The 60,948-nt window shown below is 40.4% G+C and overlaps 2 pseudogenes across 2 annotated transcripts; both read left to right on the forward strand.

The window, feature by feature from the left end:
* Window positions 1-13,132: 13,132 nt before the first annotated feature.
* Window positions 13,133-17,678, forward strand: LOC145429402 (E3 SUMO-protein ligase ZBED1-like; annotated as a pseudogene). The gene has a single exon (XR_013909635.1). The product of XR_013909635.1 is annotated as an E3 SUMO-protein ligase ZBED1-like (transcript).
* A 969-nt stretch (window positions 17,679-18,647) lies between these two features.
* Window positions 18,648-58,847, forward strand: LOC113024940 (uncharacterized; annotated as a pseudogene). The gene is made up of 17 exons (XR_013909371.1): window positions 18,648-19,588; window positions 20,030-20,274; window positions 43,563-43,648; window positions 43,764-43,857; window positions 44,006-44,134; window positions 44,862-45,048; window positions 50,592-50,811; window positions 50,962-51,024; window positions 51,274-51,390; window positions 51,753-51,956; window positions 52,041-53,459; window positions 54,229-54,370; window positions 54,503-54,595; window positions 55,205-55,314; window positions 55,736-55,900; window positions 57,006-57,329; window positions 57,949-58,847. The product of XR_013909371.1 is annotated as an uncharacterized LOC113024940 (transcript).
* Window positions 58,848-60,948: the final 2,101 nt, after the last annotated feature.

Here is a 60,948-nt window from a genome sequence, read left to right on the forward strand (position 1 = left end):
CTCGCTACAATCCTTTTAGACAGGGACTTACGACCTCATCAGGTCCCCACAGGTAGCTTTCTCCTCAGCCAGTCGTAATCTGGAAAGCCCACTTTATATTTGCTCTCCCGAGAATTTGTCAGCGCTGTTATTCACTGTTGCAGGCCTGCTTAGAACAAAAATGAGGAAAAAATAGAGCTGATTATTAGCTCATGAAAACACAAAACAAAATCACCTGACAGGTTTTCTCTAAGTGCACTGTTACAAAAATAATGGGCCCCCTCTTAGACATGTCCATGTTTCCTAAAACTCCCTCTATTAAAAACAAAAACAACCCGAACCTAACTGACAGAATCAACCCATCACCACAACCTCAAAAACCTTAAACACACAAATATTGCCACCACATAATTTCACCTCCTCAATACACCGAAAGTCTTGTTAAAACCACACAATTTGCACACAACAATCACCCCCTTTATGCACTTTAGCATACTTAGATTCAACATAAGACATAACCCCCTTACGACAACATATCATCACTAAACTATAAATTTCCTATCCAAATCTGCACTCCTCTTCTCTGCTATGCTTCCTCCCCTGAAAGCCTCAGTCACACACACAGGAAGCTCCTTCGTCACCACTCACTCCAGCTAATTTGCATACCGAGTCATATCTCAATGAGTTGCCGTAACAAGAGAAACATATGTTTAAACATTACCAACTTATTAAATTATTTTATTTCTTTCTACAGTGATCACTGGTTTTGCTCACTCAGTACCAGGGCACTCCTAAGTAACTTTTTAAAACTACTTTAATCACTTTTTCTTTGTTCATAACTCGCTCCCTTGTCATATAGCTTCTTTGAGTTATTCCTCAACTTCAAACTCAAATGTATTTTATTAAACATTCACACCATTCTATCATTCATACAAATAGCAAGCTGTTCTTCATTGCGTATGTTTGTGTTCTTAGCCAGGTTTAATCAATGTCTATGCATTAATCTCCACGAGCTTGTCCTTGTAAGGTTAATTGATTTTCTGCTTGTGTATGTGAATTTGCATATGTTGCTTTTGCAGTGTTTCAGACTCCTGTACAATTCTCCGCTTAAGCAGTCAGTTTACTTTCCCAAATTTGCTAACCCAAATTTTAAGTTCCCACCTTATTAACAGCATTCCTGGTCCTCAGCCAGAAGTTAGGGCCCACTTGTCAGGTTTATGGAGACATGGCGCTGTGAACAATTCAACCAGAAACTTGCCTTGACATATCCAGTCATGTTGACCTATAACTTTCTTCCGACCGCTGCATGTGGAGAACTGGTCCAGGTCTGTTTCGCCCCTGAAGAAACACAACTAAGACATTTTCATTATTATCATAAGTACTTAAACTACCCGTTTCCCTCTCTCTGGTCAGAAATCCCAACTTATGTTATATGTATAAGTTTAAGCAGGTCTTCATTGCTTTTCCTATGTATGTTAATGTTCAGTGAGTGTAAGCTGCTTTCTTCATTGCCTCTGTATGTTATAATCAGGTTTAATTCATGCATCTTTTCACTGATTTCTTAATTCAAAACTATCTCACTTCTGATTCTTTCCAAAAATAATTTCACATGTAACACTTTGTGTATGTGTGTTTTCTATTCATTGATGTAATTGTCAGTTATTTTCTCTCTTCATTTTACCTTCTTTTTGTTTACCTCTTTAGTTTTCTGGTGGACATCTCTAAACACCATCATGAGTTCAGGCTTCAATTTCAGTCCAATTATACCCTGTATTCTCACAGTCGAACTCGTCCGGCTTCACCTCTCACTGGTCCCCGTCCTCTTCTCTCAGTGTCCTTTTGTTGTCTTGAATTCTCCAGCAAACACAGTCCGTTTCCTTTCTGGTTCTCTTCAGTATTTTCCTTCTGGATAAAGTCCCAGCCTGTCACGGTCGCTGGGTCTCCTGACCCAGCGTTTTTAGTTCTTTGTGGTTTTTGTATTATTGTACTTATGTGTGTGATTTATTCTATGGTTTCTAGTTTCGATCCCTTGCCCTTCATGTTTCTCTGTGTCCACTCTGTTCTGTGTAAGTCTGTGTCTGCATGTTTGAGTTCCCCTCTGTGTCCCCTCTGTTCTTAGAGTCCTCTGCCTTATGGTTTATGTCTCTGTTTCTTAGTTGCTGTCTCCACTGTGTCAAGTTCGCGTCTCTGTGTGATCCTTCCTGTTTTACTTTGTAGGTCCGTGTCTTATGTAAATGTGTCCTGCTTTGCTTGTCTCGTCAGTCCTGATTTCTCCCAGCTGTGCCCTCCTTCTGTGTCTCATTCCCCTCGTTACTTCCCAGTGTATTTAAACCCTGTGTTTCTCTGAGTCAGTGTTGCGTCGTCCCTCATGCTGTGTGTGATTCTCCCCGTGTCTTCTGGTATGTGTTACAATTAGCTCTTCCCAGTTTAGTTTTGCACTGCTTTGGTATCACTGTTATCGTTTGCCACCTGTCAGCAATAAAGCTGCATTTTGAGTTCAGTCCTGTTTTCCCGTGAGTTTGCGTTTGGGTCCTATTTTCCTGCCTGCCACACACCGTTACATGACAGAACGACGTGACCAACGACATGGACCCAGCAGCTCACAACCCCTCCACCGAGCTCCGTGAGGACCTGATTTACACAGTGGAATACCACTGTCAGGAGTGGGTAGCGCTGCCAAGGGGAGAATACCGGGAGACCGTAGCCATCCGCCTACAGAGGACTCCCCTGGTTATTCGGCGCGCTACACCCCCACATCGCTCCAGTACAGCTGAGCAGACTGCACCCGTTGGTGAGAGTGACTGTCTTTTTCTCGTTCCGCTCGAGCATTCAGATCCCAGACATCATGATAGCATACCCACCGAGAGTAAAGCAGTGTTTTCCTCTGTGGATTACAATCTACCCTCAGCTCAGCCATTAGCCTCACCAACCCCTGCTCAGCCATTAGCTTCGCCAGCCCAGTCAGTTAACTCTCCTACTGTTCAGTTTGCAGTCCAGTCTCCAGTCCTCCAGTCCCCTGTAGCTCCGTCGCCCTCAGTTCAGTGTGCCACTCTGTCGCCCATATCCCACTCTCCTCCCGTCCGGTCAGCCCAGTCTCCTCTTTCACCACCACCACCACTAGCTCAGTTTCCTGTGTCTCAGCTCCCTGTAGCACAGCCGTTTGCTCATCATCAGCAGCTACGTTTGCAACAGAACCATTAGCTCGGTGTTCTGTGCAGTCACCTCTAGTTCATTCTCCTGTGCAGTCACCTACTCCACTCTCACCACAACCATTGCTACAGCCATCAGTGCAGCCCCCTGTGCAGACTTCAGTGCAGCCCCCTGTGCAGACTTCAGTGCAGTCCCCTGTAGTAGTTCAGCACCGCAGTACAGCTGAGCTGGCTGCACCCGTAGGAGAGAGTGACTGTGAGTCACACACTCAGCCCAAGTTGTCTGGTCCCGGACCCCATGACTATTCCACCACTGTGAGTAACTCTGTTTTGCCTGCCATTGTGTTGCCTGACTTGGATAACTCCACCACTGTGTGTTTGGACTCTAAAGACGTTATTCCGAGTGACACCTTGGTGCCAAATTATTCACCGACCGCCCTACCTAGCGATCTTTGTGTTCCAGAGCAATCAGGTTCTTGTAACGCTCGCAGCATTTCCTCTGAGTTAGCCAGTATGAACGTTTCACCCGTAGAGTTAGCGGAACCAAAGACTGTTATTCTACACCAGACTCACCGACATACTGCTACTAGCATTGCAGCACCGCAGAACCATTTTACTCAGCCTGTACGTTCTGAGGTTTCTCAGTCTGAGCTCAGCCACACACCCCCATCATCAGCTCAGGATGTAACAGTGCATGCTGAGGAGTTTTTAGTTTGTTTTTAGTTTTAGCTGTTTTAGGGGGATATCTGTGTGTGCAGGTGACTATTACTGTGCATAATTATTAGGCAACTTAACAAAAAACAAATATATACCCATTTCAATTATTTATTTTTACCAGTGAAACCAATATAACATTTCCACATTCACAAATATACATTTCTGACATTCAAAAACAAAACGAAAACAAATCAGCGACCAATATAGCCACCTTTCTTTGCAAGGACACTCAAAAGCCTGCCATGCATGGATTCTGTCAGTGTTTTGATCTGTTCACCATCAACATTGCGTGCAGCAGCAACCACAGCCTCCCAGACACTGTTCAGAGAGGTGCACTGTTTTCCCTCCTTGTAAATCTCACATTTGATGATGGACCACAGGTTCTCAATGGGGTTCAGATCAGGTGAACAAGGTGGCCATGTCATTAGTTTTTCTTCTTTTATACCCTTTCTTGCCAGCCACGCTGTGGAGTACTTGGACGCGTGTGATGGAGCATTGTCCTGCATGTAAATCATGTTTTTCTTGAAGGATGCAGACTTCTTCCTGTACCACTGCTTGAAGAAGGTGTCTTCTAGAAACTGGCAGTAGGACTGGGAGTTGCGCTTGACTCCATCCTCAACCCAAAAAGGCCCCACAAGCTCATCTTTGATGATACCAGCCCAAACCAGTACCCCACCTCCACCTTGCTGGCGTCTGAGTCGGACTGGAGCTCTCTGCCCTTTACCAATCCAGCCACGGGCCCATCCATCTGGCCCATCAAGACTCACTCTCATTTCATCAGCCCATAAAACCTTAGAAAAATCAGTCTTGAGATAGTTCTTGGCCCAATCTTGACGTTTCAGCTTGTGTGTCTTGTTCAGTGGTGGTCGTCTTTCAGCCTTTCTTAGCTTGGCCATGTCTCTGAGTATTGCACACCTTGTGCTTTTGGGCACTCCAGTGATGTTGCAGCTCTGAAATATGGCCAAACTGGTGGCAAGTGGCATCTTGGCAGCTGCACGCTTGACTTTTCTCAGTTCATGGGCAGTTATTTTGCGCCTTGGTTTTTCCACACGCTTCTTGCGACCCTGTTGACTATTTTGAATGAAACACTTGATTGTTCGATGATCACGCTTCAGAAGCTTTGCAATTTTGAGACTGCTGCATCCCTCTGCAAGATATCTCACTATTTTTGACTTTTCTGAGCCCGTCAAGTCCTTCTTTTGACCCATTTTGCCAAAGGAAAGGACGTTGCCTAATAATTATGCACACCTGATATAGGGTGTTGATGTCATTAGACCACACCCCTTCTCATTACAGAGATGCACATCACCTAATATGCTTAATTGGTAGTAGGCTTTCGAGCCTATACAGCTTGGACTAAGACAGCATGCATGAAGAGGATGATGTGGGCAAAATACTCATTTTCCTAATAATTCTGCACTCCCTGTAAGCTTGTTGGACCTAATCAATGGCAGTGTAAGGTTCAGAGGGGCTGGTTTAGTCATACGAAAAACAAGAATTACCACCTGACCCACAAAAACAAGACTTAGACCATCAGGGTGAGGCTCCTGGACAAACATTAAATACTCAGGTATGAATCTAACTAATGGCATGTTAGTTGCATGACTGTGATATGTTGGCCAGAGAAAATGGTGTCACATTAACCCTGATCTCAGCCTCCATCTCCTGATTGGAGGTAATGGTGCTGGAGCAAAACAGTTCAAAATCACCCTGTTTATTACTTTCAGGAAGACAGAATTCATGTTGTGACATTACACAGTCCAGTTCACCATGATCTGCAGTTATGTTTGCATCTTGACGACTTAACATGAGTTCATGATCAGCGTTCAGTTTTCAGTTCATTAAACACAAGTGTGGCTGGGAAAACAGGATCACTAGTCATGTCACCCTTTAATTCATGGTTCGCCACCTCGGCATTATCCTTGCTCACTGTGGCTTCAGAGGGCCCCAGAGGTGGGAAAACACATTTCTTGAGGTCCGGCTCTGGTACAGCTGAACCTTTATTTAGAACATGGTTTCCAGACATGACCTTCACCAGTGACTGAGTTCTGCTTTCATTACCTTCATTAAGTGACTGGTGGAGGGGCAGAGCCGACTCAGGAAGGAAGACATTCGCCATAGGCAGCTCAGACTTGGTCGGAACTGCAGACATGGTAAGAGACACAAAAGGAAACACCTTCCTCCCACTAGAGCCGGTCGGAGCGGGCACGCTCTGTTTTACGTAACTATTTTAAAATCCCGGTAGCTCTGCAACCACGTAAGCTAGCGCAATAATTTTTTTTGCATATGAAACCGGAGGAGTTGTACTTACATCTTATGCCATCAGCTTGTCCTAGGTCACGGTTTCCTTCCACATAAAGCTTTGCAAAAACTGCATAAAAACCGCTTGCAGGAACAAAAACATAATATTCCAGAAACACGTTTTGCTGATCCGATCAGCTGTTCATAACACTTCCTACGTTGGAATAGACGTCAGCGCGAACTTTTGCATGTCCGCCATTACCTGCCCGAAACCGGAAATGATGTCATTTTCGCGGAAATGTAGTCTTTTTTACCATCAGGGCCTCAGGGCCTATACTGTTCTTTTTAAAAGTTATGTTTGACTTTATGACTTTCTGTGTCGTTTCTGGGATGCTTAGGACTCATATTGCACTGCTGGAAATAGTTTATTTTGATGCAGATGCTGCTTTTTTGCAAATTTGCAGTATAATATTTATTTTCGTTTTTCCTGCAGTGTATAAAAATTGGTGTATTTCAAAAATAAAACTATGAAGACACTCAAAATAAATTTCCTGTGGTAGGAAACTATTTTGTGCAACTTTTTTGTATTTACAGTTTTGAGGGATAAGCCTCTTAAATTTCTCTAACTAGAAATATATGTTAAAAAAGCAAAAACGATTTTCAATTTTTTTGTAGTTTATTGCACTTTTTTGCAATTTATGTAATTACTATGCACTTAATGAATACATATTATTAAAATCTGGGCTATAATTGTTGTATTGATGTATAGCAACTTGAAATGCTCCCAAAAATGGCACCACACCATGTAAAAATATAATATAAGCTCTGGTGGACTTGGTTCTATGGTAGGTCTTAAAGGGTTAACATGAGAAGCAGTGGAAGTCTTTTTCAGTCTATGTGTAGATTCTGAGATCCCTGCATGGTTGAGTGAATTATTCGTGATTGACTGAGAAGAACTATCTCTAGACTGTGGCTTGGTTAATAGTTCATTACTAGCCAGAGATATGGCTAGTAATGAACTAAGTCTGTATTTACTTCACACGCCTTCCACTCAGAGGTAACTTGGGATGACAGAACGGTTTCACTCACCTCCGAGTGTTGGGCGGTGTGACGGCGACGCGAACGCCGCTTTTTCTTGACTGTGGACCCCATTGAAGTAGTAGAATATATACCAAAGTGTGTATATATAAGAACTCAAACACTGGGTCACAGACCCAGCCCATGACACTGGGTTTTTTTATTTTCTGGTGCAAGTCCCGAGGTGTTAATCACCCCTGCTGAGATTTTCACAGGTCGTCAGCTCGTTTCTCCTTCAGCTTTTGTTGTGCAAACCACCCATTATCCTTGAGGCCTGGCACATTTGCATTTGCTCACTCAGAGTTGCTCAGATCCAAGTCAGGCCAAACCTCTGTGTTACAACTTTTTTGGCCTGCCGTATCTATACAAAATATCCCACACATTGACTGATCTGCAAATATAAAAGACACACATTCACACCTTCCTTGACTCTCAGCACAGATCTTCCATTGTTCCATTGTCACTGTGTATGTGAGGAAGTGGCATTGCTTGACTACAGCACAGTGCTGTGCATAAAAGCAGACCGACGAAGCAGATTCTGATGGAGGAGAGGTTTCATTTGTCCAGCAGGCCACTGGGTTGAGGAGGACATTGGAATGCCCAATGCAGTAGCAAATCATTCGTGCTTCACTGAGCAAGCTGGACCCAAAGAGTCTGCTAAAGTTTGTCAATGCCACAGTAGATATGATATTTATATAAACCCATTTAGAGTGAGGTTCATGTAAATTTACCATTCTCTATTTGTTTATCTTCAAACAGCGTAAGATTACAAGTGTGTTCCAAAGCTTCCTTTGCCTGTTAGACGTGGGAATGCTGCAGACCATCAGAGAGTGCAAGGTAAATCAAGCCCAACATAATATGGTTGATTATAACATGGTTATAACATGGTTGATTATAACATGGACTGTTATAACATGGTTGGTAATAACATGGTTATAACATGGTTATAACATGGTTATAACATGGTTATAACATGGATGGTTATAACATGGATGGTTATAACATGGATGGTTATAACATGGTTGGTTATAACATGGTTGGTTATAACATGGTTGGTTATAACATGGTTGGTTATAACATGGTTGGTTATAACATGGTTGGTTATAACATGGTTGGTTATAACATGGTTGGTTATAACATGGTTTGGTTATAACACGGTTGGGTTATAACACGGTTGGGTTGTAACATGGTTATAACACGGATGATTATAACATGGTTGGTTGTAACATGGTTATAACACGGATGATTATAACATGGTTGGTTATAGCATGGTATAGCATGGTTGGTTGTAAAATGGTTGGTAATAACATGGTTATAACATGGTTATAACACGGTTGGTTATAAAATGGTTGGTTATAGCATGGTTGTAACATGGTTGGTTGTAACATGGTTATAACACGGTTGCTTATAACATGGTTGGTTATAACATGGTTATAAAATGGGTGGTTATAACATGGTTATAACACGGTTGGTTATAACACGGTTGGTTATAACACGGTTGGTTATAACACGGTTGGTTATAACACGGTTGGTTATAACACGGTTGGTTATAACACGGTTGGTTATAACACGGTTGGTTATAACACGGTTGGTTATAACACGGTTGGTTATAACACGGTTGGTTATAACACGGTTGGTTATAACACGGTTGGTTATAACACGGTTGGTTATAACACGGTTGGTTATAACACGGTTGGTTATAACACGGTTGGTTATAACACGGATGGTTATAACACGGATGGTTATAACATGGTTATAACACGGTTGATTATAACATGGTTATAACACGGTTGATTATAACATGGTTGGTTATAACATGGTTATAAAATGGCTGGTTATAACATGGTTATAACATGGTTGGTTATAACACGGTTGGTTATAACATGGTTATACCATGGTTATGACACGGTTGGTTATAACGTGGTTATACCATGGATGGTTATGACATGATTATAACACGGTGTGATATAACATGGTTGGTTATAACATGGTTAGTTATAACATGGTTATAACACGGTTGGTTATAACATGGTTAGTTATAACATGGTTATGATATGGTTATAACACGGTTGGTTATAACATGGTTAGTTATAACATGGTTATGATATGGTTATAACACGGTTGGTTATAACATGGTTTGTTATAACAAGGTTGATTATAACATGGTTGGTTATATAATGGTTGGTTGTAACATGGTTGGTTATAGCATGGTTGGTTGTAACATGGTTGGTTATAGCACTTGGTTGTAACATGGTTGGTTATAACACTTGGTTGTAACACGGTTGGTTGTAACATGGTTGGTTGTAACACGGTTGGTCAACACGGTTGGTCAACACGGTTGGTTATAACATGGTTATGACATGGTTATGACATGGTTGGTTATAACACTTGGTTGTAACACGGTTGGTTGTAACATGGTTGGTTGTAACACGGTTGGTCAACACGGTTGGTCAACACGGTTGGTTATAACATGGTTATGACATGGTTATGACATGGTTGGTTATAACACGGTTATAACACGGTTGGTTATAACACGGTTATAACACGGTTGGTTATAACACGGTTGGTTATAACACGGTTATAACACGGTTGGTTATAACACGGTTGGTTATAACACGGTTGGTTATAACACGGTTGGTTATAACACGGTTGGTTATAACACGGTTGGTTATAACACGGTTGGTTATAACACGGTTGGTTATAACACGGTTGGTTATAACACGGTTGGTTATAACACGGTCGGTTATAACACGTTCGGTTATGACACGGTTGGTTATAATATGGTTGGTTATAATACGGTTGGTTATAACATGGTTATAACACGGCTGGTTGTAACATGGTTGGTTGTAACATGGTTATAACACGGTTGGTTATAACATGGTTGGTTATAACATGGTTATAACACGGCTGGTTGTAACACGGCTGGTTGTAACATGGTTATAACACGGTTATAACACGGTTATAACACGGTTATAACACGGTTGGTTATAACACGGTTGGTTATAACACGGTTGGTTATAACACGGTTGGTTATAACACGGTTGGTTATAACACGGTTGGTTATAACATGGTTGGTTATAACACGGTTGGTTATAACATGCTTGGTTATAAAAAGGCTGGTTATTGCATGGTTATAACATATTTGGTTATAACATCGTTGGTTATAACATGGTTATAAGATGGTTGGTTATAACAAGGTTGGTTATAACATAGTTGTTATAGCATGGTTATAACACGGTTGGTTATAATATCGTTGGTTATAACATGTTCCTAACATGGTTGGTTATAGCATGGTTATAACATGGTGGGTTGTAACATGGTTGGTTATAAAATGGTTTGTTATAGCATGGTTATAACACGGTTGGTTATAACATGGTTGGTTATAACATGGTTATAAGATGGTTGGTTATAACAAGGTTGCTTATAACATAGTTGTTCCAACATGGTTATAACACGGTTGATTATAATATGGTTGGTTATAACATGGTTATAACATGGTTGGTTATAACATGGTTGGTTATAATATGGTTGGTTATAACATGGTTGGTTAAAACACGGTTGGTTATAACAAGGTTGGTTTTAAAATGGTTGGTTATAACATGGTTATAACATGGTTATAACGTGGTTGGTTATAACATGGTTGGTTATAACATGGTTGGTTATAACATGGTTGTTTAAAACATGGTTGGTTATAACAAGGTTGGTTTTAAAATGGTTGGTTATAACATGGTTATAACGTGGTTGGTTATAACATGGTTGGTTATAACATGGTTGGTTATAACATGGTTGGTTATAACATGGTTGGTTATAACATGGTTGGTTATAACATGGTTGGTTATAACATGGTTGGTTATAACATGGTTGGTTATAACATGGTTGGTTATAACATGGTTGGTTATAACATGGTTATAACATGGTTATAACATGGTTGTTTAAAACATGGTTGGTTATAACATGGTTGGTTATAACATGGTTGGTTATAACACGGTTCGTTATAACACAGTTGGTTATAACATGGTTATAACACGGTTGTTATAACATGCTTATGACACGGTTGGTTATAACATGGTTGGTTATAACACGGTTAATTATAATATAGTTATGACACGTTTGGTTATAACAAGGTTGGTTATAACATGGCTATAACATGGTTGGATGTAACATGGTTTTATCATGGTGGTTATAACATGGTTATAACACGGTTGATTATAACACGGTTGGTTTTAACATGGTTATAACATGGTTGGTTTTAACACGGTTGGTTATAACATGGTTATAACACGGTTGGTTATAACATGGTTGGTTATAACACGGTTGGTTATAACATGTTTATAACACGGTTGGTTATAACAATTGGTTGTAACATGGTTGGTTATAACATGGTTATAACACGGTTCGTTATAACATGGTTATAACACGGTTCGTTATAACACTATTGGTTATAACACGGTTCGTTATAACACTATTGGTTGTAACACGGTTGGTTATAACATAGTTAGTCATAACATGGTTATAACATGGTTGGCTATAACATGGTTTATATAACATGGTTATGACATGGTTGGTTATGACATGGTTATGACATGGTTATAACATGGTTGGTTATAACATGGTTGTTATAACATGTTCCTAACATGGTTGGTTATAACATGGTTGGTTATAACATGGTTGGTTATAACACGGTTTGTTATAACATGTTTGGTCAACACGGTTGGTTATAACATGGTTATGACATGGTTGGTTATAACAGGGTTATGACATGGTTGGTTATAACATGGTTATAACACGGTTGGTTATAACATGGTTATAACACAGTTGGTTATAACATGGTTGGTTAAAACACGGTTGGTTATAACATGGTTGGTTATAACACGGTTGATTATAACATGGTTATAAAATGGTTGGTTATTACATGGTTGGTTTTAAAATGCTTATAACATGGTTATAACACGGTTGGTTAAAACATGGTTGTTATAACATGGTTATGACATGGTTGGTTATGACATGGTTGGTTGTAACATGGTTGGTGAAAACATGGTTATAACATGGCTGGTTATAACATGGTTATAACATGGCTGGTTATAACATGGTTATAACACGGTTGGTTATAACACGGTTGGTTATAACACGGTTGGTTATAACACGGTTGGTTATAACACGGTTGGTTATAACACGGTTGGTTATAGCATGTTTATAACAGCATGTTTATAACATGTTTGGTCAACACGGTTGGTTATAACATGGTTATAACATGGTTGGTTATAACATGGTTATAACATGGTTGGTTATAACATGGTTATAACATGGTTGGTTATAACATGGTTATAACATGGTTGGTTATAACATGGTTATAACATGGTTGGTTATAACATGGTTATAACATGGTTGGTTATAACATGGTTATAACATGGTTGGTTATAACATGGTTATAACATGGTTGGTCAACACGGTTGGTTATAACATGGTTGGTCAACACGGTTGGTTATAACATGGTTATAACACGGTTGGTTATAACATGGTTGGTTATAACATGGTTATAACATGTTTGGTCAACACGGTTGGTTATAACATGGTTATAACACGGTTGGTTATAAAATGGTTATAACACGGTTGGTTATAACATGGTTATAACACGGTTGGTTATAACATGGTTATAACACGGTTGGTTATAACACGGTTGGTTATAACACGGTTGGTTATAACACGGTTGGTTATAACACGGTTGGTTATAACACGGTTGGTTATAACACGGTTGGTTATAGCATGGTTATAACATGTTTGGTCAACACGGTTGGTTATAACATGGTTATGACATGGTTGGTTATAACATGGTTATAACACGGTTGGTTATAACACGGTTGGTTATAACACGGTTGGTTATAACATGGTTGGTTATAACACGGTTGGTTTTAAAATTCTTATAACATGGTTATAACTAGGGGTGTCAAATTATCGCATTATATGCGATTAATTAATTACAATGCTATTTAGCGCGTTATGTTTTTTAATCTCGTTAATCTAATTTTTAATCTCTTGACGTCATTGATTTTGTATGAGAGTTGCTATGTTATAAAATCCGTTTTTATGTGCTGGGCTCCTTGTGCTTGACTTGTTGGGGGTGGAGTCACGTCGTGAGGTCAAGGTGAGAAGTGGTGATTAGCTTACAGTGTGGATATGGAGGCGCATCTGAGAGTTGTTGGCCCAATGAACGGGAAATTTGTATTTCATAAACGCCCCGACGGCACCATTGACAAAGGTAAAGTGGTCTGCCTAGAGTGTAAGAAGGAGTTTGCTTACCACCGAAGCAGCTCAAGTTTGGCCTATCACCTCAACGCAAAGCACCCAGCCGCGAGTGCAGCAACAGCTAGCAGTGAAGACGTTAGCAATATAGCAAGCCAGAGCAAAGCTTTTCGCCAAACAAAACTAGAGAATACCCCTCGTATGAGCAAGTCTGCGACCGACAGGCTGACTAATGTTATTGCCAAGTGGATAGCGATGAACTGTAGGCCGATAAATATAGTAGAGGACGAAGGATTGACAGAGGTGTTGCAAATTGCGTCCAATGACCCGTCATACAAGCCGCCGTGCAGGACTACAGTAACGACCAAAATCAGCAAAATGTACGACGGCGAAAAGAAAAACAAACTTGAGATTTTGGCGGAGGATTCTCCCAACTGTGTTGCTATAACCGGAGATCACTGGACCTCAGCTGGCAACCACAGCTATTTTGGGGTGACTGGACACTTTATTGATAGTGAGTGGAACCTCAACTCATTTGCACTGACCGTCATGAGAACAGAAACCAGGCACTTTGCTGATAAATGCGCCGAACAGTTCCTCAAGGTAGCAAATGACTGGGGTATTGAAAACAAGATATCCACCATTGGCACAGACAGCGCAGCAAACATGCTGGCTGCTATGAGAGCACTTCCATATGAGCACATCGCCTGCAATGCTCACATTCTCCAGAGGACCATCACGGTATGTCTCGATAGCAGTGGTTTTGTCGGTGTACTGGCAAAGTGCGCAAGATTGTTGGTCATTTTAAACAAAGCCCTGCGAGTACCACAGAACTTAACCAACAACAAGTAGCACTCGGAAAGAAGAGCGATCAACTTATACAGGATGTACCCACCAGGTGGAACTCGACTCTCGCAATGGTCTCACGCCTCCTATGTAACCGAGAGGCTGTCCAGGCTACGTTGGACCAACAGAACCACAGGTTGGTCTTGCCAACCAAAGCTGAGTGGGCGAAACTGCAGAGGCTGGAGCTCCTGCTTGAACCATGCAAGTAAGTTCAAATAAACACCTTCCCATTTTAATTATATAAACTACTGTTACATGTGTAAAATCAAAATTAATGAACATAACAAGGAACATTTAAGGACAATTAAATTGGAAATCAGTTACACTTTGATTTAAATGAATCCAGCTAGGTTTATTTAGCAAACCTCTCCACCTCTGCAGGTATGTGACAGAGCTGCTGTGTGGTGAGGCCTACGTCTCTTGCTCTGTAGTGCTGCCTGCTTTTCGCCATCTGTACCGTGTCATGGACATTACTGATGATGATCCTGCCTACGTGGTGAAGTTCAAGAATGCCTTCCAGAAAGATCTGGCAGCACGACGAGCTAATGGCAACGAGATATGGTTCGAGGTGGCCACAGCATTGGATCCACGGTTTAAGGATTTGAAATGTCTTCCAAGAGAAAAGAGGGAACATTAATTAATTCTTCGATCTTAAATATGATCAACCTATCTCTAATAATCGGCTATGTACCACAGGCCTTCAAGCTGGCTGTAGTTAAACCTTTACTCAAAAAGCCATCTCTAGACCCAGCAGTCTTAGCTAATTATAGGCCAATCTCCAACCTTCCTTTCATATCAAAAATCCTTGAAAGAGTAGTTGTCAAACAGCTAACAGATCATCTGCAGAGGAATGGTTTATTTGAAGAGTTTCAGTCAGGTTTCAGAGCTCAGCACAGCACAGAAACAGCTTTAGTGAAGGTTACAAATGATCTTCTTATGGCCTCTGACAGTGGACTCATCTCTGTGCTTGTCCTGCTAGACCTCAGTGCAGCGTTCGATACTGTTGATCATAATATCCTATTAGAGCGATTAGAACATGCTGTAGGTATTACAAGTACTGCGCTGCAGTGGTTTGTATCATATCTATCTAATAGACTCCAGTTTGTGCATGTAAATGGAGAGTCCTCTTCACACACTGAGGTTAATTATGGAGTTCCACAGGGTTCAGTGCTAGGACCAATTCTGTTTACATTATACATGCTTCCCTTAGGCAGTATCATTAGAAGACATAGCATACATTTTCACTGCTATGCAGATGACACCCAGCTCTATCTGTCCATGAAGCCAGATAACACACACCAATTAGTTAAACTGCAGGAATGTCTTAAAGACATAAAGACCTGGATGGCCGCTAACTTTCTGCTTCTTAATTCAGATAAAACTGAGGTTATTGTACTCGGCCCTGAAAATCTTAGAAATATGGTATCTAATCAGATTCTTACTCTGGATGGCATTACCTTGGCCTCCAGTAATGCGGTGAGGAACCTTGGAGTCATTTTTGACCAGGACATGTCCTTCAACGCACATATTAAACAAATATGTAAGACTGCTTTCTTCCATTTGCGCAACATCTCTAAAATTAGAAATATCCTGTCTCAGAGTGACGCTGAAAAACTAGTTCATGCATTTATTACTTCCAGGCTGGACTACTGTAATTCATTATTATCAGGATGTCCAAAAAACTCACTGAAAAGCCTTCAGCTAATCCAAAATGCTGCAGCAAGAGTCCTGACAGGGACTAGAAAGAGAGAGCATATTTCTCCTGTTTTGGCTTCCCTTCATTGGCTTCCTGTTAAATCCAGAATTGAATTCAAAATCCTGCTCCTCACATACAAGGTCTTAAATAATCAGGCCCCATCTTATCTTAATGACCTTGTAGTACCATATCACCCTATTAGAGCGCTCCGCTCTCGCTCTGCAGGCCTACTTGTTGTTCCTAGAGTATTTAAAAGTAGAATGGGAGGGAGAGCCTTCAGTTTTCAGGCCCCTCTTCTGTGGAACCAGCTTCCAGTTTGGATTCGGGAGACAGACACTATCTCTACTTTCAAGATTAGGCTTAAAACTTTCCTTTTTTCTAAAGCATATAGTTAGGGCTGGACCAGGTGACCCTGAATCCTCCCTTAGTTATGCTGCAATAGATGTAGGCTGCCGGGGGATTCCCATGATGCATTGAGTTTTTCCTTTCCAGTCACCTTTCTCACTCACTATGTATTAATAGACCTCTCTGCATTGAATCATATCTGTTATTAACCTCTGTCTCTCTTCCACAGCATGTCTTTATCCTGTCTTCCTTCTCTCACCCCAACCGGTCGCAGCAGATGGCCGCCCCTCCCTGAGCCTGGTTCTGCCGGAGGTTTCTTCCTGTTAAAAGGGAGTTTTTCCTTCCCACTGTCGCCAAAGTGCTTGCTCATAGGGGGTCATATGATTGTTGGGTTTTTCTCTGTATCTATGAAGCGCCTTGAGGCGACTTTTGTTGTGATTTGGCGCTATATAAATAAAATTGAATTGAATTGAATTGAACAATAAGGTTAAGCTGGACTAATGAGTCCAATTCATTATCAAATCAAACTTTTATTTATTATATGGAACACAAAGTTCTTTACAAGATTAAATAAAATAAAATAAAAAGCACTTAGTTTTAATCACAATCATTCATTCATTCATTCATTCATTCATTCAGGTGTGGACCATTCTGGAGAATATGCTCCAGGCAGCAGAGCCCAGAAGAGCAGATAGTCTCCAGCCCTCCACAGAGGATGATGGACCAGCTCAGAAGAAGAGGAGGAGCGAACTCCTTCTGGGGTCTGACTCTGACTCAGAAGATGGAATTGAGTCTGGAGAGCTGCAGCGCTACAGAGCAGAACCCAGCATCAGTATTGATGACTGTCCCCTGCAGTGGTGGTATGCTCACTCAGGAGTCTATGAAAAGCTGTCAGTCCTAGCACAAAAGTACCTGGCCTCCCCAGCTACCTCTGTACCCTGTGAGAGACTCTTTAGCCTTGCAGGCCACATAGTGCAAAAGAAAAGGGCAGCCTTGCTTCCAGAAAATGTTACCAGGCTGGTGTGTCTTAGCGACTGGCTGAGGAAGAAGAAATGAGACACATGTGGTCAGCATAGCTGCTGTGTCATTTGTAGCCTACTAGAATAGATTGCTTGATGTTCAGCACTTTTTTTTGTGATGGAAGAATACTTTGATGTGCTAACTTGCAGCACTGCAATGTCAGTTTTATTTTTCATTATCTGAAGCAGAGGAATTTCAGTGCTGTATTGCTCAGAAAAGAGCAACTCTGATGTGCTAACTTGCAGCACTTAATTTATTTGATTTTATTTGTATTTATTTTTCCACTTATTTTACAAAAGAATACAACAGTATGTAAATGGTTGCATCTGTTTAACGTTTGTTAAACAATAAATGACTTTATAAAGTCACTTTCTTTGTTATATCAGTCTTTTGGTCTGCCACAATAAGTTGAGGGCTTTCATCAGCTATTTTTAGGTGAGATTAAAAAAGAGATTAATTAGATCAATTAATTAAAAATCATAATTAATTAATCTCTATTTTTTTTAATCTCTTGACAGCACTAGTTATAACACGGTTGGTTAAAACATGGTTGTTATAACATGGTTATGACATGGTTGGTTATGACATGGTTGGTTATGACATGGTTGGTTATGACATGGTTGGTTGTAACATGTTTGTTAAAAACATGGTTGTAACATGGCTGGTTATAACATGGTTATAACACGGTTGGTTATAACACGGTTGGTTATAACATGGTTATAACTAGGGATGGACCGATCCGATATTCAGTATCGGTATCGGTCCGATATTGACGTAAATTACTGGATCGGATATCGGAGAGAAATTTAAAATTTTTATCCGATCCAGTGAATATCACAAAAGCACCTCAAAAACTCGCTAACATGGTATAACCCAGGTCATGACCTTAGCACGTCAGAGCAGTATGCGTCACGTGATCGAGCGGTTATCGTGTGGGAGAGCTCAGAGCCATCATGTCAGCAGTGTGGACTTATTTCAAACTAAAAGACGAAAAAAGCAAGACTGCCGAATGCAACTTATGCGATGCAAGTGTTTCGCGAGGTGGTAGCAGTGTGGGGAATTTTAACACCACAAACATGATTAAACACTTACAGAAACACCACGCAAAGGAGTACGCGGAATTTAGCCTGGCCTCCAAAGCTAAGCAGAAAAGTGTACCATATCAACAAACGCTTTTGGAAAATATTCAGAGACGTGAGAAATTCCCTCCGGAAAGCAATAGAGCGAAGCTGATAACGGAGAAAATAGTTGAATTTGTTGTGCTTGATGACCAGCCCCTTTCCGTTGTGGAAAATGATGGTTTTCGACGCTTAATTGAGCATTTAGAGCCTCGCTACATGCCGCCAAACCGGCATTTCATCTCGGAGGAAGCTATCCCAGGCAAGTACAAACAGGTGCGCAAGTTCATCTCCGAAAGTTTGGAAATAATTCCCACGTTAAGCATGACGACTGATATCTGGAGCTCGGACGTTTGTCCGTTGTCCCTGCTAAGCCTGACTGTACACTGGATAGACTCGAGTTTTACAATGCAAAAAGCAGTGTTGCAGGCCAAAGAGTTTCGTGGTTCACACACAGGAGAGTCCATCGCTGCAGCTATGGAGGAAATGTTAAATGCGTGGAAAATTCCGAAGAATAAAGTCCACGTTGTTTTGCGAGACAATGCCAGCAATATAAAAAAGGCAATGAGCCGGCTAGGTGTTGCAAGTTTGGGATGCTTCGCGCACACTTTGCAACTTGTGGTGAATGAGGGACTGCTTGCACAACGTGGTGTATGTGATGCTGTGACAGTGGGCAGAAAAATAGTGGGTCACTTCAAACACTCACCACAGGCATATTCGCGTTTGGAGGACATTCAAATGGAGCTGAACATGTCACCCAAACGTCTGATACAAGATGTGCGAACAAGATGGAATAGCACATATTATATGATCAAGACCCTCACAGAACAGAAGCGAGCCTTGTGTGCATATTCTGCAGAGTATGATCTGCCTGCCACACTTAGTGCACATCAGTGGGGGTTACTGGAAAAGGTCCTGACAGCTCTAGCTCCCTTTGAGGAGTTAACAAAGGAGGTAAGCGCATCATCCTCATCTGCATCTGATGTCATCCCTATTGTCTGCGTCCTTAAGCGCGTGCTCTCCCGAGAAAATGAGGCCGACGATGGAATAAAGAAAATGAAAGGCACTCTTCTCGAAGCAGTTAACAGACGCTTCAGAGACGTGGAATCCGAGCCACTATACACAGTTGCAACACTGCTGGATCCAAGATATAAAGACAGGTATGTAAGGCTTCACTCATGTTATTTTAACAGATCAACTTGTTTTGTGTGTGTGTGTGTGTGTGTGTGTGTGTGTGTGTGTGTGTGTGTGTGTGTGTGTGTGTGTGTGTGTGTGTGTGTGTGTGTGTGTGTGTGTGTGTGTGTGTGTGTGTGTGTGTGTGTGTGTAAGTGATAGTGCATTAGAGAGAGTGTGTCAGAAAATGGTGAGGACATTCTAGATTAGTTGTGATAGACTTGTCATTCAGTCAGGACACCACCATTGCGCATTATAACATGTATTGTCTGATTCAGAGTAGTACAGCAAAGTATGTTGAGGTCTTTATAATGGGCATGGAATAAATAGCAAGAATGAAGAATGATAGTTTAATCACACTGCTGAATGATACTAATGATAAATTTAATGATTGTTTAATATTCAAGTTTGGACTTTTTTCATTTCAGGTACTTCACGAGTGTAGAAACCTCAAAACAAGCTAAAGATGCTTTGATGGCAGAGGTGAGGAAGATGGAGTTTTTGAGAACTACATTAAACTCCTCAGAGCCAGCAGAGGGGACATCAGCAGTCTTGGAGCCAGCAAAGAAGACTCCACGGGTGGAATCTTCCAGCCAAAGCAGACTTGAAAGTGTTTTTGATGAAATCCTGAAGGAAAACGCTCAAGATCCTGTTCCTCAGTTAGCCACGACAAGTGCACGCGTTGAAGTGCAAACTTACCTTAGTGAGCCAACCATTCAACGCTCAGATAATCCACTGCTGTACTGGCAAGTCAACAAACTTAGATTTCCCACTCTGGTTTCTACAGCAGCTAAATTTCTCTGTGCACCTACCACAAGTATTGAGAGTGAGAGACTCTTCAGTACAGCCTCTATTATCATTGATGAAAGGAGAAGCAGGCTGACAGCTGAGAAGGTTGAAATGTTGATCTTTCTGAAGAAGAACCTACCTCTCATGTTAAAGTGAAAAAAAAAGTTACAACTGCATTATTACAAGAATGTTGTTTGCTCTGCTAAAATTGCACCTTTTTTCAGTACCAAAGGGGTTTTGAAATTTGCATAAAGTTGCACTTTTATTTACTTGAATTTTACTTTAAATACTTCAAGATTTAAAATTCTGCATAATGTTGCACTTTTATTTTGATGAATGTTACTTTAAATACTTTGAGATTTAAAGTTCTGCATAATGTTGCACTTTTATTTTGATGAATGTTACTTTAAATACTTCAAGATTTAAAATTCTGCATAATGTTGCACTTTTATTTTGATGAATGTTACTTTAAATACTTTGAGATTTAAAGTTCTGCATAATGTTGCACTTTTATTTTGATGAATGTTACTTTAAATACTTCAAGATTTAAAATTCTGCATAATGTTGCACTTTTATTTTGATGAATGTTACTTTAAATACTTTGAGATTTAAAGTTCTGCATTATGTTGCGCACTTTCAGGATGGATATTTTGATAGTGGTGACAGCTAAACAGTGCTAAAGTTTAAATAAAGAGATATGCATTGTTGAACTGAGCAATATTTTGGGTGCAGTCTTTTTCTTGCATGCAAGTATAAGAGAATAGTTTTAGTGTTCTGTCTTTTTAAATTTGACTTTGAACTTATACAAAAACAGTTTAAAAAATAGATATATCGGATTTATATCGGTATCGGCAGATATCCAAATTTCTGATATCGGTATCGGTATCGGACATAAAAAAGTGGTATCGTGCCATCTCTAGTTATAACACGGTTGGTTATAACATGGTTATAACACGGTTGGTTATAACATGGTTATAACATGGTTGGTTATAACATGGTTATAACATGGTTGGTCAACACGGTTGGTTATAACATGGTTATGACATGGTTGGTTATAACATGGTTATAACATGGTTGGTTATAACATGGTTATAACACGGTTGGTTATAACATGGTTGGTTAAAACACGGTTGGTTATAACATGGTTGGTTAAAACACGGTTGGTTATAACATGGTTGGTTTTAAAATGCTTATAACATGGTTATAACACGGTTGGATAAAACATGGTTGTTATAACATGGTTATGACATCGTTGGTTATGACATGGTTGGTTGTAACATGGTTGGTAAAAACATGGTTATAACATGGCTGGTTATAACATGGTTATAACACGGTTGGTTATAACACGGTTGGTTATAACACGGTTGGTTATAACATGGTTGGTTATAACATGGTTGGTTATAAAACGGTTGGTTATAGCATGTTTATAACATGTTTGGTCAACACGGTTGGTTATAGCATGGTTATAACATGGTTGGTTATATCATGGTTATAACACGGTTGGTTATAACATGGTTATAACACGGTTGGTTATAACATGGTTATAACACGGTTGGTTATAACATGGTTGGTTATAACACGGTTGGTTATAGCATGGTTATAACATGTTTGGTCAACACGGTTGGTTATAACATGGTTATGACATGGTTGGTTATAACATGGTTATGACATGGTTGGTTATAACATGGTTATAACACGGTTGGTTATAACATGGTTATAACACGGTTGGTTATAACACGGTTGGTTATAACACGGTTGGTTATAACACGGTTGGTTATAACATGGTTGGTTATAACACGGTTGGTTATAACATGGTTGGTTATAACACGGTTGGTTATAACATGGTTGTAACATGGTTGGTTATAACATGGTTGGTTATAAAACGGTTGGTTATAGCATGGTTATAACATGTTTGGTCAACACGGTTGGTTATAACATGGTTATGACATGGTTGGTTATAACATGGTTATGACATGGTTGGTTATAACATGGTTATAACACGGTTGGTTATAACATGGTTATAACACGGTTGGTTATAACATGGTTGGTTATAACATGGTTGGTTATAACATGGTTGGTTATAACACGGTTGGTTATAACACGGTTGGTTATAACATGGTTGGTTATAAAACAGTTGGTTTTAAAATGCTTATAACATGGTTATAACACGGTTGGTTAAAACATGGTTGTTATAACATGGTTATGACATGGTTGGTTATTACATGGTTGGGTATAACATTGTTGGGTATAACATGGTTATAACATGGTTGGTTATAACATGGTTATATCATTGTTGGTTATAACATGGTTATCAGAATCAGAATCAGAATCAGAATACTTTATTGATCCCTGGGGGAAATTATTTTTTGTTACAGTGCTCCATTTTAAACCAACATTAAGACAAGACAGACAATACGCTAACTAAGAATAGTACAAGATATACATATATATACATACATACATACATAAGTCACTTATAAATAAATATTTGGAAAAGAAACATGTGTAGCTGTAGCAGCAAACAGTGTGTTAAGTGGATGCGTTGTACAGGGAGATGGCCACAGGCAGGAATGATTTCCTGTGTCGTTCAGTGGTGCTTTTCGGTAATCTCAGTCTCTCACTGAACGAGCTCCTGTGACTGACCAACATGTCATGGAGTGGGTGGGAGGTGTTATCCAACATTAACTTTATCTTGGACAGCATCCGCCTCTCCGACACCACCTTGAGGGAGTCCAGCTCCATCCCCACAACATTGCTGGCCTTACGGATCAGTTTATTAAGTCTGTTGGCATCTGCGACCCTCAGCCTGCTCCCCCAGCATGCAACAGCATAGAGGATCGCACTGGCCACAACAGACTCATAGAAAATCCTCAGCATTTTCTGGCAGATGTTGAAGGACCTCAGTCGCCTCAAAAAATAGAGACGACTCTGGCCCTTCCTGTAAAGTGCTGTGGTGTTTTTAGCCCAGTCCAGTTTATTGTCAATGTGTACTCCAAGGTATTTATAGTCCTCCACAATGTCAACACTGACCCCCTGGATTGAAACAGGGGTCAAGTGTTTCCTGGTCTTCCTGAAGTCCACGATCAGTTCCTTGGTCTTTGCCACGTTGAGCTGCAGATGATTCTGCTCACACCACGTGACAAAGGAGTCGACCACAGCCCGGTACTCTGTCTCATCATCCCTGCTGATGCATCCAACCACCGCAGAGTCATCAGAAGACTTCTGAAGATGGCAGGTCTCTGTGCAGTGGCTGAAGTCTGTGGTGTAGAGGGTGAAGAGGAAGGGGGAGAGGACAGTCCCCTGTGGTGCCCCTGTGTTGCTAATCACCTTGTCAGACACACACTGTGGGAGACGTACATATTGTGGTCTTCCTGTCAGGTAATCAACAATCCAGGACACCAGAGAAGCATCCACCTGCATCGCTGCTAACTTATCACCCAGGAGGGTCGGCCTGATGGTGTTGAAATCACTGGAAAAGTCAAAAAACATGACCCTCACAGTGCTCGCCGGCTGGTCCAGATGGGTGTAGACACGATTGAGCAGGTAGATGATGGCGTCCTCTGTTCCTCTGTTATGACATGGTTGGTTATGACATGGTTGGTTATAACATTGTTGGGTATAACATAGTTATAACACGGTTGGTTATAACATGGTTATAACACGGTTGGTTATGGTATAACATAGTCAGTGCGCCCCAGGGTGGCTGTGGTTACAATGTAGCTTGCCATCACCAGTGTGCGAATGTGTGTGTGAATGGGTGGGTGACTGAATATGTAAAGCGCTTTGGGGTCCTTAGGGACTAGTAAAGCGCTATATAAATACAGGCCATTTACCATTTACCATTTATTACATGGTTGGTTATAAAACGGTTGGTTTTAACAAGGTTGGTTATAACATGTTTGGTTATAACATGGTTATACCATGGTTGGTTTTAACATGGTTGGTTATAGCATGGTTATAACAGTAGTTTGTAACATGGTTGGTTATAGCATGGTTGGTTATAACATTGTTATAAAACAGTTGGTTATAAAATGGTTATAACACAGTTGGTTATAACATTGTTATAACACGGTTGGTTATAACATGGTTATAACACGGTTGGTTATAACACTATTGGTTGTAACATGGTTGGTTATACCACGGTTGGTTATAACACGGTTGGTTTTAACATGGTTATAACATGGTTGGTTATAACACGGTTGGTTATAACATGGTTATAATACAGTTGGTTATAACATGGTTTGTTATAATATGGTTATGACATGGTTGGTTATTACATGGTTGGTTATAACATGGTTGGTTATAACATGGTTATAGCATGGTTGGTTATAATATGGTTGGTTATAACATGTTCCTAACATGGTTGGTTATAATATGGTTGGTTGCAACATGGTTGGCAATAACATGGTTATAACATGGCTGGTTATAACATGGTTATAACACAGTTGGTTGTAACATGGTTAGTTATAACATGGTTATAACACGGTTGGTTATAACATGGTTGGTTATAACATGGTTGGTTATAACATGGTTGGTTATAACATGGTTATAACATGTTTGGTTATAACATGGTTGGTTATAACATGGTTGGTTATAACATGTTCCTAACATGGTTGGTTATAATATGGTTGGTTATAATACGGTTGGTTATAACATGGTTATAACATGGTTGGTTATAAAATCCTCATAACACGGTTGGTTATAACATGGTTATAATACGGTTGGTTATAACATGGTAGAATATGGTTGGTTGTAACACGGTAGAATATGGTTGGTTGCAACATGGTTGGCAATAACATGGTTATAACATGGCTGGTTATAATAAGGTTTGTTATAACATGGTTGGTTATAACATGGTTGGTAATAACACGGTTGGTTATAGCATGGTTATGACATTGTTGGTTGTAACATGGTTGGTTGTAACATGGTGGGTTATAACATGGTTGGTTATAACATGGTTATAACACGGTCGGTTATAAAATGGTTATAACATGGTTGGTTATAACATGGTTGGTCATAACACGGTTGATTATAACATGGTTGGTTATAACATGGTAGTTTATAACATGGTTGGTTATAACATGTTTGGTTATAACATGGTTATAACATGGTTGGTTATAACATGGTTGGTTGTAACATGGTAGGTTATAACATGGTTGGTTATAATATGGTTGGTAATAACATGGTTATAACACGGTTTGTTATAACATGATTGGTTATAACATGGTTATAACACGGTTGGTTATAACATGGTTGGTTATAACACGGTTGGTTATAACATGGTTGGTTATAACATGGTTGGTTATAACATGGTTATAACATGGTTGTTTAAAACATGGTTGGTTATAAAATGGTTGGTTATTGAATGGTTATAACATGGTTGGTTATAACATGGTTGGTTATAACACGGTTCGTTATAACACAGTTGGTTATAACATGGTTATAACACGGTTGTTATAACATGGTTGGTTATAAAAAGATTGGTTATTGCATGGTTATAACATATTTGGTTATAACATGGTTGGTTATAACATGGTTATAAGATAGTTGGTTATAACACGGTTGGTTATAACATAGTTGTTATAGCATGGTTATAACACAGTTGGTTATAACATGGTTATAATATGGTTGGTTATAACATGATTGGTTATAACATAGTTGGTTATAACATGGTTATAACATGGTTGGTTATAATATCGTTGGTTATAACATGTTCCTAACATGGTTGGTTATAACATGGTTATAACATGGTTGGTTATAACATGATTGGTTATAACATGGTTGGTTATAAAATGGTTGGTTATAGCATGGTTATAAAATGGTTGGTTGTAACACGGTTATAACATGGTTGCTTATAACATAGTTGGTTATAAAATGGTGGGTTATAGCATGGTAGAATATGGTTGGTTGTAACATGGTTGGTAATAACATGGTTAAAACATGGTTGGTGTTAACATGGTTGGTTATAGCATGGTTATAACATGGTGGGTTGTAACACGGTTGGTTATAACATGGTTATAACACGGTTGGTTATAACATTGTTGGTTATAACACGGTTGGTTATAACACGGTTGGTTATAACATTGTTATAACACGGTTGGTTATAACAATTGGTTGTAACATGGTTGGTTATAACATGGTTATAACACGGTTCGTTATAACATGGTTATAACACGGTTGGTTATAACACAATTGGTTGTAACATGGTTGGTTATAACATAGTTAGTTATAACATGGTTATATCATGGTTGGTTATAACACGGTTCGTTATAATATGGTTATAACACGGTTGGTTATAACACGGTTGATTATAACATGGTTATAACATGGTTGGCTATAACATGGTTTATATAACATGGTTATGACATGGTTGGTTATGACATGGTTGGTCATAACACGGTTGGTTATAACATGGTTATAACACAGTTGGTTATAACATGGTTATAACACGTTTGGTTATAACACGGTTGGTTATAATACGGTTAATTATAACATGGTTATGACACGTTTGGTTATAACAAGGTTGGTTATAACATGGTTATAACATGGTTGGATGTAACATGGTTTTATCATGGTGGTTATAACATGGTTAACACGGTTGGTTATAACATGGTTGGTTATAACGTGGTTAGTTATAACACGGTTGGTTAAAACATGTTATAACATAGTTGGTTATAACACGGTTGGTTATAACATGGTTGTTAAAACATGGTTATGACATGGTTGGTTATGACATGGTTGGTTATAACATGGTTGGTTATAACACGGTTGGTTATAACATGGTTGTTATAACATCGTTGGGTATAACTTGGTTATAACATGGTTGGTTATAACATGGTTGTTATAACATGTTCCTAACATGGTTGGTTATAACATGGTTGGTTATAACATGGTTGGTTATAACATGGTTGGTTATAACAAGGTTGATTATAACATGGTTATAAAATGGTTGGTTATAAAACGGTTGGTTTTAAAATTCTTATAACATAGTTATAACACGGTTGGTTAAAACATGGTTGGTTAAAACACGGTTGGTTATAACATGGTTATGACATGGTTGGTTATGACATGGTTGGTTATGACATTGTTGATTGTAACATGGTTGGTAAAAACATGGTTATAACATGGCTGGTTATAACATGGTTATAACACGGTTGGTTATAAAACGATTGGTTATAGCATGGTTATAACATGTTTGGTCAACACGGTTGGTTATAACATGGTTATAACATGGTTGGTCAACACGGTTGGTTATAACATGGTTATGACATGGTTGGTTATAACATGGTTATAACATGGTTGGTTATAACATGGTTATAACACGGTTGGTTATAACATGGTTGGTTAAAACACGGTTGGTTATAACATGGTTGGTTAAAACACGGTTGGTTATAACATGGTTGGTTTTAAAATGCTTATAACATGGTTATAACACGGTTGGATAAAACATGGTTGTTATAACATGGTTATGACATCGTTGGTTATGACATGGTTGGTTGTAACATGGTTGGTAAAAACATGGTTATAACATCGCTGGTTATAACATGGTTATAACACGGTTGGTTATAACACGGTTGGTTATAACACGGTTGGTTATAACATGGTTGGTTATAACATGGTTGGTTATAAAACGGTTGGTTATAGCATGTTTATAACATGTTTGGTCAACACGGTTGGTTATAGCATGGTTATAACATGGTTGGTTATATCATGGTTATAACACGGTTGGTTATAACATGGTTATAACACGGTTGGTTATAACATGGTTATAACACGGTTGGTTATAACATGGTTGGTTATAAAACGGTTGGTTATAACATGGTTATGACATGGTTGGTTATAACATGGTTATGACATGGTTGGTTATAACATGGTTATAACACGGTTGGTTATAACATGGTTATAACACGGTTGGTTATAACACGGTTGGTTATAACACGGTTGGTTATAACACGGTTGGTTATAACATGGTTGGTTATAACACGGTTGGTTATAACATGGTTGGTTATAACACGGTTGGTTATAACATGGTTATAACATGGTTGGTTATAACATGGTTGGTTATAAAACGGTTGGTTATAGCATGGTTATAACATGTTTGGTCAACACGGTTGGTTATAACATGGTTATGACATGGTTGGTTATAACATGGTTATGACATGGTTGGTTATAACATGGTTATAACACGGTTGGTTATAACATGGTTGGTTATAACATGGTTGGTTATAACATGGTTGGTTATAACATGGTTGGTTATAACACGGTTGGTTATAACACGGTTGGTTATAACATGGTTGGTTATAAAACAGTTGGTTTTAAAATGCTTATAACATGGTTATAACACGGTTGGTTAAAACATGGTTGTTATAACATGGTTATGACATGGTTGGTTATTACATGGTTGGGTATAACATTGTTGGGTATAACATGGTTATAACATGGTTGGTTATAACATGGTTATATCATTGTTGGTTATAACATGGTTATCAGAATCAGAATCAGAATCAGAATACTTTATTGATCCCTGGGGGAAATTATTTTTTGTTACAGTGCTCCATTTTAAACCAACATTAAGACAAGACAGACAATACGCTAACTAAGAATAGTACAAGATATACATATATATACATACATACATACATAAGTCACTTATAAATAAATATTTGGAAAAGAAACATGTGTAGCTGTAGCAGCAAACAGTGTGTTAAGTGGATGCGTTGTACAGGGAGATGGCCACAGGCAGGAATGATTTCCTGTGTCGTTCAGTGGTGCTTTTCGGTAATCTCAGTCTCTCACTGAACGAGCTCCTGTGACTGACCAACATGTCATGGAGTGGGTGGGAGGTGTTATCCAACATTAACTTTATCTTGGACAGCATCCGCCTCTCCGACACCACCTTGAGGGAGTCCAGCTCCATCCCCACAACATTGCTGGCCTTACGGATCAGTTTATTAAGTCTGTTGGCATCTGCGACCCTCAGCCTGCTCCCCCAGCATGCAACAGCATAGAGGATCGCACTGGCCACAACAGACTCATAGAAAATCCTCAGCATTTTCTGGCAGATGTTGAAGGACCTCAGTCGCCTCAAAAAATAGAGACGACTCTGGCCCTTCCTGTAAAGTGCTGTGGTGTTTTTAGCCCAGTCCAGTTTATTGTCAATGTGTACTCCAAGGTATTTATAGTCCTCCACAATGTCAACACTGACCCCCTGGATTGAAACAGGGGTCAAGTGTTTCCTGGTCTTCCTGAAGTCCACGATCAGTTCCTTGGTCTTTGCCACGTTGAGCTGCAGATGATTCTGCTCACACCACGTGACAAAGGAGTCGACCACAGCCCGGTACTCTGTCTCATCATCCCTGCTGATGCATCCAACCACCGCAGAGTCATCAGAAGACTTCTGAAGATGGCAGGTCTCTGTGCAGTGGCTGAAGTCTGTGGTGTAGAGGGTGAAGAGGAAGGGGGAGAGGACAGTCCCCTGTGGTGCCCCTGTGTTGCTAATCACCTTGTCAGACACACACTGTGGGAGACGTACATATTGTGGTCTTCCTGTCAGGTAATCAACAATCCAGGACACCAGAGAAGCATCCACCTGCATCGCTGCTAACTTATCACCCAGGAGGGTCGGCCTGATGGTGTTGAAATCACTGGAAAAGTCAAAAAACATGACCCTCACAGTGCTCGCCGGCTGGTCCAGATGGGTGTAGACACGATTGAGCAGGTAGATGATGGCGTCCTCTGTTCCTCTGTTATGACATGGTTGGTTATGACATGGTTGGTTATAACATTGTTGGGTATAACATAGTTATAACACGGTTGGTTATAACATGGTTATAACACGGTTGGTTATGGTATAACATAGTCAGTGCGCCCCAGGGTGGCTGTGGTTACAATGTAGCTTGCCATCACCAGTGTGCGAATGTGTGTGTGAATGGGTGGGTGACTGAATATGTAAAGCGCTTTGGGGTCCTTAGGGACTAGTAAAGCGCTATATAAATACAGGCCATTTACCATTTACCATTTATTACATGGTTGGTTATAAAACGGTTGGTTTTAACAAGGTTGGTTATAACATGTTTGGTTATAACATGGTTATACCATGGTTGGTTTTAACATGGTTGGTTATAGCATGGTTATAACAGTAGTTTGTAACATGGTTGGTTATAGCATGGTTGGTTATAACATTGTTATAAAACAGTTGGTTATAAAATGGTTATAACACAGTTGGTTATAACATTGTTATAACACGGTTGGTTATAACATGGTTATAACACGGTTGGTTATAACACTATTGGTTGTAACATGGTTGGTTATACCACGGTTGGTTATAACACGGTTGGTTTTAACATGGTTATAACATGGTTGTTTATAACACGGTTGGTTATAACATGGTTATAATACAGTTGGTTATAACATGGTTTGTTATAATATGGTTATGACATGGTTGGTTATTACATGGTTGGTTATAACATGGTTGGTTATAACATGGTTATAGCATGGTTGGTTATAATATGGTTGGTTATAACATGTTCCTAACATGGTTGGTTATAATATGGTTGGTTGCAACATGGTTGGCAATAACATGGTTATAACATGGCTGGTTATAACATGGTTATAACACAGTTGGTTGTAACATGGTTAGTTATAACATGGTTATAACACGGTTGGTTATAACATGGTTGGTTATAACATGGTTGGTTATAACATGGTTGGTTATAACATGGTTATAACATGTTTGGTTATAACATGGTTGGTTATAACATGGTTGGTTATAACATGTTCCTAACATGGTTGGTTATAATATGGTTGGTTATAATACGGTTGGTTATAACATGGTTATAACATGGTTGGTTATAAAATCCTCATAACACGGTTGGTTATAACATGGTTATAATACGGTTGGTTATAACATGGTAGAATATGGTTGGTTGTAACACGGTAGAATATGGTTGGTTGCAACATGGTTGGCAATAACATGGTTATAACATGGCTGGTTATAATAAGGTTTGTTATAACATGGTTGGTTATAACATGGTTGGTTATAACACAGTTGGTTATAACATGGTTATAACACGGTTGTTATAACATGGTTGGTTATAAAAAGATTGGTTATTGCATGGTTATAACATATTTGGTTATAACATGGTTGGTTATAACATGGTTATAAGATAGTTGGTTATAACACGGTTGGTTATAACATAGTTGTTATAGCATGGTTATAACACAGTTGGTTATAACATGGTTATAATATGGTTGGTTATAACATGATTGGTTATAACATAGTTGGTTATAACATGGTTATAACATGGTTGGTTATAATATCGTTGGTTATAACATGTTCCTAACATGGTTGGTTATAACATGGTTATAACATGGTTGGTTATAACATGATTGGTTATAACATGGTTGGTTATAAAATGGTTGGTTATAGCATGGTTATAAAATGGTTGGTTGTAACACGGTTATAACATGGTTGCTTATAACATAGTTGGTTATAAAATGGTGGGTTATAGCATGGTAGAATATGGTTGGTTGTAACATGGTTGGTAATAACATGGTTAAAACATGGTTGGTGTTAACATGGTTGGTTATAGCATGGTTATAACATGGTGGGTTGTAACACGGTTGGTTATAACATGGTTATAACACGGTTGGTTATAACATGGTTGGTTATAACACGGTTGGTTATAACACGGTTGGTTATAACATTGTTATAACACGGTTGGTTATAACAATTGGTTGTAACATGGTTGGTTATAACATGGTTATAACACGGTTCGTTATAACATGGTTATAACACGGTTGGTTATAACACAATTGGTTGTAACATGGTTGGTTATAACATAGTTAGTTATAACATGGTTATATCATGGTTGGTTATAACACGGTTCGTTATAATATGGTTATAACACGGTTGGTTATAACACGGTTGATTATAACATGGTTATAACATGGTTGGCTATAACATGGTTTATATAACATGGTTATGACATGGTTGGTTATGACATGGTTGGTCATAACACGGTTGGTTATAACATGGTTATAACACAGTTGGTTATAACATGGTTATAACACGTTTGGTTATAACACGGTTGGTTATAATACGGTTAATTATAACATGGTTATGACACGTTTGGTTATAACAAGGTTGGTTATAACATGGTTATAACATGGTTGGATGTAACATGGTTTTATCATGGTGGTTATAACATGGTTAACACGGTTGGTTATAACATGGTTGGTTATAACGTGGTTGGTTATAACACGGTTGGTTAAAACATGTTATAACATAGTTGGTTATAACACGGTTGGTTATAACATGGTTGTTAAAACATGGTTATGACATGGTTGGTTATGACATGGTTGGTTATAACATGGTTGGTTATAACACGGTTGGTTATAACATGGTTGTTATAACATCGTTGGGTATAACTTGGTTATAACATGGTTGGTTATAACATGGTTGTTATAACATGTTCCTAACATGGTTGGTTATAACATGGTTGGTTATAACATGGTTGGTTATAACATGGTTGGTTATAACAAGGTTGATTATAACATGGTTATAAAATGGTTGGTTATAAAACGGTTGGTTTTAAAATTCTTATAACATAGTTATAACACGGTTGGTTAAAACATGGTTGGTTAAAACACGGTTGGTTATAACATGGTTATGACATGGTTGGTTATGACATGGTTGTTTATGACATTGTTGATTGTAACATGGTTGGTAAAAACATGGTTATAACATGGCTGGTTATAACATGGTTATAACACGGTTGGTTATAAAACGATTGGTTATAGCATGGTTATAACATGTTTGGTCAACACGGTTGGTTATAACATGGTTGGTTATAACATGGTTATAACATGGTTGGTCAACACGGTTGGTTATAACATGGTTATGACATGGTTGGTTATAACATGGTTATAACATGGTTGGTTATAACATGGTTATAACACGGTTGGTTATAACATGGTTGGTTAAAACACGGTTGGTTATAACATGGTTATGACATGGTTGGTTATAACATGGTTATAACATGGTTGGTTATAACATGGTTATAACACGGTTGGTTATAACATGGTTGGTTAAAACACGGTTGGTTATAACATGGTTATGACATGGTTGGTTATAACAATTGGTTGTAACATGGTTGGTTATAACATGGTTATAACACGGTTCGTTATAACATGGTTATAACACGGTTGGTTATAACACAATTGGTTGTAACATGGTTGGTTATAACATAGTTAGTAATAACATGGTTATATCATGGTTGGTTATAACACGGTTCGTTATAATATGGTTATAACACGGTTGGTTATAACACGGTTGATTATAACATGGTTATAACATGGTTGGCTATAACATGGTTTATATAACATGGTTATGACATGGTTGGTTATGACATGGTTGGTCATAACACGGTTGGTTATAACATGGTTATAACACAGTTGGTTATAACATGGTTATAACACGTTTGGTTATAACACGGTTGGTTATAATACGGTTAATTATAACATGGTTATGACACGTTTGGTTATAACAAGGTTGGTTATAACATGGTTATAACATGGTTGGATGTAACATGGTTTTATCATGGTGGTTATAACATGGTTAACACGGTTGGTTATAACATGGTTGGTTATAACGTGGTTGGTTATAACACGGTTGGTTAAAACATGTTATAACATAGTTGGTTATAACACGGTTGGTTATAACATGGTTGTTAAAACATGGTTATGACATGGTTGGTTATGACATGGTTGGTTATAACATGGTTGGTTATAACACGGTTGGTTATAACATGGTTGTTATAACATCGTTGGGTATAACTTGGTTATAACATGGTTGGTTATAACATGGTTGTTATAACATGTTCCTAACATGGTTGGTTATAACATGGTTGGTTATAACATGGTTGGTTATAACATGGTTGGTTATAACAAGGTTGATTATAACATGGTTATAAAATGGTTGGTTATAAAACGGTTGGTTTTAAAATTCTTATAACATAGTTATAACACGGTTGGTTAAAACATGGTTGGTTAAAACACGGTTGGTTATAACATGGTTATGACATGGTTGGTTATGACATGGTTGGTTATGACATTGTTGGTTGTAACATGGTTGGTAAAAACATGGTTATAACATGGCTGGTTATAACATGGTTATAACACGGTTGGTTATAAAACGATTGGTTATAGCATGGTTATAACATGTTTGGTCAACACGGTTGGTTATAACATGGTTGGTTATAACATGGTTATAACATGGTTGGTTATAACATGGTTATAACATGGTTGGTTATAACATGGTTATGACATGGTTGGTTATAACATGGTTATAACATGGTTGGTTATAACATGGTTATAACACGGTTGGTTATAACATGGTTGGTTAAAACACGGTTGGTTATAACATGGTTATGACATGGTTGGTTATAACATGGTTATAACATGGTTGGTTATAACATGGTTATAACACGGTTGGTTATAACATGGTTGGTTAAAACACGGTTGGTTATAACATGGTTGGTTATAACTCGGTTGATTATAACATGGTTGGTTTTAAAATGCTTATAACATGGTTATAACACGGTTGGTTATAACATGGTTGGTTATAACACGGTTGGTTATAACATGTTCCTAACATGGTTGGTTATAACATGGTTGGTTATAACATGGTTGGTTATAACATGGTTATAAAATGGTTGGTTATAAAACGGTTGGTTTTAAAATTCTTATAACATAGTTATAACACGGTTGGTTATAACATGGTTGTTATAACATGGTTATGACATGGTTGGTTATGACATGGTTGGTTATGACATTGTTGGTTGTAACATGGTTGGTAAAAACATGGTTATAACATGGCTGGTTATAACATGGTTATAACACGGTTGGTTATAAAACGATTGGTTATAGCATGGTTATAACATGTTTGGTCAACACGATTGGTTATAACATGGTTGGTTATAACATGGTTATAACATGGTTGGTTATAACATGGTTATAACACGGTTGGTTATAACATGGTTGGTTAAAACACGGTTGGTTATAACATGGTTGGTTATAACACGGTTGATTATAACATGGTTATAAAATGGTTGGTTATAATACGGTTGGTTTTAAAATGCTTATAACATGGTTATAACACGGTTGGTTAAAACATAGTTGTTATAACATGGTTATGACATGGTTGGTTGTAACATGGTTGGTTGTAACATGGTTGGTAAAAACATGGTTATAACATGGCTGGTTATAACATGGTTATAACACGGTTGGTTATAACACGGTTGGTTATAACATGGTTGGTTATAAAACGGTTGGTTATAGCATGTTTATAACATGTTTGGTCAACACGGTTGGTTATAACATGGTTATAACACGGTTGGTTATAACATGGCTATAACACGGTGGGTTATAACATGGTTATAACACGGTTGGTTATAACATGGTTGGTTATAACACGGTTGGTTATAACACGGTTGGTTATAGCATGTTTATAACATGTTTGGTCAACACGGTTGGTTATAACATGGTTATAACACGGTTGGTTATAACATGGTTATAACACGGTTGGTTATAACATGGTTATAACACGGTTGGTTATAACATGGTTATAACACGGTTGATTATAACATGGTTATAAAATGGTTGGTTATAAAACGGTTGGTTTTAAAATGCTTATAACATGGTTATAACAGGGTTGGTTAAAACATGGTTGTTATAACATGGTTATGACATGGTTGGTTATGACATGGTTGGTTATGACATGGTTGGTTGTAACATGGTTGGTAAAAACATGGTTATAACATGGCTGGTTATAACATGGTTATAACACGGTTGGTTATAACACAGTTGGTTATTACATGGTTATAACACAGTTGGTTATAACATGGTTATAACACGGTTGGTTATAACATGGTTATAACACGGTTGGTTATGACATGGTTGTTATAACATGGTTATGACATGGTTGGTTATGACATGGTTGGGTATAACATTGTTGGGTATAACATGGTTATAACATGGTTGGTTATAACATGGTTATATCATTGTTGGTTATAACATGGTTATCAGAATCAAAATCAGAATCAGAATACTTTATTGATCCCTGGGGGAAATTATTTTTTGTTACAGTGCTCCATTTTAAACCAACATTAAGACAAGACAGACAATACTCTAACTAAGAATAGTACAATATATACATATATATACATACATACATACATACATAAGTCACTTATAAATAAATATTTGGAAAAGAAACATGTGTAGCTGTAGCAGCAAACAGTGTGTTAAGTGGATGCGTTGTACAGGGAGATGGCCACAGGCAGGAATGATTTCCTGTGTCGTTCAGTGGTGCTTTTCGGTAATCTCAGTCTCTCACTGAACGAGCTCCTGTGACTGACCAACATGTCATGGAGTGGGTGGGAGGTGTTATCCAACATTAACTTTATCTTGGACAGCATCCGCCTCTCCGACACCACCTTGAGGGAGTCCAGCTCCATCCCCACAACATTGCTGGCCTTACGGATCAGTTTATTAAGTCTGTTGGCATCTGCGACCCTCAGCCTGCTCCCCCAGCATGCAACAGCATAGAGGATCGCACTGGCCACAACAGACTCATAGAAAATCCTCAGCATTTTCTGGCAGATGTTGAAGGACCTCAGTCGCCTCAAAAAATAGAGACGACTCTGGCCCTTCCTGTAAAGTGCTGTGGTGTTTTTAGCCCAGTCCAGTTTATTGTCAATGTGTACTCCAAGGTATTTATAGTCCTCCACAATGTCAACACTGACCCCCTGGATTGAAACAGGGGTCAAGTGTTTCCTGGTCTTCCTGAAGTCCACGATCAGTTCCTTGGTCTTTGCCACGTTGAGCTGCAGATGATTCTGCTCACACCACGTGACAAAGGAGTCGACCACAGCCCGGTACTCTGTCTCATCATCCCTGCTGATGCATCCAACCACCGCAGAGTCATCAAAAAACTTCTGCAGATGGCAGGTCTCTGTGCAGTGGCTGAAGTCTGTGGTGTAGAGGGTGAAGAGGAAGGGGGAGAGGACAGTCCCCTGTGGTGCCCCTGTGTTGCTAATCACTTTGTCAGACACACACTGTGGGAGACGTACATATTGTGGTCTTCCTGTCAGGTAATCAACAATCCAGGACACCAGAGAAGCATCCACCTGCATCGCTGCTAACTTATCACCCAGGACGGTCGGCCTGATGGTGTTATAACATGGTTATTGCATGGTTGGTTATAATATGGTTGGTTATAACATGTTCCTAACATGGTTGGTTATAATATGGTTGGTTGCAACATGGTTGGCAATAACATGGTTATAACATGGCTGGTTATAACATGGTTATAACACAGTTGGTTGTAACATGGTTAGTTATAACATGGTTATAACACGGTTGGTTATAACATGGTTGGTTATAACATGGTTGGTTATAACATGGTTATAACATGTTTGGTTATAACATGGTTGGTTATAACATGGTTGGTTATAACATGGTTGGTTATAACATGTTCCTAACATGGTTGGTTATAATATGGTTGGTTATAACACGGTTGGTTATAACATGGTTATAACATGGTTGGTTATAAAATCATCATAACACGGTTGGTTATAACATGGTTATAATACGGTTGGTTATAACATGGTAGAATATGGTTGGTTGTAACACGGTAGAATATGGTTGGTTGCAACATGGTTGGCAATAACATGGTTATAACATGGCTGGTTATAACATGGTTATAACACAGTTGGTTGTAACATGGTTAGTTATAACATGGTTATAACATGGTTGGTTATAACATGGTTGGTTATAACATGGTTGGTTGTAACACGGTAGGTTATAACACGGTTGATATAACATGGTTATAACACGTTTGTTATAACATGCTTATAACACGGTTGGTTTTAACATGGTTATAACATGGTTGGTTATAACATGGTTATAACACGTTTGGTTATAACATGGTTGGTTATAACATGGTTGTTTATAACACGGTTGGTTATAACATGGTTATAACACGTTTGTTATAACATGGTAACACATGGTTGGTTATACACAGTTGGTTATAACATGGTTATAACATGGTTGGTTATAACATGGTTGGTTATAACATGGTTATGACATGGTTGGTTATGACATGGTTGGTTACAACATTGTTGGGTATAACATGGTTATAACACGGTTGGTTATAACATGGTTAGTTATAACATGGTTTTAACACGGTTGGTTATAACAAGGTTGGTTATAACATGGTTTTAACACGGTTGGTTATAACATGGTTGGTAAATTCGAATGGTGCAGCAGGATTTGACCTCTCTTCAGGTAAGTCCCCCATTACTTGCTTGCAGGTTCTTGCCTTTGCCTTCTTGCAGATGATGCACTGGTCAACGACCTTTTGGGCAATAATTCTTCCTCTGACAACCCAAGCCTTCATTCTCATCCGCAGTAAGGTTTCTGCCACTCCGCCATGTCCCTCGCTGTGTGCTTCTCTGGCAAGGAGGGTGGATAGCCAGGCTTGGAATGGTAGAAGGGGAACGGCTTTGCGGTCTTTTTTGAAGGTTTGGATTCTGCCACCACAAACCAGAAGTCCACTTGTTTGGTCTCTGTAAACGACTAGTCTGTCTGTTGTGGTGCTTGGGAAGTTGACACCCTCTTGTGCTGCTAGGCCAAGGTCTCGAAAAGCATCTTGTCTCTCACAGACTGTGAGGACACCCGAAGATGGTACTGCCTCCCACTTTACTTGGTCTCTGGTCTTGGATCTCATGAACTTTTTGGCAACCCTCCAGACCCACGCCACGGTCCCAATCAGCCTTCTCAGGTTGCTGAATCGCCTTTCGTCGATTAGCTGTTGGGTTGCTACTCCTCGTGGTCTTCTCGACTCTACGTGTGCTGAGTCCTGAGCTGCCTTGATGTGGACTCTGGTAAGGACCGCAACAAAAGTCTTTTTCTGTAGCTTTGTGACCTTTTCTCGAGCTTGGGCAGCGACTTTCAGCTCTTCGAGTGACTTGGACTCAGCCATGCTGTTTTCTCGGTTGTTGATTGGACTGGCAAACGGCGTGCAATTTCCTCCAGGCCCCCAGGTGGAGTCTTCTCCGTCTTTGTGGTGAGCTTTTGTGGAGTCTTCACTGGTCAAGGCCGGTTTCTCTACTGGCCAGGCCGGTTTTTTACTGTCAAGTGTTCCTCTGACTGTGAGGTGTCCACACTTGAAAAAGACCAGACTTTGAATTTCACTCAACTTTATTTAGACCAACTAGTTTGATAGCTGGTAGGTAGCAGCAGGTAAAAAACCTTTCAACACAAAAATAAAGAACATTTCATTAACCATTCAGATAAATTACACAGAAGACAGATGAAATAACAAAATACACTTCAGTAAAGCCATTTGCCATGTGGTTAACTGTGTTAATTTAACTGTGGTTCTTAAATAAATATACACAATGTGTCTTCTTTGCATTTAACACTTTTTTATAAACAATTGTATTTTAAAGTATACATTTTAGAGTTCACAAACATTTTAATAGACTTTAACTAAGGATTTTCTTTACAAAGAATTATTTTCTTTAAATCAAAACCAAACATTTATTCACTAGTTTTACGATCCACCCAAGGATTTGGGGTAACTATTTTTAATATTAATTAACATAAATATGTGGGAACACTAACTGCACAAACAATTTATTCAAACTTAAACATTCATTTTTGTCAATATAATTAAACTTAAATGCAGCAACTATTTCCCTAAGCATAAAACATTTGCACAACTGAGCTTCCATAGTCCCAGATACATCTGCAAAAGCAAAATGTGAACTCAAGAGCTTACCAATAGCCTGTCTTGTTCAAAGTCTTCCTCACAGTGGAAAAGTGCTTTGTTTGCCGTCCTCTCAGTATGTTGCACCCGGGTCAAATGACTGCTGCATGCATTTAAAGGTTTACTCGGCACGCCCACCCTTGATTGCTCTAATGTGGCTCACCTGGCAGGGCGGCGCACACCGTGTTATAACATGGTTGGTTATAACACGTTTGGTTATAACACGGTTGGTTGTAACATGGTTATAACACGGTTGGTTATAAAATCATCATAACACGGTTGGTTATGACATGGTTATAATACGGTTGGTTATAGCATGGTAGAATATGGTTGGTTGTAACATGGTTGGTAATAACATGCTTATAACATGGCTGGTTATGACATGGTTATAACACGGTTGGTTATAACATGGTTATAACATGGTTGCATATAACAGGGTTGGTTATAACATGGTTGTGACAAAGGTGGTTATGACATGGTTGGTTATAACATGGTTTGTTATAACAAGGTTGGTTATAACATGGTGGGTTGTAACATGGTTGGTTATAACATGGTTGGTTATAACATGGTTGATATAACATGGTTATGACATGGTTGGTTATTACATGGTTGGTTATAACATGGTTGGTTATAACATGGTTATAGCATGGTTGGTTATAATATGGTTGGTTATAACATGTTCCTAACATGGTTGGTTATAATATGGTTTGTTATAATATGGTTATGACATGGTTGGTTATTACATGGTTATAACATGGTTGGAAATAACATGGTTTTATCATGGTGGTTATAACATGGTTATAACACGGTTGATTATAACACGGATGGTTTTAACATGGTTATACCATGGTTGGTTATAACACGGTTGGTTATAACACGGATGGTTTTAACATCGTTATAACTCGGTTGGTTATAACACGGTTGGTTATAACATGGTTATAACACGGTTGGTTATAACATGGTTATACCACGGTTGGTTATAACACAGTTGGTTATAACACAGTTGGTTATAACACGGTTGGTTATAACATGGTTATAACACGGTTGGTTATAACAATTGGTTGTAACATGGTTGGTTATAACATGGTTGGTTATAATACGGTTAATTATAATATGGTTATGACACGTTTGGTTATAACAAGGTTGGTTATAACATGGTTATAACATGGTTGGATGTAACATGGTTTTATCATGGTGGTTATAACATGGTTATAACACGGTTGATTATAACAAGGTTGGTTTTAACATGGTTATAACACGGTTGGTTATAACATGGTTGGTTATAACAATTGGTTGTAACATGGTTGGTTATAACACGTTTGGTTATAACACGGTTGGTTATAACATGGTTATAAAACGGTTGGTTATAACACTATTGGTTGTAACATGGTTGGTTATAACATAGTTAGTTATAACATGGTTATAACATGGTTGGTTATAACACGGTTGGTTATAACACGGTTATAACACGGTTGGTTATAACATGGTAGGTTGTAACATGGTTGGTTATAACATGGTTGGTTATAGCATGGTTATGACATGGTTGGTTATAACACAGTTGGTTATAACACGGTTGGTTATAACGTGGTTATAACATGGTTGGTTATAACATGGTTATAACATGGTTGGTTATAACACGGTTGGTTATAATGTGGTTATAACATGGTTGGTTATAACATGGTTGGTCAACACGGTTGGTTATAACATGGTTATAACATGTTTGGTTATAACATGGTTATAACACGGTTGGTTATAACACTATTGGTTGTAACATGGTTGGTTATAACATGGTTAGTTATAACATGGTTATAACATGGTTGGTTATAACACGGTTGGTTATAACATGGTTAACACGGTTGGTTATAACATGGTTGGTTATAACACGGTTGGTTATAACACGGTTGGTTAAAACATGTTATAATATGGTTTGTTATAACAAGGTTGGTTATAACATGTTTGGTTATAACATGGTTGGTTATAACATGGTTATAACATGGTTGGTTGTAACATGGTTGGTTAAAGAATGGTTGTTATAACATGGTTATGACATGGTTGGTTATGACATGGTTGGTTATAACATGGTTGGTGATAACATGGTTATAACATGGTTGGTTAAAACATGGTTGGTTAAAACATGTTATAACATGGTTGGTTATAAAACGGTTGGTTATAACATGGTTATAACACGGTTGGTTATAACACGGTTGGTTATAACATGGTTATAACATTGTTGGTTATAAAACGGTTGGTTATAACATGGTTATACCATTGTTGGTTATAACATGGTTATAAAACAGTTGGTTATAAAATGGTTATAACACGGTTGGTTATAACATGGTTATAACACGGTTGGTTATAACACTATTGCTTGTAACTTGGTTGGTTATACCACGGTTGGTTATAACACGGTTGATTTTAACATGGTTATAACATGGTTGGTTATAACACGGTTGGTTATAACATGGTTTTAACACGGTTGGTTATAACACGGTTGATTATAACACGGTTTGTTTTAACATGGTTGGTTATAACACGGTTAGTTGTAACATGTTATAACATGGTTGGTTATAACACGCTTGGTTATAATATGTTTATAACATGGTTGGTTATAACATCTTTATAACATGGTTGGTCACAAAACAGTTGGTTTTAACATGGTTATAACATGGTTGGTTATAAAACGGTTGGTTATAACATGGTTATAACATGGTTGGTCAACATGGTTGGTTATAACATGGTTATAACATGGTTGGTTATAACATGGTTGGTTATAACATGGTTGGTTATAAAACGGTTGGTTATAGCATGGTTATAACATGGTTGGTTGTAACATGGTTGGTTATAACATGGTTATAACACGGTTGTTTGTAACACGGTTGGTTATAACACTGTTGGTTATAGCATGGTTATAACATGGTTGGTTTTAACACGGTTGGTTATAACATGGTTGATTCTAACATGGTTATAACAATACAACATGCATGAAGAGGATGATGTGGACAAAATACTCATTTGCCTAATAATTCTGCACTCCCTGTATGTCTAGGCAAGGAAAGTGATGTTACAGATTACTTCAGTACTCAACAAACAAGACTTGTTTGCCAGTTGGAACTGCCATCTTCAAACAGAAATCTTCCAGAATAACATCTTCAACATTCACACACACACACACACACACACACACACACACACACACACACACACACACACACACACACACACATTGTAACACTGCTTTGAGTGGATAAAGACTGGTAATGTAATGCTGTAATTCAGGTTTTGCAGTGCAGGCTACACTATTGCAGCTTGTGTCTAATCTGTTGTATTTTAATAATAAGGTGCATCTGTGGTGAAGGCGCATGCTAAGATAGAAAACTATATCAGAGGGAGGTGGTCTCTAGGGCAAATCTGTCACACTCTACAGGTACCGATACTTAATTTACTGCTAATTTGTTAAGACTGCTAGATGACAGCATTGTGTAATTAAAACAAAACGCAAAGGTGATATTCTAAATTTGTTTCATTTTCTGTACATGAAGGACTTCTACAGCCACAGTAACTGGGTGGAGCTGGGAAATAAAGCTCCATACAATGCTCTGATCAGACCTGACCAACTTCTTAAGAACTTGGCAGGTAGGTGCCCTCCTCCCACTGTCTGTGTTTAGAGTTGAGAATTCCACTTTAAATATGATCTAGATTAAATTTGTAGTAGTATTTGTAATGTTTACTTTCAAAATCTAAATCAATATTTTTTTTTCTTATTTATTTGATATTTCTGCAGGACAAAATACTCCAACTTGCAGAAGTTGCGTATGAGAGAACTGTACTAACAACATTCTGCCTGATGTGCTGAACCAGGGACTTCTGACTTCAGGCTACTTTAACCTAATCTCCTCATCAAAACCTACAGGTAACTTGGAGCAATCATCTTGTTAGGTTTTGTATTGTTGATTGTCATTTATGCTTAGAGATATTTAACCATATATGCTTAGAGGTGTATAATCAATTGTGTAGTGATAGTCTGCAAACTTTGTGTGCATTAGAGAGCACTTTGGGAGTACGAGAGAGGTCGTACCTTGTCTTTTTGTTTTATGGTAGGATTAACGTAGCTACGTCTGTTCTAGTCTAAGTGCTTTTTGTTTATAAATGAACTGCAGGACTTCCTCAATGTGTTATCTAGGGTGAAGCATCTAGGGTGAGACTACCCTCTTCCTGACCAAGTATGTTTGCTTTTGTGCTTTCATGTTATAGGACCCTTTGATCAGCAGTAACACACACACACACACACACGCACACGCACACACGGTACTCTTTGTGTGTATATAGACGTCATATGTTAATGAACCTATGCATATTCATGTAACCTCAATAAAAGAGCAGTGTTACGGGGGAGCGGTCGAGAGCAACTGGGGTCAAGCGAAGGAACGGCGTCTGTCCGGTTCTCTCCCGTGCACGAGAAACATGAAGAACTTTGCCTACTTCGTGTCTTGCTTGCTGTGTAATTATATTGCCTTCAACGTTCCAGCGAATAGGTTCAAGCTACAACTTATTACATCTCTTTTGATGTGTTATGATAAAGTCTTTGTATGTTTTCAATATCTCTTGACAAAATGATAAAATGTTATCCCTATTCAAAGGTAAATGCAGTCACGGTGGATCTGCTGATCGCACAAGCAGGAGGGATCCAGTGGGCGGGATCAATAAGGATACACTTGATTCCAGTCATGGCTTCCGTCACAGTGAAGCAGCTAATCTGGCTATTCGTGCCACCATGGAGCTTCTGGAGGACATCAGATTAGCAGCTGGAGACACAAACTTCATGAGGTAAAGCTAGCTCTCAAGTGTCACACAAGAGGAAACAAATGTGGGGAAAATGGAGCTGCAGCACATGATAAAAAATAAACACTTAAACATTCCTGCGCCTCTTGCTTTTTATTGAATTGATCATCATTTTTAGATTAGATTTAGATGTGTAGGATTAAAAAATGGTTTGTCTGAGGTATTTCTGTGCATGCCATGGAGCTATATTTTTCTGCATCTCAAATACAGACGTTGTAGACTGCCACCATTTCTGTTTCAGTTTCTAGTGGCCTTTTTATTAGCTTCAATCTTAGCTGACAGAGAAGTGTCAGTGCTGTGGTCTTCTGTTGCTTTAGATGGCCTACTTCAAGGTTAGAGGCGTTGTGCATTCAGAGATGGTCTTCTACATAGTGAGTGGTTATTTCTTTCTTATTCACCTAAAGCACTCTGGCCACTGGTGTCTTGTAACGTCTGACATCAACAAGACATTTTGTCATGGTCGGCTGTGTGGCAGGAAGGATGAGGACCCAATCGCAAAACTCACGGACTCAAGGGATGAACTCAAAAGGCAGCTTTATTGCTGACAAGATGACAGGAAAATACAAAACTTAAACTGGGCACAATAAACTAATACTTGGAGAGAGACACAGGGAAATCCACGCAGCATGAGGGAGACTACGACACAGAACTGAGGGAGACGCAGACATAAATACACAGAGGGTTAACGAGCGAAGTGGGAGCACACGGGGAACACAGCTGACACAGATAATCATAACGAGACAGGGCAGGAGTGAACACAACATGACGCATACTGACGAGAGACTGTCAAAGTAAAACAGGAAGTACAGAGGTTCAGACAGGAGGAGAGAGCACGTGGAGAACACAGACATAACAGGCTGGGGAAAACATGGAATAAAACACGAAAGGGGACAAGGGCTCATGAATACATAGAGGGGCACACAGGGGGTGAGAGTCACAAAGGGAAAGCACACAGGGAACAACATAACAGGGCAACTCAGGAAACAGAACCTAAACAGGGAACTGAATACAAAAATACAAGAGAACTAAGAATACTGGGCCAACACGGCCCAGGACCATGACATCACCCCCCCCTTAAGGGCTGGCTCCAGACAGCCCAAACACAGGAAAACAAAAAACCAAACAGAAAACGACCCAGGGCGGGCGGCGGGGGCCCAGGACGGAGGGCTCGGAACAGAAAACAAAAAGGAAAGCACAGCTCAGTTCAGGGGGCCGGCCGTGCACAAGGCAACGGCGACGACGTGGAAACAGTTCAGGGGGCCGGCCGTGCGCAAGGCAGCGGCGGCGAAGGAGACGGAGCAGTTCAGGAGGCCGGCCGCGCGGAAGGCAGCGGCGGAGATGACGGAGCAGTTCAGGAGGCCGGCCGCGCGGAAGGCAGCGGTGGCTCTCCAGTGTCAGGCGTGCTGGCCATGGCCCGGTGGGCACAGGACCAGACGAGGCAGGACCAGACGAGGCATAGGCTGAAGCTGGACCAGGAGGAGCAGAAGCCGAAGACTCTGAGGCTGGGCCAGGCGAGGACGAAGACCCTGAGGCTGGGCCAGGCGAGGACGAAGCTGAAGCCGGAGTCGAAGCTGGACCAGGCGACGGTGAAGCAGGAGCTGAGACTGAGGCCGGACCAGGCGAAGCACAGGCTGGAGCTGGACCAGGCGTGGCAGAGGCGGAGGCGGAGGCTGGACCAGACGGCGACGTGGACGGAGACACGGAGGCCGCAGCTAGCGTGGATGAAGACACGGCCACTGCAAACGTGGACGAGGCTGCCGGTGGAGCAGCTGGTGGCTGAACGGGCCCCTCGGACCCCCCAGCGGAGACGAGGAGGTGCTGGCCGGGCTGACCTGAGCCGCCAGCGGAGACGAGGAGCGGCTGGAGAGGTTCCCCTGAACCCCCAGCGGAGACGAGGAGCGGCTGGCCGGGCTGACCTGAGCCGCCAGCGGAGACGAGGAGCGGCTGGAGAGGTTCCCCTGAACCCCCAGCGGAGACGAGGAGCGGCTGGAGAGGTTCCCCTGAACCCCCAGCGGAGACGAGGAGGTGCTGGCCGGGCTGAGCAGAGCCGCCAGCGGAGACGAGGAGCGGCTGGAGAGGTTCCCTTGAACCCCCAGCGGAGATGAGGAGCTGCTGGAGGGGTCCTCCTGAACCCCCAGCGGTGACGAGGTGCTGGAGAGGTTCTCCTGAACCCCCAGCGGGAACAGAAGCAGAGCCAGCAGGTGCAGAGATTTCTGCCTGAGGGGACGCTAACTGTAGCTGCACAGGGCACGCAGTCGGCTTGGGGTGCAACCGCTGGGGCTGTGCAGGACAAACAGTCCGTCCAAGCTTTGTTAGCACGACGCTGTCCTCAACTGGCTGAGTGAGCTCACAAGAGCCTCCAGCAGAGGATGGCGGTGATTGAACGAGTTGCTGAACTACTAACTGAGCTAGTAACAGAGTTAATGAGTGAGCTGATAATGGAGCTGATAACTGTGCTAGAGACTGAACTGGTGACAAAATAAGAAACTGTGCTAATAACTGAGCTACTGACTGCGTTATGGACAGAAATGCCAGTTGTAGTGGTAGTTGCGCTTGTGGTTGAGCAGGTGTCTGACTCTTAGCTGCTCTCCTTCTGGGAACAGGAACAGGTGCTAGGCCTGGCCGAACACCAGTCATCCCCACCCGAGGAACAGATACGGGTGCAGGGACGAGCTGGGCTCTGGCTGCCTTTACCCTGGGGGCCGGTGTAGGTGCAGGAGCTAGCTGGACCTCTGTCGCTCCCACCCGAGGAACTGAGACGGGTGCAGGAGTCGGCAGGATCACGGCTGACCTCACCCGGGGAACCGGAACAGGCACAGGCGACGGCTGGGTGTCCATCAACCCCACCCGAGGAGCAGGTACGGGTGCCGGGATGAACGGAGCCTCTGCCAGGCTGGGGATAGAAGCAGGGACCGGCTGGACCTCAGCCACCCTCTCCCGAGGAACTGATACGGGAGCAAGGGAAAGCTGGGCCCGCGCTGCCCTGGTTACAGGAACTGGAGTTTGAGAGCAGAGTTCAGGAGCAGCAACAGACACTGGGAAAACCAAGTTATTGACGCCAAACTCAGTTTTAGGAGATCTAGGTTTAAAGCAAGCAGGTCCTAGGAAATCCACTGCTATTACACTCTCCAGGTTAGCGCTAGCAGTCCTGGAGGAGGTTAGCTCAGGGACAGTCACCGAAGCAGTTTCAAAACAGACAACATCAACAACTGTCTCTTGAGGAACGGTGTGCTGTCTAACACAGGTCAGAGAAGGAAGAACGCCAGAGACAGTTCTTTTCAGAATCGAGGCTGGAAGGACAAACACAGGTTGAGAAACAAAGTCAATTTTCATATAGTCCATAGGTGAACCAACTCGGCAGGCTGACTCAGATTGAACTGGATGGGGAGCCACACAGTCCAGGGACGAAGTAACACCCACAACAGTTTTCACAGCAACAGGTTCAGAGGAGTAGCGAACAGGATCAAGCATGCGTTGCCGTGGGTCACAAAACTTGACCTGATCAAGCAACTCTTTAACGCTTAACCCTAGTCTTTCAGTTAGCTTAGCAAAGGAAGCGACCATCTTGTTACCGCTCACTCGAGAAACTGAATGATTAAACACTGGTTGTGGACAACGGGTTGGCACATGAAACAGTTACTAGAAGGAGCATCAGTTACAGAACACTCAGTCTCAGATGGTTTGGCTGATGATGGTGGTGGTGTGTGGCTGAGTTCAGACTGGAAAACCCCAGAGTGTACAGGCTGGTTAAAACAGTTCTGTGGGGCTGCAATGCTGGTAGCAGTGTGTGGGTGAGTCTGGTGTAGGATAGCTGTCTTAGGTTCAGCTGTCTCTACATGTAACACATTCATATCGGTTAAATCAAAGGACATACTGCGAGCTTTACAAAAATCAGAGGGCTCAAAAACACAAAGGTTGCTAGCAACTGGTGAATGATCCGACACCGAGGTGCCTCGCTGTATAGTGTCTCCAGAGTCCAAACACACAGTGGTGGAGTTATCCGATTCAGGAAACACAATGGCGGGCAAAACAGAGTTACTCACAGTGGTGGAAAAGTCATGAAGTCCGGGTCCAGAAAACTTGGGCTGAGAGTGTGACGCACAGTCACTCTCACCCAGGGATGAAAACTGCTCCGCTGCTCGGGAACGCCGGCGACGTAAACGCCGTTTTCTCCGGGAAGGGGGAGGAGACGAGCCGGACCGCGAATCCTCCAGCGGACCGGGCTGAACGTCCTCCGACTCTTCACACTGGAGAGGCAGCTCTGGGCGGATGCCTACGGTGGAAACGAGGAAGTCCCGGATGTGGGGGTGCAGCGCGCCGAACAGCCACGGGAGTCCGGACACCATCCGCTGTAGACGGACGGCTACGACCTCCCGGTGTTCGTCTCCTGGCAGCACTTCCCACTCCTGACAGTGATATTCCACCGTGTAGATTAAATCCTCCCGGAGCTCAGCGGAGGGGTTGTGAGTTGCTGGGTCCATGTCGTGGTCGTAGTCTTCTGTCATGGTCGGCTGTGTGGCAGGCAGGATGAGGACCCAATCGCAAAACTCACGGACTCAAGGGATGAACTCAAAAGGCAGCTTTATTGCTGACAAGATGACAGGAAAATACAAAACTTAAACTGGGCACAATAAACTAATACTTGGAGAGAGACACAGGGAAATCCACGCAGCATGAGGGAGACTACGACACAGAACTGAGGGAGACGCAGACATAAATACACAGAGGGTTAACGAGGGAAGTGGGAGCACACGGGGAACACAGCTGACACAGATAATCATAACGAGACAGGGCAGGAGTGAACACAACATGACGCATACTGACGAGAGACTGTCAAAGTAAAACAGGAAGTACAGAGGTTCAGACAGGAGGAGAGAGCATGGGGAGAACACAGACATAACAGGCTGGGGAAAACATGGAATAAAACACGAAAGGGGACAAGGGCTCATGAATACATAGAGGGGCACACAGGGGGTGAGAGTCACAAAGGGAAAGCACACAGGGAACAACATAACAGGGCAACTCAGGAAACAGAACCTAAACAGGGAACTGAATACAAAAATACAAGAGAACTAAGAATACTGGGCCAACACGGCCCAGGACCATGACACATTTTCACCCAGAGAACTGCAGCTCACTGGATATTACCATCTCCGTAAACACTGGAGATGGTTATGTGGCAAAATCAAAGTCGAACAGCAGTTTTCTGCAGCACTCAGACCAACTTGTCTGGCAGCAACAACTAAGCCACATTCTAAGTCACTTAAATCTTCCTCTCCTTTTCTGATGCTCGGTTAAAACTTCAGATCTTCTTGGACATGTTCACATGTCTAAATACATGGGGTTCATGCAATGTGACCTGATAGTTAGATAGTTGTGTTAACGAGGAGTTAAACAGGTGTTCCTAATAAGTGTATTTTTCCCTGCTAATGAATTAAGCATCAATGAAACCATAGTTTCAAAGAAATCAGATTAATAATACGAAAATATGTAATTTGTATTTTTTTTCCTCATGTTTGTTTCTACAGACTGATGGGCCTCTCCCAGTCTCCTGTGTTGTGTTTTGTCATAGACACAACAGGAAGTATGAATGATGACATTGATGAAGCAAAGAGGGTTTCTTTTGAGATCATTGACAGAAAAAGGGGAACAGGAGAGGAACCCTCTGGTTATATATTGGTACCTTTCAATGACCCAGGTAGATCATTTACAGGTTGAATTTGTGCTTTGTTATGTAGAAAAGATGTTGTTTGAAAAGAATATTGTAATAATAATTATTACATTATTATAGACTTAATTTGGGAATCAATTTCTTTTGTTATTTAGTCTTCCATATGAATGAGAATATAATAGCAGCTGTGTTTGTAGCAAATCTTTAAAAGAGCAAATGTGTCACAGATCAACAGTTTGACTGCAGATGGAGGAGGAGATGACCCAGAAATGGCCTTGTCTGGACTGCAGGTGTTAACAACATAACAAACTGTTTTCTACTTTAGACAAAAGTTTAAAAACATCATATTTGATTTGGGAGAAAAAAATGGTATAGAAAAAGTATAGACACAGTATTCTCAGAATGACCTTTTGTTATTAAACACGTGTTGTTGAGGTGGCCAGAAATGCCACTTTTCACTCAGACTGTATTTTTTATTATTATTATTAATTATTAATTGTTGATACTTTGTCCTGTCTTTCATACAAATAATATTGAAGCTTGCACTGACAGCAGCTCCACCCTTCTCTGAGATTTTTCTCTTCACTGATGCTCCAGCTAAAGACGCCCACCTGAAAAACACCATTATTGCTCTTATAGAGAGCACCAAATCTCAGGTAAGAGTAAACTTTGTATCATCCTTGCTCTTAAAAATGTCATTTTTGGCATGTAACATCTGATAATTTGTATAACATTTGTCTTGAAATGAAGAACATTATCTGAAGTTTGGAGGGACCAAACTTTTTAAACAGGTTCCCCACACACCTGTATGTGCCTTTTATTCTGTGCTCCAACCTCCTTTCCTTTGCATGTTTTTCATCGTCTGTCAAGGCTGCCAGGCCCGAAAGCTGCTGCCTCTGGCCTAGCTCATTGATCATCATTCATCTTTCATCTTCATTATCAATAAATGTTTTCCACTTAGGCTTGTGGTCCTTGATAGTGAAAAGAACTTTTAAGATTTTTTTCCTCATGCTTGCAGGTTACTTTCATGCTCACAGGCAGTGCAGCAGTTCGACGTCGCCGCAGAACCTCTCAGGGTGTGGCTCCACGTGTAATGGGTCGATCTGCTGTCCAGTTATACCAAGACCTAGCTGAAGCTTCTGGAGGTCAGGCCATTCAGGTCACTAAGTCAGAACTCTCTCTGGCTACCAGTGTTATAGTAGACTCATCAGCCAGCGCTGTGGTAAGGCATCAATCAAGAGAATCATATCTGACTGAAGATCACACTGTGTGAGTAAATGTGATGTTTCTCTCCTTTTTCTCTTAGGTGACAGTTTTTCAGGCATCAAGGAATCCTGGAAGGCCTGACAATTTTAATTTTACTGTTGACTGTGCAGTGGAACTCACTGATGTCTTCACAGACATCTTCAACATATCACTCATCCAGGCTGTCGTCCCCACATGTTTTAAAGCCACCACAATCATTCCGGTTCCAAAAAAGTCATCTCCCTCCTGCTTTAATGACTACCGTCCTGTTGCACTTACTCCCATCCTGATGAAGTGCTTCGAACGACTAGTCATGCAACACATCAAGACTGTCCTGCCCCCCTCCCTGGATCCCTTCCAGTTTGCGTATCGGCCCAACCGCTCAACCGATGATGCCATCTCCACTGCACTCCACTCGGCACTCACACACCTGGACAAAAAAGACTCATATGTTCGAATGCTGTTCATAGATTTCAGTTCAGCATTCAACACTATAATCCCCCAACAGCTCATTCAAAAACTGGTCCAGCTGGGGCTCAACACCTCACTGTGCAACTGGCTGTTGGATTTCCTCACCGGAAGACCTCAAGCAGTACGGGTTGGCAGTAATACATCCAGCACCATCATTTTAAACACAGGGGCCCCGCAGGGATGTGTGCTGAGCCCCCTCCTCTTCACTCTGCTGACCCATGACTGCACTCCATCATACAGCTCCAACCTCTTCATCAAGTTTGCGGACGACACAACGGTGGTGGGTCTCATTAGCAACAGGGATGAGACCGACTACAGAAGTGAGGTGAGACGCCTGGCCACGTGGTGTGCTGACAACAATCTCTCTCTGAATGTGGAGAAGACGAAGGAGATTGTTGTGGACTTCAGGAGAATGCACACCCAACATGCTCCTCTGACCATTGACGGAGCGTCTGTGGAGAGAGTGAGCAGCACCAAGTTCTTGGGTGTGCACATCACAGAGGATCTCTCCTGGACGTACAACACCACAGCACTGGCCAAGAAATCACAGCAGCGTCTCTTCTTTCTCCGCAAACTAAGAAGAGCAGGAGCACCAGCCCCCATCATGTACACTTTCTACAGAGGCACCATCGAGAGCATCCTGTCGAGCTGCATCACTGTGTGGTTTGGAGCCTGCAATGCGTCCTGTCATAGAACCCTCCAACGCATAGTGAGAGCTGCAGAGAGGATCATTGGTGTCTCTCTCCCCTCCCTCCAGGACATTTACAGCACCCGTCTCACTAAAAAAGCCCTTTGCATAGCGGCTGATCCCACGCACCCAATGCAAAGCTTCTTCAAGCTGCTGCCGTTGGGGAGGAGACTGCGGAGTCTCCAGGCCAGGACCAGCAGGCTGAAGGATAGCTTCATCCATCAGGCTGTCAGGAAGCTTAACTCCCTCCCGATTCTGCCCCCTCTCCCCTCTCTCCTCCACGGTCTCACTGAACTCTGTCACACACACACAAACACACACACTCTCTGACTCACTCACTGGCCTGCACCAGTTACCAGTCACTTTGTGGAGCATTGGACTGCCATTACCTCATAAGACTTTGTTGTTACACTTTCTCTTACCGTACATTACTAAATCTCCATTTGCACTATTTGCCTATTTGCACTACTCTGCCTGGTTTACACTCAATGTCACTTACCCATTATATTGTATATTGTATAGCTTTCTTGTTATATGTAAAATTGTATTTATTTAAATTTTTACTTTTTAATTATTTTACTTGCATTTTTAATCACTTTTATATTTAAATATATTTAAATGTTCATTTGCTATTTATCTAGGGATTGAGAGTAACGCAATTTCTATTCTCTGTATGTCCTGTACATGTGGCAGAATCGACAAATAAAGTTGACTTTGACTTTTTTGACTTTGACTTTGATAGCTCATTACAGAACATAACAGCTTACATCACAGGAGACTCTGCTCTCACCTTCAGCCTCACCAGCTCCACAGGTTTTGTCATCATGAATGTCTCTTAATAATTCTAAGATGCATTTTTGATGCATTTGTTTCATTTTTCGTTGCCTCTTATATCATCATATTGAATCTTTGTAATTGTTTATCCCTCTCCTCCAGGTGAAACACATTTTCTGCTGAGTATTTCATGGTTCAGGCTTTTAATTCTAAGGCTCTATTTGATGCATTTGTTTTATTAAACTTCTACTTCTTACACTGTCATGTTGAAAACACCTTTATAATAGTTTGTCCCTCTCCTCCAGGTGTATCTCAGACTTCCAGTCAGTCCAGTGGGCCTTTGGCATTTGTCACCACAGCAGGAAACTTGCGTCATTTAATCCTCAACACTGATAATGAAACGGGCCTATGGCAACTCAGTGTTAGATCAAGTAACCCTTACCTAGTAAAGGTTACAGGTCAGTATTATGGAAGCTTATTTTTAGGCTCTGAGTTACATGAAATGTTTTAGAAAAAAAATGTATTTACAAGGTCTGTTTCTACTTCTGAACATACATATTCCATCCCTTCTGATCTATTTTGTGTATCAGGTCAGAGTTCAGTGGACTTCATTTATAACCTTGTCGAAGAGCATGAGGGAGCCCATGGGGACTTCAGTGTAAAAGAAGGACGTCCTCTCTCAGGTCAGGCTACTTTTATGGTGACTGTTTGTTCATTTTTATAGTTGTAAAGTTCTGTTGTGGTAGACAATTTTCTACATTGTCCAAAGAGTCATAATAATAATGGATTGGATTTATATAGCGCTTTTCAAGGCACCCAAAGTGCTTTACAAGGCCACTATTCATTCACTCTCGCATTCACACACTGGTGGAGGCAGCTACGGTTGTAGCCACAGCTGCCCTGGGACAGACTGACAGAAGCGAAGCTGCCATATCGCGCCATCGGCCCCTCTGGCCAACACCAGTAGGCGGTAGGGTAAAGTGTCTTGCCCAAGGACACAACGACCAGGACAGAGAGCCCGTGGATCAAACCGGCAACCTTCCGGTTACAGATACACTTCCCAACCCCCTGAGCCACGGTCGCCCCATCTTTTAATCAACAATCATTTGTCTTGAAAAAGTTACTCTGTGCCCCAAAGGTTTATGCTACATCATGTTACAGTCAGTACAGTTCAAACTTAACTATTCTGTCCTACAGCTTACCTTTTTTATTTTTGCAGGTTGTGTTTCACTTTAAGGGCATGTCATACTGATACTCATTTAGTAACCTTTTTTTCTTTACCTGTCTTTCAGGTGGTAATACCAGCTTCTTGATCACTGTGACAGGAAGTGAAACAGTAAAGGTCACAGAAGTCACACTGTTTGACAGCTCAGGTCCGAAAGAGGTCAAAGGATCATTGCAGGTGTGAGGCCGTCTATATGACAGATAAGGCTTAGTTGAAGTTGGAGTCATGCATCAATCCCAAGTGTCACCAGCAAATCTACAACACAATGACTGAAAAAGAAAAAAACATAGTGTTCATTGGTCCAGTAGAAATCACGAGCTGTGAATAAACCTCAGTGAAATGAATAAGCATTTATTTGAAATTATAATATTACTTATAGTAAAGAGATATTGTTGGCATTTCAGAGCTTAATTAAAATTGTGTGAATTTAAAACATTGTGTAATTTTCAAACCTTAAATACATGAATGCCCTGCTGCAACACCCACAAATACTCCTCGCACTCACCCTACCCTGCCATAAGGATGTAGTCATATATTGTTTGGTCTGGTTACTGTTAATCTGTTGACAATGCATGTTGCTCCTTCTTGTCTCATGCAGTCATTAGGAAACAACGATTTCCTGGTGACATTTAGTGGAATCCCAGCAGGTGAGTTTGTGCTTATCCTGAAAGGAGAGGCCAGCAGCTCCACTTCCAGGTCCACTTCAAGCAGCTTCCAGAGACAAGCGTCCACACAGATCAAGACCTCCAGCATCTCTGTCACTGTGAGATCAGTTAATGTGTGCTTTCTGAAGAATCCTTAACCTCACCATAAGTAAACTGAAACATTTTTATTGTGTTTTTTTTAATCAGAATCAGAATCAGAAACTTTATTGTCATTGTCATGAGAACAACGAAATTAAGAATGGTCCCCGATCATTGCATCATCCCTAGCAATATCAAAATATAAATAAAACAATAAAATTCAATAAATAAAATAGATAGAATACTTAAAATACTAATAAGATATAACAGTAAAACATTCACATACATTCCCACACACATGCTTCAGACTGTGCATAGATTAACACAAGAGTGGCGTGATGGACATTTTTTTGTAGTATTCAGATGTGTTATTGCAGTTGGATAACAGCTGTGTTTGAGTCTATTAGTCCTTGCTCTGATTGCCCTGTACCGTCTGCCTGAGGGCAACAGTTCGAACAGGGAGTGGCCAGGATGTGAGGTGTCTTTTATGATGTTTTGGGCCTTTTTAAAACAGTGGGCATTGTGTAGAACTTCCAGTGTGGGGAGAGGGCAGCCAGTGATCTTTTGGGCGGTGTTAATGATCCCTTGGAGTGCTTTCCTCTGAGCCCCTGTGCAGCTAGTGTACCAGATGCATATGCAGTAAGTTAGAACACTCTCAATGGTGGCTCTGTAGAAGGACACCAGCAGTCTCTGTGTGATGTTATTCCTCCTGAGAATTCTCAGGAAGTACAGTCTCTGTTGGGCCTTTTTCAGCAGCTCGGAGGTGTTCACACTCCAGGAAAGGTTCTCCTCTATATTGACTCCCAGGAAGCGGAAGCTTGCCACCCTTTCTACACAGTCCCCATTTATGAATAGTGGTTGGATCTCTGCCTTTTTCCTTCTGAAGTCTATTATGAGTTCTTTGGTTTTTGAAGTGTTGAGGAGGAGGTTATTGGCCTTACACCATGACATAACTTTATATCATATAGCCATCTACGTAAATAAGTCTACAATCATAAACATTAGACATTCCTACTGTGCTTCTTTCAGTGTGAAGTCATGTCATTATGCATCAACATATTGTTGTCAACAATGTTAAAAATAATATTTTCCTTCCCCTGCTCCTCTCTCTCTCTTCTTGTCCAGGCCCAAGCCAATAATACCAACATCGAGCCGGGCACCACTATCTCCATCCCCTTCTCAGTCGCCACAACTGCTGATGGAGTTATAACTGACTCTGCAACTGAGACATTTACAGTGCGAGTCAGCAATGACCGCAGTTATACTTCCACTTCACCCAGCAGTGTTACTACTGTAGCAGGCAGTGGTGGTAAAGCCAATGGCACCGTGACCCTAACAGCTCCATCCAGTGCTGCATCAGGAACAGACGTGACCCTCACCATTGAGGCAGAAAACTCTGCTGCCACCGACATCAACTATGTAGTTCTCAGGTTTTCTGTGAGTGCTAAGGTGAGTGATAATGGTTAGAATATTTTTGTACATTCTTCTTAATTCTGTAATAATTAATGATCGCGTACATAATGTATCAAAAAGAAATACAGATTTTTGTCATTTTTATTTCAAATTAAAGATAGATAGGTTTTACATGCGATTCGATTTGATATTGTTGTTTGCAGTTAAAGTAAGGCTTTATGTGCCATACTTCTCTTGTGAATTGTTGATGTTAAATTGTTTGTCATGGTTTGCTAGACAAGGACACAAATGTAGACACACTAGACTGGCTGAACAAACTAAAACACCTTTATGTATAAAAAAAATACAGATGAGAAACACATCACAAAAATGAAAAAAGGAGAACTGAGGATGTTAATGCACAAAGGATAATTAGGTGAATGTGGAACAGGCGGGTAAACAATCAAGAACGAGATAAAGATAAAGTAAAACTAAATGCAAAAGCCTGCTAAAATAAGACAAGAATGTAAGAAGAATTACCACAAAGACAGAAACTTTACGAGAACTGACACTGACATGCAAAGATTTGATTATGTTCTTTTCTTTTTATCTTTAATAACTGGTATCACACATTCCCAACCTGTTTCCCTCATCGTGTTTATTTCTCTGTCTCCAGGTGACAGATGTTAACCGTCCAGTTTGCCAGGTAGTCAACACATCAACCTGTGCCTCCACTTCATTGCTTTGTGCTTCCTCCCAGTGGGAGTTCATTGCCAATTTCACTGATGGCATCAATGGAACTGGCATTGAGAGTGTAACCATTCGCCAAGGGAATGGTACTCTGAATATGAGCACAGTGGTTGAAGCAGGGGGTGAGAATATTACCCTGGTTACCTACACTGCCTCCAGCTGCTTACCGATTGTGGAGCTGACTGCTGTAGATAGTGTAGGAAATGTGGGGACATGTGTGGGACAGGCTAGAGTGCTTACCACACCTCCTCCTACGATACCTACCCCTGCAACTACAACTGCAGTTCAAACAACATCCACCAGAGGGTACACTTTGAACATATCAACCATTCTTTGGCTTAGTGTTGTGTTTTCAGTACTTTTGAAGTAACAGAGAAGAAATGCCAATTGTGCTGAATTTGTGAATCTGTGACATATGGGTCAAGTGACCTAACCTTGACTGCTGACCTGAGCTGGCTTTGAAGCAAAACACTGATAAAAAAAAAAAAAAAAAAAAAACATATACTAAGACCTGCAATTATCGGTACATCGGCATTGACTTTGAGTAATCTTCTTTAGGACCTAAAGATTTGGCACGTATTTAGATTTTTTTTTAAATGTTTTATTTTACAATATTGTATTTTACAATACTTCATTAAGAATATAAGACATTAGGCAATGTCTGTAATTTTAACAGAATACAATGTTGCACTCAAAATTACAATAAATTGCAGTTTTTATGTTGCAGTGTTGTGATTTATATGCAACAACCTTTGTCTTGCTACCTAATTTCACTGTGCAAGCAACTGTACAATAACAATAAAAGTCCTAAGTTCTACAAATAAACACTACCAATCAGATATTTGGTATAATTTCTACATTCCATTGTTTTCCGTGAAAACATATGAAATTACGATGAATAGGAAATGTAATGAACTGGGCATGCTGACTCAGAGTTAGTAGTAGTTGGTAATGATTTAAATCCAAATAACGAATGTGTTCACCAAATTTTGCTGTCATTTAAAAAAAAAAGAAAAAGCGTTTTGCAGTGATTACAGCCTGGGAGACCTTTTTAAGGTCATTTGATGAGATTTCACTCTATGCTTCCTGGAGCATCTCCCAGAAGCTGGATTGGCTTGATGAGTCTTTCCCCATACCATATGATCAAGCTGCTTCCAAAACAGCTCAACAGGCACAACTATGAAAGGAAAGAAAGAGGGCACAAATACAATATACAGGGTGGGCCATTTATATGGATACACCGTAATAACATGGGAATGGTTGGTGATATTAAAGTCCTGTTTGTGGCACATTAGTATATGTGAGGGGGCAAACTCCTCAAGATGGGTGGTGACCATGGTGGCCATTTAGAAGTTGGCCATCTTGGATACAACTTTTGTTTTTTCAATAGGAAGAGGGCCATGTGACACATCAAACCTATTGGTAATGTCACAAGAAAAACAATGGTGTGCTTTGGTTTCAACGTAACTTTATTCTTTCATGAGTTATTTAAGAGTTTCTGACCACTTATAAAATGTGTTCAATGTGCTGCCCATTGTGTTGGATTCTCCCACTCTTCACACACTGATAGCAACAGCGCAGGAGAAATGCCAGCCCAGGCATCCAGTATTCGTAGTTTCAGGTGCTGCACATCTTGTATCTTAATTAATTAATGATTTTAAATTGCCCATAGTTGTGTTACACCTCTGAACTTTTTTCTCTTTTTTTCCAGCATTACCATCCTGCCCTCCTGCTTTATGACCATGACTGCCAGACAGGTAATGATGCTTCTGGTGGTGCTGGTCCTTTTCCTGCCGTGTCTCATTCGTAGCTTTAAACCACTCTTCTACTCAAATTCTTTCACCCACCGTGACATCACGCGAATAGCTGTCCTTCGAAAGACAGCAGAGGTCTGCCGAGATATCGCTGCTTCTGAAGGACTGGACTTCAGTCTTACTGTGATTTGGAAAGACTCTTAAAAACAAACACGAATACATGGAGTAATACATACAAATACATTTTTCTAAAATCACTGACTTCACCAAACAAGTTTCCAAATTTCCCAGATCCTAATCCATTTAAAAGTTCCTGAGATGTGCCCAAGCAATCAATATAGGCCCAGTTGCTGTCAATAATTTGGTGTCATTACAAGACACAGAATTCAAGTAAGTCCAGTAAGTCAGAGCTGTTTTGTGCAATAAAGTCAGCAATGCCTTGGCTGATTTGTATAAACATGCTGGAAAATTATAAAGTATTGCTTCACTTATAGATTAAGTAAGTAATGTACAAATATTTACATCCTAAACAATTACTTTACATCAAAGTGCCATGTTTAAGATGTTCTAATATACAAATCCCTTTCTGAAGATTGATAACAGCTTGACTACTGCCAAGGTGAAAAAGGCCTGTTCATGTACAGACACATCTACCATCCACTTTGAAACGTCGATTGCTACCATGTACCTCAACAACGGACTAGTGGACCAGGGTTTTTCGCTGAGTGCAGGACGCCACTTTGACGATGAGGCCTTCCAGGGAGGACGGGACATCATTACAGCAGGTACATCAAAATTTGACAATATAGGCCAGAAAACAATCAACATAATTGTTTTATAGACAATGTGTTTTGGCATTACTGATGTAGGCACAGCTAGGCAGATAGATAACTCTTCAACACGTGACATTATTAATACACTCCCTTCAAAATACAGAAAGAGTCAAACGGAACGAAATCAGCAAAGATTTTTTTCACTCTCACTTACATCTGTTGCCATATTATCAATGATTATCAATGAAAACATATACAATGTAAAATAAGACATGGGTAAATAAACCTCCCAGGCACAAGAGATGAGACGCTGCCAAAAAATAAAGGAACTGAATCAGGAACTGAATCAGAAGGCACGGACAAACACACAAGACTGAAAACACAACAGGGCATACACAA

The sequence above is a fragment of the Astatotilapia calliptera genome, chromosome 6 (genome assembly GCF_964374335.1).
Source record: "Astatotilapia calliptera chromosome 6, fAstCal68.1, whole genome shotgun sequence".
In the NCBI taxonomy this organism is placed as follows: domain Eukaryota; kingdom Metazoa; phylum Chordata; class Actinopteri; order Cichliformes; family Cichlidae; genus Astatotilapia; species Astatotilapia calliptera.